General features: G+C 49.9%; 4 protein-coding genes across 6 annotated transcripts; 1 reads left to right on the forward strand and 3 right to left on the reverse strand.

Annotated features, from left to right (window-relative positions):
* Positions 1 to 1,939: 1,939 nt before the first annotated feature.
* On the reverse strand, positions 1,940 to 13,944 carry MYCBPAP (MYCBP associated protein). Of its 3 annotated transcripts, none has more exons than XM_064728542.1 (19): positions 13,548 to 13,944; positions 12,707 to 12,861; positions 11,667 to 11,814; positions 11,462 to 11,565; positions 10,804 to 10,978; positions 10,362 to 10,477; positions 9,534 to 9,684; positions 9,239 to 9,354; positions 8,443 to 8,543; positions 7,662 to 7,770; positions 7,151 to 7,340; positions 6,443 to 6,630; positions 5,756 to 5,902; positions 5,305 to 5,586; positions 4,392 to 4,513; positions 3,547 to 3,662; positions 2,967 to 3,085; positions 2,562 to 2,711; positions 1,940 to 2,089 (listed from the first exon to the last, which is right to left on the reverse strand). In XM_064728542.1, exons 1-19 carry the CDS (start codon positions 13,804 to 13,806, stop codon positions 2,003 to 2,005), a joined length of 2,835 nt encoding a protein of 944 aa, XP_064584612.1. In that variant the 5' UTR covers positions 13,807 to 13,944; the 3' UTR covers positions 1,940 to 2,002. The 3 variants fall into 3 exon arrangements, 2 of the variants coding, with proteins under 2 accessions (XP_064584612.1, XP_064584611.1); XM_064728541.1 differs by having other exon boundaries at positions 13,521 to 13,944; XR_010442316.1 differs by lacking the exons at positions 1,940 to 2,089; positions 2,562 to 2,711; positions 4,392 to 4,513 and having other exon boundaries at positions 2,970 to 3,085; positions 13,521 to 13,944.
* A 121-nt stretch (positions 13,945 to 14,065) lies between these two features.
* On the reverse strand, positions 14,066 to 16,764 carry RSAD1 (radical S-adenosyl methionine domain containing 1). Its single transcript, XM_064728544.1, has 9 exons — positions 16,630 to 16,764; positions 16,085 to 16,218; positions 15,801 to 16,005; positions 15,363 to 15,728; positions 15,210 to 15,273; positions 14,975 to 15,122; positions 14,849 to 14,903; positions 14,340 to 14,443; positions 14,066 to 14,264 (listed from the first exon to the last, which is right to left on the reverse strand). The coding sequence occupies exons 1-9, from the start codon at positions 16,762 to 16,764 to the stop codon at positions 14,111 to 14,113; spliced, it is 1,365 nt and encodes a 454-aa protein (XP_064584614.1). The 3' UTR covers positions 14,066 to 14,110.
* A 2,267-nt stretch (positions 16,765 to 19,031) lies between these two features.
* ACSF2 (acyl-CoA synthetase family member 2) lies at positions 19,032 to 56,754 on the reverse strand. Its single transcript, XM_064728418.1, has 16 exons — positions 56,557 to 56,754; positions 50,800 to 50,995; positions 48,980 to 49,108; positions 47,969 to 48,022; positions 45,345 to 45,463; positions 44,957 to 45,119; positions 44,461 to 44,556; positions 43,392 to 43,540; positions 42,666 to 42,757; positions 41,515 to 41,591; positions 21,566 to 21,673; positions 21,307 to 21,458; positions 20,736 to 20,877; positions 19,561 to 19,671; positions 19,332 to 19,400; positions 19,032 to 19,240 (listed from the first exon to the last, which is right to left on the reverse strand). The coding sequence occupies exons 1-16, from the start codon at positions 56,640 to 56,642 to the stop codon at positions 19,190 to 19,192; spliced, it is 1,794 nt and encodes a 597-aa protein (XP_064584488.1). The 5' UTR covers positions 56,643 to 56,754; the 3' UTR covers positions 19,032 to 19,189.
* Positions 31,414 to 40,319, forward strand: CHAD (chondroadherin). Its single transcript, XM_064728575.1, has 4 exons — positions 31,414 to 32,262; positions 35,949 to 35,983; positions 37,012 to 37,158; positions 39,373 to 40,319. Exons 1-3 carry the CDS (start codon positions 31,483 to 31,485, stop codon positions 37,151 to 37,153), a joined length of 957 nt encoding a protein of 318 aa, XP_064584645.1. The 5' UTR covers positions 31,414 to 31,482; the 3' UTR covers positions 37,154 to 37,158; positions 39,373 to 40,319.
* Positions 56,755 to 57,563: the final 809 nt, after the last annotated feature.

Genomic DNA, 57,563 nt, shown 5'->3' on the forward strand with positions numbered 1-57,563 from the left:
GGCCAGCACATCCTTTCCTGCATGCTCCTTGTACCTCATTCCCTGAGGACACTCTAGTCCAAGGCTGGAAGAGGCACTGGCAATATTTATGACAAAAATTTATGACAAGAAATTAGACTATTCACAGGTTTGTTCTCCTTTGCAGAACTTCTATGCCGCCCACCTACCCTCTGCTATCAGTCTCCTCCCTGGAAGGGACAATGCCAGCACAGGACATTCTTCCATTGTACGTGACTGATGTAAAACTTTCATCTACCCCATGTTGTATTAACAGGTTTTCCTGTGGGTAGATGAACACATGGAGCCTGGTTTCAATAGGCTGGACTGAAGATATGGATCCATGGAGATATGGATGGGCTTTATTATCCTTTAAGGTAAAACTACCAAACGAAAGGATTCCTGCCTCTCCGACAATCACGTTGCCTCTAGAACATGCAGACTCCCTCTCTCCTAGAAACAGATGGCTTGAGCAGTTTGAGTTGGGCAAATTCACAAAGCTGATAATCATCTCCAGGGAGGCAGGAGCAATTGTCAGAGCCTGTGAGACACACCCCAACTTCAGGCCTTTTTCCTCCTAATTCTCAAAATGTTGCTGAAATTCTCACTCCAGGAATGCTGAGCAGAGACATTCCCTTTGTGGGTCTCTGCCCACTGAGCCAGAGGAGGCTTCTTCTGCTACAGAAGCCAAAATGCTTCCCCACACCCCACTATGAGAAAATATCTCAAAAGATGAGGAGCCTCACCTGGCCAGTGAAAAAAACAAGCTGTGCTTTGACATGGTATTGCTGGGAGCCAAGGGGAGAAATAGATCTCTCCCCAGGGAGAGCACAGGAGTTAAAATGAGAAAGCAGAAGACACCAATGCAGCAGAAGGAGCAGTCATTGCATGCTACATGTGCAGCTGCGAGCCCAGGGACAGGGCCATGTGCCCAAGGGGCACACCTGGAGCACTGAACTCATGGCTGAGCGATGCTGAGCATGGATGGGCATCTGCTGCTTAAGAGCTCCAGCAGGATCAGCATCCCCAATTAATGATCTGCACTGATGTCATTGCTCTACAGGGCCAAAGCCTTTCTGGGGAATGCTGTCCAGCAACTTTAGCAGGAAGGTGGCACTTACTGACACCAGGCCAAGACAGACCCCACACAGAGCGCACTCTGCCCTGAGAACCTGCTCCAAGTCCAATGTGCCACACTCAGGCCTGGGATGCCTCCACAAAAAGCCCCATTGCAGCAGTGATGCACACAGATGGAAAATGGTGATGGAGCCCAGACACACAGGCAGATGGACAGACAGGAGGGGTGGCTGTAACATGAGGATTTAGCATGGCTCACAACTTTTATAGCACAAATTTCACTCATTTAAGAGTGATTAGTCTTGGAAGGAAACATGTAAAACCTGGCTCAGAATGGGGTGTGGGTACCTGGAGCTCAATGGAAAGAGATGGCAAGATCAGCACAAGAAGGAAATCTGAGAGTGCAAAACCAGGCAGGGTGGCACACCCCTTGGGACAGTGTTTTCACTGGGATCCAGAATGCCTCAGAGAAGCCTCCTGTCAGCAGGTCCCAAAGGGAGATTGGACAAGATGCCCAAAATAAGCTAAAACCCAGGATGGATTTGTCTACTCTCCTGGTACCAGTATTCATGAGTACAAGGACATCCTGTTCACTCATCTGCTAGCAAAGCACAATCAAGACACAAAGAATATACCTCATGTTAACTGGCACTTTTAAATTCTCCTTTAGCAGAAATACCAGTATTTTCCAGTCTTAATGTTTTCTGAGTGGTGATACTTCTTGCCTTGTCTCTTCTTGGGAAGCATCATCTGTAGCAGTAACAGATGATCTAGCAATAGTCTCACATCACAGTGTGTCAGAAAAGAAGCAGCCCGGTATTTGTAACCACTGAATCACTTCAGAAAGAAGAATCTCCACTCCATCTGTGTAAATATGGTTATTTATTGTATTTTTTAAAAGCAAGTCTGTTTCTACATACAAAGGGCTTCACTCCCACTCCAGAGCATGTTGCTCCTTCAGATCCTCAAATAACAACACCATTTTGCTCACCATTGAATCCAGCAGCCTGTAAACCTGCAGAAATTCAAAGACAGCTGCAGTGAAAACACATGAGGAAATCTTGAGGCTGAGACTGACAGAGATGGTTTCTGAGGTACATTTTCATATGGGCACACACACAACCACATAGAAGTGGGAACCTGCTGCTGTCAGAGCTCTAGTAATAACTTCCCTGGCTATGAAGTGTGTTTAACATTATCTGAGGTACAATTAATTCAGCTGATCCCTCCAGAGTCTGCAAGCAATGCTAAAGACATCCCAGATAGAAGTCCCGCATGTGGCTATGTGATGGCTGGATTTCTGCTAACAGATTCCAGGCTGAAACAAATTAATTTGGATTTCACACTTACCTTGCTGCAGCACAAGGGACATATGTCTGCCAGTTTTCTGAGTTTAACAAAATGCTTGCCTCTCCCCCTGAGCCTCAGTGTGCCTTACAAGAAAAGAACAAAACCCTGCCAACGATACAAGCTTTGGTTAGACTCACTTCAATGTAGAGCTTTTCCCGGTATGCTTCAAGTGAAACAGGGTCCACCTGCTCCTGAACAGGTTCTGCTGCCACAACTGGAGTTGCAGCTTCCTCTTTCACCTTGTGCTTCTCATGTCTTCCTCTGACGGACTCTGCTCCTTTCATGACCTGCACAGAAATGGAAGATACTTGATTCTCATCTTTTGCTTTCAGCTTTCTGCTGCCTGAATGATCCCAGTCAGGGACAGACCAAGAAAAAATGGGACCTAAGTCAGGACACTGATCAGACTGCTTCAAGATGCATCTCCCAGCAGCAGCACCTCTTTCACTGGGTTGGAAATTAGTTCAAACTCAGGATACACAACCTCAGGATGATCACACTGTTCCCAGCACTCAGGGTTCACCAGGCATCCCAACACCTACTTTCTCCTTTCCTGATGTCGCTCTACTTTTTTTGCCTTCTTTATCCTTTTTCTCTTCTTTCTTAGTAGCTATTTTGTCTTCCTTTCCTCCTTTTTTTGCTCCTCCTTGCTTTACTTCCTCTACAAAAGAAAGGATTTCAATTAACCAAAAGCATCCACACATCCAGAAAGTCCATCCCACTGCACTAGCACAGTAGGAACACGTTACTTTTGCAATATATTATCCTCTTTTTGTTAATCTGAGATGTACTGCACTGAAAAACAATACCTTGAAGACTTCTTTGTTTAACTAAGGTATGAAGAGGTCTCATTGAGGCAGTATTTGCTGGGTCAGTCTGTATGAAAACCATGGCTGGACCTAGCTGAATGAAAAGGCTTTTTTTGTGGGGATGTTTTTTTCCTGATGCCAAACCACAGATCCCAATTAGTATTGTTACTGTCACACAATCTGCCAGTTATTTTCCTGATGCTTCTTCCTCAGGGAGACATGTTGAAATTGACATTTCAGTTCAAATTCATCATGTTTTTTGCATTTCCAACAGCCCACAGAAAGCAGTTGCTGTGCTAAAACCACCATTTACCTGTTTCCTCTGGAACAGCTTCTGCATAGATGTCCTTCTTAACCAAACCAAGCACGGATCTCAGCCTCAGAGAGTGACTCACCAAGTCATCAATTGCTCCACGCCACAGCTGGAGGCTGAGAAAATGGTCAGGATCAGAAGGGAGACAGTGCAGCAGCTGCCACTTGGTTTGAGCCTGTCCCAGAAGTGAAGGCACCTCATGGCTGACAGCTGCCTGTGCAACTAAACCAACAAAACAGCACCCACTGTCTAAATACCTCTGCAGGGGGATCCTAAATTGCTTTGTTCGTGTTAGAGCCCTCCGAGGTCTCAATGGTTTGCAAATCAACAGGCTCCCAGGAACCCATAAATATTACTGTGAAACTAGGTCTGCTCTTCAACATGACACACATTGGTAAATCTACCTGCTCTGTGTTTACCAAGAGGAACCTGCATCCTTCTAATTTAGAAGCAGCTCAAAGCTGTTGATGTGTTTACAGTCTGAAAGTCTGAGCAAAGAACAGAGAGACTGTATGAGGGAGGAGACAGTTATATGAGTAAAAGGGTACAGAAAATACCCAAAGGTTTCATAAATACAGACTGGAATAGTCTTGCCAGAAATAATCTTGTACACTCTCCAAAATTACATGCATTTAATATTCTAAACTTATCTCCAGGAAAAAAAAAAAAGGCATTTGGGTCCTAGACAGCTGCTACAATTAAGCTATAAAAAACCAGAGTGTAAAGATGACTTCTAGACCTCCTATAATTATGTGCACTCTGAATCACAACACTTGCAAGAGAGCTTGCTGAGGCTGTTGATCACACAATGTTTTCACAAGCTTTTCCTTGCAAAGGTAACCCACCAGAGTGGATACAGAAGGTCTAACTGAGTTGGCCTCTGTTCAACACAAAGCTGCAGAGCTGCCTTATTGAGCTGGGTCAGTGCTTCTTCCTGCTGCTCCTCCCCGGAGATTGACATTATAGCCTGTGAGAGAAAATTCACAGGGGCTGTGGAACACTTCTCAGTCTTTATTCCCAGGCCCTGAGCTCAGTGGAGCAGCCCACAGCTCTCTTCCTGGACACCAGTCTGAAACCAGGCTGCACTGGGCACATACACACCCAGATGGGGCTTCCTACACAGCTAGGATATGGCCAAGGTACCCAGGATCTGCAGAACAAACCCAGATTCCCTCATCAGACTGATATTAAGCCCCTTTGCAACTTCAGGTGTTCTGGGAAACAGGGATTCTATCAAGCTAGAAGGCTCCCTAGTAAAGCTTAGTTATAAAAACAACAGAGAGATTTCCAAGAGAGCACTACAGAAAAACCATTGACAGAAACCAAAGCAGTCTTGCTTTAATAAAAGCAGGTCTGTATTTTATCCACAGCCTGTCATGAGTGCCCCCCTAGTTCTCTGATGAATAGGAAGGGCTCTCCAAGGAGAAGAGCCCTTGGGGGAGCCACAGGAGGCTGTAAGCCCAGCCTGCCCCCACATTCAATCCTGGGCTGACAGAAAGCTAATGGGGAGAAGAGCTTAAAATATCTATTATATTGTGTGCTTCTCTTTTCTTCTTCACACAACAGCCCACAAAGCCTCTCTTGGGAATCTCTTTACAAGAGCACTGAGGGTGTGGTCAGCAGAGCCAACACACATCATAAACCTTGCAAACTCCCAGCATATTGGCAGCAGCCTTTAGGTGGGCCCGCACTGGGGCAGGCTGGGCTGTTTGTAGGGGAATTAACACACCCTCAGCATGTGGGAACAGAGGTTCCCACCTGTTTAAAGTCATCGAGGGAAAGGTTCCATCCTGAAGGACCTGCTTCTTCCTCCTCAGTGCTCTTTTCCCTTGGAGCATCCTCTGATGCATGCTTCCCACACGGGAGCTCAGTGGTGCTGCTCTGGACAGAGGGAGGCTCCAAGGTGCTCTCCTGGTACTCCATGTCCTCTGCAGTGCTCCTCTGGTCCAAGGGCACTTCCTCCTCCAACACTGAAGGCACAGTCAGGTGCTGTCTCCATAGTTTATGCAGCTGCTTTACCACTTGATGCTGATAATGCAACTGTGACAATGGGGGAAAGGTAAACGTGAGCTGCACCTTCCCTCTTCAAGCCCAACTGTTCAAGCCTCCATGGCAGACTGCCAGCTCAGAACCCAGGCACGCAGCAGCCCCGTGGGTCTGCCCTCCCCACTTATTGCAGCTGTGCAGTCCATCCAATAGCAAACATCACCTTGGGATTTATCCTGTGGAACAGCTCCTCCTCTGTGACACAGGCATCCACAGGAGATGGGGTGCGCTCGGGTGTCCGAATTGGCTTAAGCAGTTCATTCACACATTCTTTCACTATGGTAGCACCTTCTCGAGCAGCCAGCTCACTCTGAGGCACCACAGCAAGAACAACACGTGTCAGTCCCCATTCCATATGCAAACACACAAACTCAGTCCCTGTAACCACACTGCTCATTATACAGAGTCACAACTGCAAACCCTGCTGAGCAGAGCAATACTTCCAACAGCTTTTCAAATAAACGCTACAAATCCTGCCCCCAAACTATACTTTTCAAAGCATAGTGTAATTTTCAATTTATACCTTAACTGCTATCATAGTGTACAGCAGTCAATCCCCTTCCCATTAAGTAAATAATGAAATTAATTACCAGCAGAAATTTCATTCTTTAAAGGACCAGTGTGAACACTTTAGGAGACACAGTCATGTCTTTAGTAACAACATTACAATAGACTGCAGAGCTCCTCATGTCATTTTGCAAACCTGCTCAAGTATGTGCAGACTTTCTGTAAATCTCACCCTCAGCAGTAATTGCACAACAATAAAAATACCATGTTGTCCACTCCCACCCTTATCCTCTATTTGCATATAAAGTTCAAAGCTCAGTTACCCAGCTACATGCTTGGTTACCTCCAATTTCTCTCTGAAGACAGCCAATTTATCCTCATACACAGCAATTCCCCAAAGGGTCACCTGAAGCAGAGCTCCTCCTAATAACAGGGGATGTGTCCTAAATTCCCAGGGCTCGCTGAAAATGCCTGCTGTCTCTGACTTGAAAATAAAAGAAAACCTCAGAGTTTCTCCAGGCAAAATTACACCTGAAATAAGAGAGAAAATGCATTGGGTGTGCAAGAAGCCACCTGGTTAGCCTGACCTTTTTCCAACACCATCCCAAGTGTCCTTAACTCTCTAGGAGACTCTTTCCCCATAGTTTAGCTGGTTATCACACTTCATCCAGCTATCATTCTCCTTCCAGATTTGCTCTCAGTCCCTATGTTCCTGAACTGGCCTTATTTCCATTGCACTCTCCTTCTACAGCAAGCTCAGTTTTCTCTCCAGAAGATTATGACCCGTTTGCCACCAGAAAATTATTCACTTCTCAATATTCCACCCATTTACACAGAGCAGAAGCAACCTCCTTTCCTTTAAGTTCCAGGAGAGGGATCTGCCTTGCACAGCTCTTTTGGGGTGAGTCAGCTCTGACACCCAGGGTGGCTTCCTCAGGAGAAATCACCCAGCAGTGCTCTGCCATTAGTCAGACTCCACATCCCAGGTAACTCCCAAATTCCTGCTCTGTGCTTGAGGTACAAAGGTCTTGGAGAGCAGCAGGCCTCATACCTGGTCTGGTATCAAAGTAAAAGCAGGGCACTCTCCTCCCCCTGGTTTCTCTGGAGGGGATCTGCTGGGGAAGCCTCATCCAGTGGTACCAAATGGAAGCTCTGCCATCATTGGTCACTGTCAGGAAGCTTTCAGCCTTCTCACTAGCCAGAGTCTCAAAGGTGAGGCGGGCAGCAATACCAATTTCCTTCTACAAGGAAGAGGAACAATTTCTACTCTATCTGGTAGGATTTATCCTGCATGAAGTCATAGCTCAAACAAGGGGTTGAGCCTTGGTAGGAGAACTTGTAAGGCAAGTCCAAAGAAGTGGCCATTTCACAGACAGAGCCTGGGAATCTGAACAGCACACCACAACCAGAGCCTAGACCTCTCTGGAGCAAACACAGGGACACTCTACTATGTTCAGAGTAAGTCCCCATTCTGTGGCTTTGGGATGACAGTTATTGTACAACTGTGACACAGGAGCTCAAATAGGCTTAGCTTGACTAAACAATTAAAATCTCACAATTACCCTGCAAGTAGTGATGCCCTTGATCCAACGAGCAGGCTCGCCACAGAAAACTAAAGATGGAACCTTTTCAGCTTCTGGAACCTCAGTGAAGGAGTCACCTAAGGAGTCACTGTTAAAGAAAACAAAAGCCAGCATTTTCATGGAGTGAAATTCACTTCCAGAGAGGGGAGAACCAGGGGCGAATTACAAGACCCTGTAAGAAATAATCCCATTTATTATTTTCTCACACAGTACTCTCTTTAGGGACAGAGCCCTGCAGATGTGGTGAACCCATCTAGCTACATGTCACTGGCAAGGAGGACAGGACAGCCAAAATATTAAAGAATGAGACCTGTTTAAGTACATGAGTGAAAAAGGACAAGAGGCCCTCAGGCTGTGCCTGTTACAGATGGACAGGATGGGGAAAACTAGGAAAGTAATGACAGAAGGCTAGAAAAATTCAATCAAATGGAGGTAATTGAGAGTAGAATCCCACCCTGCCTGATCTAAGCTCTGAAGCCACACAGAGTGAAGGCTGGTGGAAGAGCCTCAACAAAACTTTTCTCTGATTCTTGCTCCTTAGACACAAGGCCCCAAGGCACAAAGGCTCGTAGATCTGGTGATTATAATATAAGAATCTAGTGATTATATATAAGATCTAGTGATTATAATATAAGAATATGCCTTTTATTGTGTCCCAGTGGAGACTTGTCTCCATTCTGGATAAGAACAGCTAAGGATATCCTCACAGACTGATGGTGCACACCTAAAATTCTTTATTTTGCCACAAAGTAGAACTTACGGGATCTCAATCTCTTCAGAAATGGTGGTAGGTAGAAAAGCCTTAGCTGAGACAGATGTGAAAGGCTGCCCTCTCCCAATCACCTCCAGTCCTTCCAGATCCTGGACATACACAGAAATTATCAACTCACAGTTGCTCTTTTACACAGAAAGGACATTAAAACACCAGACAAACGCACCAAGTCAGCCAAGTAAAGTGCAGTTGTGATATCTTGCTCCCACAATGGCTTTTAGAGGCATCTGAAGGATGCTCAAGGGACACGGAAAAAGAACAAATTCTGAGATTCCCAAGAATCCCAGATGACTGCATTCCCCACTAGCAATGATGCACAGAGAAAGTGTCCTTCCCACATTCCTCATCCTCAGAGACAGGTTTCAAAGACTAAAAAAGTGAGGTTTGTTCTGTTTGTAGGAGGAGGGGCCACCTGCCTTCAGGAGATTATTTCAGAGTGCGTCTTCCACATGGGTAAAGATCTCTTCCCTCTGCCCCATAGCACTAAATCAAAGTCCTGCACCACTACTTGGCAGGTTTTTCTTTGCCTAGGTCCTGGAAGCTGCATGCTGCTGGTTTGGGGTCCTATTCTGAGGCCCCTAGACCACTCCATGCAGCACTTCAGGAGGTCAGACAACTCTTTCATAAGTGTGGCCCTTTGGAAATGTGGGAACTTCCACGAGAAACACTGTGGGACCAAGTTTCAGTTTCCTAATGCTTTTTTCAGATCCAACTCCTGACAATTTTGTTACTCTACAGCAGCTGACAAGAGACACAAACAATGTCCTTGTTCCTTTGGTCTTACCGGCTTATAAAAGCCCAGCTCCTCTAGGACAGATTGCAGCTCCTGCCGTCGATGTTTCAGGAAAAGACTCTTATCCCAGTTTAGGTGGCAAGGAATCTTCTTCGGAGGCTTCAGACCTGTGGAAATACCAATACAAGAGCTCACTCCCTACACACCCACACAGTTAATCAAATTTCATTCTCTGCCAAACTTTGGCCTTGTAGAGTTTTAAAGAGGAGGCTCAGCAGGGAAGGAGCTGCTTCTCCACACTTGTGCCCCATTTCTTTGGGATCACCTCTCTGCAGTGTTCCCTTACCTGTTTCCCTCTGGACAGTTCGGGGTTTCCCCACATGAGTGAGAGGTTCTGGGTGCCCACATTCAGTCCGGGTCAGGGTCAGGGTCAGCCCGGTGAGTTCATCCCCAATTTGCTCAGGAAGGCTCCAGAACTCGCTTCCCACTCGGTATCCCTAGGGTGGCAAACAAGGCTCCACTGATTGTTGTGGATAATGGTGCAGCTACCTGCTATTTTCAGAGGCACTTGAAGCTAAAAAGAAGAGGTCTAACCCTGACTGTATGAGCATTTTAAAAGTCTATGAATTATCCATTTCTGCTGAGGAAGCCAAAATTTCTATCAGGCTGCTGTCAAAGACGAACTTTCTTCTATCTAGTGCACATGAAGGTTAAATGATATTAAAATAAAGCCTCACACAAATGCAAATTCTTTGACAGTGCAATAAATGTGAAAAAAATAATTAACATGATACTCCCATAACCCCCCTGTCTTACCCATGCCCTTTTCTCCATGGCAATCAGTAAAATCCAAGCCTGAAGTTATCAGATATTTCTGCCCCTGGAACAACAATTGTGACACGTTCCCATGCCACTTCCCAGGGCACAACAGGCTTTAGTGAGAATGAAGAAATGCCACTTGCTCATCACCACTTTCCCCTGGCTGGTATAGATAGCACAATTCAGGTTTTTATTTTTCATGTCCCTGAAAGCTCTGCTCAGACATCAAGCTGAGGGATTCAGAGTGGCTTTGATAAACATCTCCTGACAGCACTTCAGAGACTGACTTAGAAGAGTGTCTGTGCTGTGTGGCAAGAGCAGCACAATCAGGACACACAGGAAGTGGGGCTCTCACCTTTCCAGGAAACAGGGCAGGGAGACTCCGGTCAATGAGGTCACGTTCTTCCTGGATTTGCCTGTAATTGTCTGACATGTTCATCAGCAATTCATTCTCTGGCTTGTGAAGAATTTCTATAAATAAAAAACATCACATCATTGGTGCTGCACTTTGGGCACACCCTTTGCCACAACTGTTATTGCTCACCTGTAACCCACTTACACTGTTCCCTGCCAAACCCACTGCCCTCTCCCCAGCCAGAGCCACCAGCTCACCTTCCTACCACATCCAGAGCCAGCAGCATGAGCAGTGTGGGAGCTCTGAGAACATGGAATTAGACTGCAATGGCAACAGGATTAACCCTGGTGGGCAATGACTGCTGCAATTTGGGGTGGGGACATCAAACTTCTCCACCTGCACACAGAATTTCATAGAATGAGACCTCCTTAGCTTTTCTCACCTCCTAGGTGTTTCTCCTGCTTTTTCCTCATTGCCATATGATGGCTCCAGTTCTGGAAAGCTTTGTGCTCTGTTAGTTGGGCCTGATGTGCCTTTTCTTTCTCCTCTCCTCCATGCTCCTCTTCTAAAGCTGCTGCAGTAACATCTGGATGAGGAACCTTAATAGCACCTGCTAGCTGATGAGAAATGAAACATTAAATGAACCTCTCTGTGCACACCAAAACAGGAATGGGAGAGGGGAGAAGAATTCTTCAGATTGACAGCACTGTTACATTAGCAATCTGAGAGGAAGGAAACCAGGGCAGTGGGGACACACTAAGATACAATGGAAGTGTTTATCTGAGTAATGAGACTCCAGCAATGGCATTGCTGCAACACCAGCTCTTCCCTGGCACCATCAGCAGGGCACATAGGGAAGAGGAAGCGTGTGTAATTGTTCCCTCCATGACCTGGTCCTGCACACAGGACTCCAAAACCTGCTGGTGCAGTTTCTCCAAAGGCAAACCCTCCCCCAGAGTGTGATGAGGCTGGGAAAACCACACCTTAGGCCTGCCCTGCTCCTGATAGGTGCTGGAAAGCATCGGAAGGTACTGCAGGCACCACACTCTACCTCTGGAAAAGTTCTATGCAGCACCATTTTCCTAACTCTACAAACCAACCCGAGTGTTTCTTTTGGCCAAGGCTTCCGTCCTTAACTCCTGGAGACTTCCCAAAATGTGATGAGGGAGGATCTCTTCACAGCCATCATCAAACTGTCTCGATCCTACAACACACATATAAAAACACCCAACCCCAGAGGCAGGTCACTAAAGTTTGGCTTAGCAAAAGCAAAACCCAGAGGTAAGATGTGAAGTTGAACCCTACCAGGAAAAGTCAGCGGTCCCATGGGTGCCTTGGGGGGAACAGGATGTGCCACGAGATGTGCCACCTCCTTGGGCCGGGATTTTCGGACCAGGTAATTCCTGCGAACTGGAATTCTGGCGGCACGGCGGGCGAGGCGCGGAGCGTGGAGCTGCAGGAGGGGAGCAGTGACAGGGCAGTGAGGCACACACTGACTCACCTCCATCCCATCCCATCCTTTCAGCACATGCACAGCAGCCATAGCAGCACACTTCCTCTAAGGGTGCTCGAGTCCTTTTCACATGGACATGTAACAACAGGACCAGGAAGGAATGGATTCCATGTGCATGAAAAAGAGTAAGTTTAGATTACACATTAGGAAAAATTCTTCTCTGTGAAGGTGGTGAGGCCCTGGCACAGGGTGCCCAGAGAAGCTGTGGCTGCCCCATCCCTGGAAGTGTCCACGGCCATGCTGGATGGGGATTGGAACAACTTGGAATAGTGGAAGGGGGGTGGAAATAGAGGAGTTTTAAGGTTCTTTCCAAGGCAAATCTTCTATGATTCTTCCCCTACAAGACACCTTACACAGCTGTGCAGATACCAACTCAGTTACTGTCTCGCTCCCCTAGATCTCGGTTTATAACAAGGGCACAAAAAGAGAGTTTTAAATCACTTTCCAGAAGAGATTTCTGCTTCTGTGTCACTCAAATGCTTCCACTCACATACTGTGATCTGAGTTTTGGAAGGAAAGCCATGAGAGCTACTAAACAACTTACAGGTCTTAATAGATCAGAAAGTTGAAAATGTAATTTTGAAGATACAGATGATTTATCCTTCCATTTGAACGGACTCTATAGGCACTTATAATCCTTTACTTTTAGCAACTGAACCTGATGAGCTGACATTTTATCATGATAAAAAACCTGACATACAAAATGGCATGAGAACTCAGCTGCAGGAGTGACTTTTGGCTTAAGTAAATGGGCAGCACCCTCTGTTAAACACCCAAGAGGAGAGTGTCTGTTAAGGCAGCTGTTTCTAGCAGTAAAAATACTCATACATACTTTCTCCAGGTCCTCCGCCCTTATTTCAAGGGCCTGGATGTCCTCTCCTTGCAGAACATATGGAAGAGGCTCAGGCTGAGGCTCGGGCTCAGGCTCAGGCTCAGGCTCTTCTACAGTTGTTGAACAGGGTTGTTCCAAAGTCTTTTCCTTCTTGCCTAAAAACAGACAAAGAGACTTCTTCAGTCTCCCAAGAAGGACAATATTCCTCCCAGACTGGTTAATGATTTCCAGCTGAACTCTGTTTTGGGATTATTTCTCTTTAAGCTTGCAACAAACAATAAATTCAGCATTTCTTGTAATTGAAAGAGTGAACCTCTGAGAAGCTGCAAAGACCAAAGTGGGTCAAGTAGGAGTGGATCGTCTCACATTTTATTCAGATGAAAGACAACGGTAAGATAAATGCAAATAAATACAGATCCCTGCAGGTGGAACAACGCATTCCTGGGAAGTTTCCAACTCTAGCTGTAAGTACAAGCACACAGGTTCCCTGCACGACTCGGATAACAAAGCCCTGGCTTTCCAAAGCTGTTCGGGGCCACAAGAGCTCTGAAATCCAAACATGCGCAGGGCAGCTCCTCCGGCACCTGCGGGCCAAGCCCAACTCAGGGGATCCCACCAGCGACTGCTCCCCCTTAACCTGCGGGCCCCTCCCTGTGGGACCGGCTGCTTTTCAAACCAAAAAATCCAAAATAATGACAGGAGGTCACTGGCTGGGGAAGGGGCTGGTTCCGGCCGCTTCAACCGCGGCCCCGCCGAGGCCGCAGGCCCGGCCTGGCCTGGCCGCTGCTGAGTCGCACCCTTCTCCCGGCCATACCAGGAGGACTCCGGTTTCGAGACCGACCTCCCCCCCGCGACGCCATGTCCCGGGCACCGGCACCGCGCCCGCCCCAGGCCGCGATGGAGCGCGATGGGACACGACAGGCCGCGACAGGACGCGATGGGCCGGGATAGGCCCCGATGGGGCGGCAGCGGCCTCGGGCAGCGCCCCCTGCTGGCGCTCCGCGGTACCGCTCCCCCGGGCGCGGCCCGCTATGCGCATGCGCCGCCTGCCAGCACGCATGCGCCGTGCTGCTGCGGCACGGCTGGGGACAATGGGACATTGAGGACCTTGGGAGGCTGCGGCTCCGGGACACCGGGAACACGAACACAGGGTGGCGGGGCACCGGGATCCAGCGGGATACTGGGGTGCCGGGGCTCCGGAATACCCGGACACCAGGGACACGGGACTCTGCGCGACTAGAAACAGCAGGGCGCCGGGACAGCGGGCCTCAGGACACCCGGAACCCCGGGACACAGGGGCCTCCCGTGCAGTAACACCTCCCCCGGCCAGCGCCCCTGCCCAACACCCCTCAGCCAGCACACCGCTCTTGAGGTTTATTATCCATTATTATCCATTGTGGCCGCTTACAGCCCTCGCGCCCCGCCACCAGCTCGTTCATCTGCCGGGGCTCCCCTCGGTGGGCGCCGGGCAGCGCCCAGCACCCGCTGCAGCTGCCAGAGCAGGGCGGGCAGCAGCGAGTCCAGCACGGCCAGGCCGGCCCAGGTGCACCGCAGGCCACTGGGAAAGAGGTGGTGGTGAGAGCCGGTGCCTCAGGGAGACCCCCGGCCCTGGCCACAGCTCCCCGAGGCTCACCCGCTGTCCAGGACAAGCCAGCCCTCCTGCTGCAGTGCCCGAGCCTCCCCCGGCTCCCCAAACACGGCCTGCAGGCTCAGCTGCGGAGAGAAGTGCCCCCAGCGCTGTGTGCCCAGGGCAAGAGAAGGGTGTTAGTGATGGGGCATCCACATCCCAGTATCCAAAGGGGCTGCAGGAGAGCTGAAGAGGGGCTTTGGAGAAGGGAATGGAGTGACAGGAAAAGGGATGGATGGACGGAAAGGGCAGATTTGGATTAGATTTTGGGAAGAAATTCTCCTGTGACAGTGGTGAGGCCCTGACACAGGTTGCCCAGAGAAGCTGTGGATGCCACATCCCTGGAAATGTTCAAGGCCAGGTTTGACAGGGCTCAGAGCAACCTGGTCTAGTGGAAGATGTCCCTGCCCACAACAGGAGGTGGAACGAGATGGGCCTTAAGGTGCCACCCAATCCAAACCATTCTATGATTAGCATTGGGTAGAGGTGAGGTGTCCCCACAGATGGCTCCTCACCTCGTGTGTGATGCCTTCATCCGTGCGCAGTCCCAGGGTGAGCAGCTCCTCCAGCCTGTGGGGACACAGAGAGCTGTGGGCCAGCACAGACAGGGAGGGGGCACAGGGGGGGACCCCAGCACTCACTGCTCCAGCGGGCTCAGCACCGCCCGGCTCCTGGTGCCGTGTCCCTGGCTCTGCACCTCCCGCATCCAGGCCACAGGCTCCGGGATCTGCACTCGAGCCTCCCGGCTGCAGCCGCCCTCAGCCCGCAGCACGAAGCGCCCATGTGCCCCTGCAGCAGCCCGGCAGGGGGACAACGGAGTTCACGGGGCACATAGCAACACACTGCCCCCACACTGGCCCCCCATCACCCCCTTACCTGGCCCCACACCGATGTACTGCTCAGCCCGCCAGTATGAGAGGTTGTGGGTGCTGAGGGCGCCCTGCGGGAGAGCCCTGGGGTGAGAGGAGTGGCTGAGCCTGCTGGGGGACCAGCATGACATTGGGGGACACAGCATGGGGGGCATCCCACCTTCCGCGCAAAATTGGAGACCTCATAGTGGCGGAAGCCGGCGGCCCCCAGCACATTCCGGGCCGTGTGGTACATGTCAGCCAGCAGATCCTGGGGGGGTGTGGGCAGGGCCCCGGCCCGGACCTGCGCTGCCAGCGCCGTGCCCCGCTCCAGCGTCAGCTGGTACAGGGAGATGTGGTCGTCGCAGAGCCTCAGGGTCGCCTCCAGCCGCTGGGCCCAGGCGTCCCGGCTCTGTCCCGGCAGCCCAAAAAGGAGGTCGATGGAGGTTCGGCCAGGGAAGAGCCCCCGAGCCGCTTCCACAGCCTTCCGTGCCTCTGCCGCTGTGTGCTCCCGGCCCAGCATCCTCAGCTCGGCGTCATCCAGGGACTGCGAGGGGAGCACGGTGACAATGGGGTCGCGGGGGGCTGCGGAGGCTGCGGCGGGGGGAGCCCCTCTCACCTGGACGCCGATGGAGAGGCGGTTGACCCCAGCTGCCCTGAAGCCGTCAAGGACAGATGCGCTGGCGGAGCTGGGGTTGGCCTCCAGCGTGACCTCAGCCCCAGCCGGAAGGTGGGCGGCCCCCGCCACCGCCTCCAGCACTGCCGCAACAGTGCCGGGGCTGGCCAGGCTGGGGGTGCCCCCGCCGAAGAAGACGGAGGTGACGCTGTGGGGCAGAGGGTGCGAAGCTGCAGGTGGGCACGGAAGGGCCCAGCACTCCCCCGGAGCCCACCCTGCGCACCCACCTGTGCACCTGGCTGAGGCGGAGCAGGGTCTGTGCCTCCCGCACCAGGCAGGCGCGCACGGCCGCCTCGTCCACCGCCGGCACCACGTACGTGTTGAAGTTGCAGTAGGAGCAGCGCTTGCGGCAGTAGGGCCACTGCGGGCACGGAGCGTGTGGGGGACAGCCATGCCCTCATCCCTAGCCACTCCATTTCCAGGGGGGGCATCCCCAGGCCAGTGCATGGACCTCAGTGCCCCCCCACCTGCCCCACAAGGCACACGACCCACAGGTGTGACCCTTCATGTGCACGGCTCGAGGACCCCCCAGCTCAGGCTAGCCCCACGACATGTTCGAGGCTGGGCTCTCCCCGATGTGTCTAAGCCCCGGGGTCCCACAGGCACCCACGTGTGAGTGAGCTCCAGGGAGCCACATTCACCTTCCACCTGCGCCAGCCCCTCAAGGAGTGCAAGCCCCCGGACCCACGTGTGTCCCCACGTGTGCAAACCCGTGACTGCCCGGGCACCCCGCACACACACAAACCGCGGCTCCCCCCGTGTCCCCGCTCACGTGCACGTAGAGCGCGGCCGTGGCGGGGGCGGCCGTGTCCGGGGCCGGTCCCGGGGCTCGTCCCGGGCCGCCCCCGCCAGGCAGCGCCCCAGCGGCAGCCGCCAGCCTCCGCGGCCAGCCCCGCGCCGCCGCCATGGCCCGGGCGGGCACCGGGCGGGCACCGGGCGGGCACCGGGCGGGGCCGCCCCCGGCGTGCGCGGGGCGGGGCGGGGCGCAGGGGCCGGGGAGGGATCGGGGGCAGAGCCCTTCGCTCCCGATCGGGCTGTGTGCGGGATGCTCGCTGTGAATGACGGGGGTGCTGCGGTCAGTGTCCTCCCCGGAGCCGGGAATGCAGGAGTCAGTGTCCTCTCCCGGTGCTGGGGATGCCAGGGCCAGTGTCCTCCCCCGGTGTCCTACCCAGACGAACGAGGTTTGGGACCTGCCCCCGCATCCTTCCTCGGCTGCTCCTCGGGGCCCACAAGGGTTTTCCGGAGTTTCGGCGGAGGAAGGTGGCCTGTCCCCACGCAGGGTTCTGCAAACCCGCAGCTGACGAACCCCGACGTCAGTAGATGTCTCTATTAATAGTGAAGAGGAACTCTGAAATGCCCATGACAAAGGCTGGGACTGCAGGTTCCTGTTCCCAAGCCAGTAACGCGTATTTCGGTGTAAAACACCCCTGATGTCACCTTCCCTCTCCGGGGAGATTCCGGGCAGGCAGCGAGAACTATAAGAGTGGGACTCAGGCACGGGCAGGGCAGAAGGCATGGAGCTAGCCTGGAGCACTGCACACACCGAGACCGCACTGGCAGCCAAAATGGGCAGCTCTTTCTCTACAGTGAGTATTTACAGCCGGGGATCCATAATCCCAGGGGCTGGGAAGGGGCAGGAAGTACTGCGGGAGGTGTCCTGGCTGGCGAGGGGTGGATATGCTCTGGGGAAGGCATGGGATGGTAGGGAAGGCTTCCCTGGGGCCAGGCTCAGCGAGGGCTCATACCCATGGATGGAGCTGCCCCATTCCCAGAACAGGGGCAGGAGTGGGGTGGCAGGGACTGTTCCCCCTGTGCTGGCTGTGACCAGGACCCTCTGGTTTTCTTAGCAGCGTGTCTGTCCTCACCAGCCAGGGCTGGTGGCACTGGTATTTCTTATCCACTGCCCCCCATCTACAGTGAGTACATGGGGCAGGGTAGGGGTTGTGCCAAGCGTGGAGGTACTGGTCAGGGAGGGGAGGAGAAGCTCCACTCACTGCAGGCCTATCCTGCACCCGGGTTAGTGCTGTGGGAAGCAAAAGAAGGTAAACAGTCCTTCCCTAGACATCAGTCACAGAGACCCTCTGTGTCCCCAAGGTCCCTGGCTACAGCTCCTGTCATGCAGGTAAAAGTTCTTCCTTCAGGAAGGAAGGTGACAGAGGTAACCAGGAAAGGGAGGAGACCTGAGTGAAATGTGGAAGGATCAGTGCTGAAACAGTCCCATGAGCAGTATGGGAACAGGAGAACTTGCTGGAAAGACAATGTACAAAAGGAGTCTGACACAAACCATCCACGTCTTTTTCTTTCAGAGTGCAGACGTGGACAGGGAACATGGCCCCGCCGTCTGCTTCCATGGGTAGAGCCCACAGTCCAGCTGGGAGATGAAGGATTGAGACCTCGCTGACGCTTCTTCTTTCTCCCTGCTGCCCCACTGCCCTCCAGGCCCTGCAGGAGCGGCAGCATGGAGGGGCCCAGCTGTAGCTCTGCGGGCAAAGGAACCGCCAGGGAGACAGTGGGAGCTCAGCAAGAGTCGGCAGCAACATTTTCTGCTTTCCAGCTGGGGTGGGACACTTCTGCTGGCAAAGAGGAGCTCTGCCATCCCTCTTGTCACAGGAGTGTTTCATGGTTGGGAGGTACCAAATAACTCCCGTAAAATGCTGTCCCAGGTATGCTGTGCTTCACGCTGCCGATGGGACAAGAATTTTGGTATTTCTGCAACAACTTTACTGTCTGTCTTGTCCAAAACAACAAAATAAACAAAGCCATGTGTACCTTGGAGAAGGTTTTTTTTGGGAAAACACCTGGGGAGGTGTGGGAACAGAGTGAGCTTTTCCAGCCAGTTTTAGAGAGCCCCAATGCAAAGTCTCATTCTCTGAAACCCCTGCCCCTCATTTCAAGTTCAGTTGCTCTTAAATAACCCAGGAGTCTCACAGCAGCCAAGGAGAAAAGGCATCACCTATCCTGGGAAGCCAAGCCAGGGCATTTGGACTTAGGAGTGTCAGAAAAATACCCACCAGCATATGTTCAACTCCTGTGAAATGGCTGCAGCCAAGTTGCTGAGAGACACTCAACATTTTTAAATCTTCATAAGGTCTTTCAGTAACTGGATAGAATTCCAAAAATGAGCATCCATTCCTCACACCACAGTATTTCTGTTGGCAAAGAAACAGGCCCAACTGGGGAAAAAAGGCGCTCTGTTTTATTGACTAAAAGTGCCATCAGCCTGATGTCAGGGAAAGTCTCCATTGTGTAGCCCAAGGCACAGGTGAAAACCAGACTCAGAGCTGACTGAAATGGGGCTGATTTATCCTGCTTTTTGCTCTGCCTTCCCAGTCTCAGAGCTGCAAGTGCTTCTCCATCTGCTCCTTCAACTTGTATTTCTGAATCTGGAACAGAGGGCAGAGAGCAGGGAGAGAGACTCAGAGAAGAGCTGGGACAGAATGCCAGGGCTCCTGCCCTGCCCTAGCCCCCTCCTACCTTGCCTGAGACAGTGAGTGGGTACTGGCTCACAAACACAACATAACGTGGGATCTTGAAATGCGAGATCTGGGAAGAGAAAAACCAGAGCTACACAGCCTGAAAGGAACAGCCTGGCACTGCCAGGGCTGGGTCCCCCAGAGCTCTAAATCCATGGGCTTTCATCCAGCAGTCGCCAGCAGCCACTGGGTGTACTGGTCTGGAAGGAAGCTGAGGACTGGGAACCCACCTTCCCTTTGCAGAAAGCTTTGATCTCCTCCTTGGTGCAGTCCTGCCCAGCCCGCAGTCGGATGCAGGCACAGATCTCTTCTCCCATCCTTGAGTCCTTCACACCAACCACCTGGGTTGGGAGAGATGGACAGTGTGACCCTTGGGGATGTCCCTGGCCTCCCACAGGCTCTGTGTCTGGCCCATGGTGTGTTCCCTGAGCCCATCCCACAGGGTGCTGGAGCACTGTGGATGCAGCATGGACCTGTCATCATCCCTCTGCTTCCAAAAAAATGGGGCAAGAGGTTTCACAAACAACAAGGAGACTTGGTAGGCTGCCACGAGTGCTTCAGCATCTCCAGATGGAATGGCAGGGGAAGGATGAGGTTGAATTAAAGCATTATTTAAAACCCCTATAATCACGGATCTTAGTGGGCCTCTGCCTGTGACACCAGGAAATGGACTTCCCAAGCCTGAGCTCTCTCCAAAGTTTGCTCCCACTATTCCACAAGAATCCTACTGTCATTCCCTGCCTTGAACCACTATCTCCAACTGCTAGAGACACGTTGATCCTTTTGAGTCCAGAGCAGTGACATAAAGCCCTAGAAACCACATAAACAGGGCTGGTTTGCAACCCATCTGCACTGGGACTGTTCCAAAGAGAGATGCTCGCCTGGCACAGGCAGAACTCTGACTAAATAAGCAGTTTATTTATGGGGAAACTCGTCTGGCACAAGACCTGGAGGAGAACAATCCCAGCAGACAGGGAGCAGCTGCTCAGTCCTGGAATTCTTTGCTGTCTTGCAAAGGAGTGAAACTAAGTCTCACTCCTCATCTCCAGGGGCTTGTTGGAAGAGTCTTCCTGGATGTCAGAGTTGAGCAATTATCAGTAAAAACTGTCCTTCCAGACTGCTTTCTGAGTAAGAATTTCAGAGGGAGTCACGAAAGTGGACAGGCAGTTTAAAACTGAAGAATGACAAGCATTTTGCAGACATGCAGCTGGAACACAAGGGGATTGCCACAATCCATGCCCCTTCCATCCCATGAGCCTCCCCCTCCGCCTTGCTTACCAATATTACATGGAATTTGATGCTGAAAACAGGGAAAGACAAATAGCTTCAAAGCAGCAATCCCAGAAGCTTTATGTACAAGATTCCCAAAACCAGATTCTCACTCACCCCACCTCCTCCCACTCACCTGGACCTCCTCAACCTTGGGATGGGTGTGGAGGAACTGCTCAAGTTCTGCTGGATAGATGTTTTCTCCTCCCCGAATAATCATGTCCTTGCAGCGCCCCACAATTGTGCAGTAGCCGTGCTCGTTCAGCACTGCGATGTCCCTGCAATGACAGTGCCCTTCTAGTCTGTCCCAGCTGGGTGAAGAATGGCTGATGCTCCCCCAGCCAGGGTGGGATCAGAGGATAATGGCTGAGATGAGCACAGGGAAGAGATCCAAGAGCTCCTGGTACAGAAACTGGCAGCATCCCCACAAGCTCCATGGTTTAGGGGGGAGGCAATGCCTGGCCCTGCCCTGTACCCCTACAATCCCTCCGTGCACAAGTGGCCACTGACAATCTCCCTCTCCAGGCACACTCAGCACCAGGGGCTCTGTGCTAAAAGCATTTGTAAGTGTCACAGACAGACCAGAGGGATAAACTGTGACAGTTTTCTCTACTTTGGAAATCCCAGCCACGCACTCCTATACACACCCACGCATCCTCATCCAGTGCCACCCCGTGGGACCATCTGGGAGAAGTTGTCAGACTCACCCTGTCTTGTACCACTTCTCAGCAGTGATCACTTCACTTGTCTTGGCAGGGTCATTCCAGTAGCCCAGCATGACACAGTAGCCACGGATCTGAAGCTCCCCAGGAGTGTTCAGAGGCACACATTGCCCTGTTTCTGGATCCTCAATTTTTGCCTGGAAGAGAAGAAGGGCTTAGTTGGACATCAGCACCAGACATGGAGGATGGAGTGAGGTCTGCTGCTGAAACAGCACCTGGAGCACGTGGGGAGGGTCATGGTCACCTCTGTGTGGGGAAAGATGTATCCCACTGTCTCAGTTCTCTGCTCAAAGCTGTCACTGGGGAACCCCATGAAAGTGACAGGGCTGTTTTCTGTGGTCCCATAGGCAACCTGCAAACACAGGAGAGGAAATGTGTCTCAGGAGGGAAGGGGACCACATGGATTCAGACACAGGAAAGACAAAGCTGGTCATGACTGCAGGGAAGAGTGAGGTGTGAGGAGGATGTTCCCCCAAGCCACTCAGGTGACAGCAAGTCCTGCTCTGCTGGCTATGGATGGGGCCCTCAAGACACTTCTGCCACAGAGCCTTGGAGAAACAGGAGTTAAAGCATCACTGCACCTGCCTGCCATGGCCTTCTTCATCTCCCTCACAGTACTCCTGACCCCATCACCCACAACATTTGGGGTGTCATGTACTTTTGACACCCTAACTGCTATTCTTGGAGGGATCACCATCATCTTTCTAAGCTCTTGTTTCTCCAAGCCCTGTCCCGTACCATCTCTGCCAGACATTGACTTTGCCTTGGTGCCCTTGCAGTCAAGGTATTGAGCTCACCTTGCATCTGTAATACCTCAGGGAACATAAGACATCACTTTGGAAAAACCCTGGAGCCAGCAGCAGACTCCTGTGGGTAACAGTGTGTGCTGCAGCATGGCTGCTTGCTGCAGATCCTTTTGCAGACATCAGCCCCTGTAATCCTTGTAAGGCATCACGAGGCTGCTCAACACTTGGCACAGCTGCCCTTACAGACCCAAAGCCTCACAGCAGGACAAAAGCTTCTTGCTGCTAAACCTCCCTCACAGCTAATCCCTATGGCAGGCTCTGAGCCACCTCAGCTGAAGGTCACTTCTCCTCAGAGGAAAATTCCAGTGCTTTATGCCCAGCTCAGTGGCCAGGCTGAGGCAGCAGGAGCTGCACAGGAGGTGCCCTGAGCAGCTCTGAGCCGCACCAATAGCACCATTGCTGGGATTGCTGCTACATTTCCAGCTCTTGGAAGCTGTGTTTCAGCAGTGGGAGCTGCTGGAGCACTGCTCTGGTGTCTCTGACCCACTCAGAGTAATGTCACCCCAGTAATGTCACCTGTGGCTGCTCTGCTGGGAGAGCGTGGCTGTGAAAGGGCTGACGTGGGAAGTATTTCCTCATTTCTCCTGCAGTTCTCCAGACTGACATGTGAGCAGCTCTCACCCCCAAATTGCCCTGGCACCCAGATCTGGTCAGTTCCTTCAGAGTAAATGCCCAGATGTGCCTACATGGTCATGGTGCTCACACAACTCTAGGCACTGTGCCCCAAATTAATGTGCAGCTTTGCAAAGGACTATGATGAAGCATGTGAACAAGGATGAAAATATTGTGAATGAGCTGAAGACAACACTGGTATGGGGTACAACAGTGTGTAATGACCCTGGAGCACTTGGCACTTTCCACTGCTTGGAGCTGCTGCAGGATCTCATGGTGGGCACAGGCTGGCACAACGGCTGATGCTCTTGCTGACTGCACCAGGGTCAGCATGAATCCAAGCTGGAGCCTGCTTGTATCCAGGAATCTGGAGGAGAACTTCTCCAGGATGCTGCAGGGACCATCTGGTACAAACTGCTCTGCTTGGAGCCTGGCAGCCCCCAGGGAGCAACTGTGAATGGGCTTCTGCTCCCAGACACAAGGACAGCTTCCCAGCTGGGTGCAAACCCACAGCGTCTCATGCTCAGACTGCATTTCTCTCCCACCCACTAATACGAGTCCTGTGGCTGGATCAAATGACTGACCAGACCCAAATCCGAGACCTTAAACACTTATTAAAAATCCCAGTGCCTTTGTTTTTTTGTTTCACTCTGCTGGATGAATTGCAGTGTTGGTCCCAGGATCCCAGCCAAGCCCTGAGTCAATCCTTGCTGCCTCTCTGGGTCTCTCCAGCAGTTTAATTGGATGCAGGAGCAGGCAGCTCCCTGCAGGAGGATGCTGTGAGCTCTGTGGCTCACCAGGCTCCTCCAGATGCCCAGCACTGTGCCCTATACCCCAAACACCAGTTATTGATGCCTTGGCCTGTGGCTTGTCCCCATAAACACCCTCACACCCTCAGAAATGGGCTTCCCAGCTGGTTCAGAGGGCAACACAGGTCTGAACCTCCAACCCCTCATCTGCTTCCCAATTACTGCCTTCCCCTGCCTACACCAGCACACCACTCTGTAGCCAGATACCACGACGTTGCTCCAGATGTTATTTCCAAGATGTTATTTCCAAGATGTTATTTCCCTCTTAGGATGGTTATCCACAGCTGTATTCCTGGGATGGAGGCAGGGGATGGAGCAAACTCTCGTGCCAGCACAGCTGTCCTCCCAGCCCTCATCTGACACGTGGACCATCCAACATGTCCATTGTCAGGAGTAGATGAAGCAACACTTCCACGAAACTCCACACACCACTTTAAACTTGGAGATATCCATGAAGATTCCTAGCCCTCATGACCCAAAGGGACACTTAACATCATTCAGCCTTGTCATCTGGTGTAATTCAGTCCAGCAAACCTCACCCAATAATTTCAGCATCAGCTCCATAATTTCCACTGTATGTGGTGTCAAAGCAGAGCTTTCTGAGGCAAAGATTCCAGCTTGGACCCTTGGCTTCAAGAGGAGCTACAAGAATACAAAATATAATTGACCTCAAAGCCTTTTTTTACTGTAGGACTACAAGTGACACTCCAACACCCAGATCAATCTTGCCCTCAGTGATGACAAAGACAGGTCCAAAACAAACTGCTGCCTAACTTGCTCCTACCAACAAGAGATTCATTCTTTGTGAATCTCAAGCCTCTGTATAAACCAGGAATAAAAGGAACATCTTAGCAGAACTGTGTTTTTTAAAGCACATTTCCCAAACATTTCCTGCCAGTGCTGTTCAAATACTGGTCACTGTGGAACAGGCAAAACAGCCTGAAGAGGGAAGCGTCTAAAAATTAAAAATAAAGTAAGAACAATCAGACTTCAGTCTCTTTAGTAAACATATGGGAGGCAAGTTGACCTGGTGGGGACTGTGGGGACTCTGAAGACCCTGGGTTTTTCCCAACTGTGCTGCTTATTTACTGCATAACTTGGAAGAAGCCACATCAGCCCTCTGCTCCTTGGTTTTCCCTGGCATTCAACAGCAATAAAAACACCCAGTGTCCTCCACATTTAACTGCTGCTGAAAGGCTGTAATGAAAAGGCTGGGGTTTTAACCACCAGCACCCCAAGTGGGTTATACTGGGTGGGACTGGAGCAGAAGGTCAGGGCTGCAGAAAGGCATGAGTTCCTTGGAGGACACTTTACCCTGGACCTGCACTGCTCAGGGAGGATCTTCATCCTCCTCGTCACCACCCTCCATGAGTGCCACGCTGGAGGATGATGATGGCAGGGCTTGAACTGCCAAACTAAAGCCTACAGAAACTGAGCTTTGCTGGAGACAATATTGGCCTCAGAAAAAAAGCAGCAAATTGACTGTGAAATAATAGGGATTTTCAGACTTCAAAGAGGGCATCATGAACAACAGAAAGCAGACTGGCAGCCCAAGAGATGTGTTCAGGGACCTCTAAGAGGCCCTTTGAACTCCTCTCAGTGTAACATGCTGGATGGATCTAATTATCCCTAAACCCGTGCCGAGTGCGTCTGTCTTGGATATCTCTCCCTGAGTCAACCCCATCCCTTCCCATCACAGCAAGCTCAAAATCATTCATAACTGAGCAAGAACCTTCCCTCCCTCAGCTGCTCACTGCCAAGATCACACTAAACTTTTCTGTCCCCTGGGAACATGCATCTCCTTGCTTTGGAGATATCCCACTATCCCCAGTTGTATTGGAATATTCCTGAACCTTCAGGTCAACTTTGCTGCTGCAAAAAAAACAACTTCTGATCACATCCAGCCTGTGCCACACTGAGATCTCATTTCCTTCCCCAGAAACAGTACCATCTTTGTGTCAAAAACATCAGGGCACAAACAAACAAGTCTTGCAGGACAAATCTCTAAGGGTGGCCACCCTGTTGACATCTCTCCACCAAGAGAGCTGCCAGACAGTCCCAGTTTGGATGGGGCTTTAAAGAGATCCCAGAGGTATTAGGTGCCCAAAGCACCTTCTTTGTGCTGTGGCACGCAATGGCTTTGCCTCAGGAGGAGACCAAAAGGACAACCCAGTGTGCCCAACTGGGAATGAATCTCCTGTTCTTGTCCAGGGAGGACAAGCTGCTCCTCTGATCTTGAGCTAAAGCTGCCTCTCTTCTCTCCAGGCCAAGCAGAAGCCTTGAGGCTTGGAAGTGTTTCCCCGTTCCTGCCAGCAGGGCAGAAGTGCTGCCCAGTGGCAACCAGCAAAGACATGGGCAGTCACTGGTTTACCCACAGTGTGATAAAAGGTCTTTGCTGCGCAATTAACTCCATCCTCCCTAGTGCTGACGCATTTGAGAAAAGTGAAAAAGTGAGAGAAAATGTACAAAGGTCACATGAAGGTAGAAAACCACTGGTTTGGAGGTATCAGGATGCTATTGGACAAGGAAACTCAGCAAAAATCTAGGGGTAAAGATAACATCCCTATGGATTTGGAGAGCTCAGCTCCAACCAAACACATGGCTGGAAGTCTGGAGTCCTGTTATTTCCATGAGGCCTTTTAAATGTTCTCACAGCCCATTTCCACAGCTACAGAAACCACCTACTCATCAGATCTCCCCAAAACAAGGTGGGGTGGGATGGGGAGGCCGAGGACAAGCAGAAATGTTGTCACCACATGAAGCCCATTTTCCATTTTGAGAACAGAGGGGACTGATGGCTGGGGAACATTTGGGAAAGTCAGAAGTCTTGCATGGATCAGTGGTGCTCCACAAGGGAAGAAGGCTCTGCAAAGCAGGACAAGAGTCCTGGCTAGAGCAGTGGGATGCTAGGGAACATCTGGTGCCTTGCAGGGCTGGGAGAGGCTGTAAGGGCTGGGTGAGCTTCACAGGAGAGGCCAAGAGCCTGATCCAGCAGCTGCTGGAATCGGCAGAAGGGAAGGGTGGGTGGACATCAATGGGGAGCCAAACTGGCAACACATCAATGGGTGGAGGCCATGCTGCAGTGGAAGAAAACCATCAGAAGGAAGGAGGTAGACCCACCATCACCTCCTCCAGCTCAACAAGCAGCCTCCACACTGCAGTGGTGGGACTCTTCAAGAATTTAAAATTAAAATGGCAATTCGGGTCTGAACTCAGAGCCCTGGATGTTACTGCTGGGACAGGAGCTGCCTGGAAGAGAGGGGAACTCAAGAAAACCTCTGGGACTTCCCTTTGCCCATCCACCACAGCTCCTCAAACACTGTCTGGAGTGCACTCTGCCCTTGGGACAAATCCATGGGACACTGCTGAACTTGCACCTTCTCCCACCCTGCTCCCAACCCTGTGCCAGGGGCTCAGCTCCACGAGAGCTGGGACACTTCTGGACACCCCCAGAAGATGCCTGAGCCCCCACCTTCAGCCAAAAAGAGGAGGGCTGCACCCCAAGGCAGCTACACTGGTGCCACTCCAAGAAGGTGATTGCAAGTCTACACTGTCACAGGAAACCAGATCTGGAGCCCCCAAAAGCTACAGAATCAGGCTTAAAAGAGCAATGGACTATTTTAACTATGGAGCTGTCTTGATATGCCAGAACTTTCATACTTAAAAAAACAAGGATTAAACGTGGAAAATACTATCTCCAGTATTGTATCAAACCAGGTCAGACCTGCAACATCAAAGAAACACCCCAAATCTATATTTATACTGCTTCAAAAACTGTATTTATTCGTTTAGCCCACAACACCTCTAAGAAGGAGAGGAGGGGAGTCCAGCATCTGCAAATCACCAGGAATGTTTGCAGAACTGTTAATCAATTAAGAAAGAGAGGTGGCAGGATAATCCTGCCTCTCTGCAATGTCCTTGCAGTGCTGGTCCCAGGGGACATGAGGCAGGAGCTGGCCAGGACTGAGCTTGCCCTGAGCACAGCACAGGGACACCAACACTGCTCCATTGTCACTGCAGACTGCCAGCCACCCGCGGGTGGGAGCCAGGCTGGACATTTGCTGGCCAGTCGAGGGCTGCAAAACTTGGTGTGGGAAGAGCAGAGCTGTCTAGTGAGCAGCTCAAAACACAAACAACCTGGAGCCAGGGGAGAGGTGCCAGCTGTGGCAGATGCCAAACAGCTCCCACCACAGGAATGTGCTTGCCGAGGCATGGAAATCAAAAAATACCAAGGGAAAGAACTTCCTTTTATTCACTACTTGAGTCTGGAGAAACGGATCTGAGGAGCAGACACCTTTCCCCCCAGTAATAACCTGGAATCCACCTAAACCATACTTCAGGATCAGGACTGGCAGGAGTGCTTGTTGGGGAAGATGAAACAGGAAAGCCTTATAAATATGATTGCCTGGAAAAGATTTTGAGAATATAGAAACTGTAAGCGAGATTGAAATGAAAGCAAGCTTTGAGAGCCCTCAGTTACTGAACAACTGGAAAACAATGGTGTGGCTGGCTGAAGGTAATCCCCTTTTGATGGAACAACACCCTCTGCTTGCAGGCCCAAGGTCAGCTTGGCAGAAGGGGCCCAAAGAGGAGTTTTTACGGTTTAAAATGTAACACAGTATGGTACTGTAGTGATTCTTATAGGTTGTATGGAAATGCTACAGGATTTGTATGTTGTACTAGATTGGTTAGTGAGGATAAGAATATTCAACACAGAAGATGATTTATTGTATTGTAACGGGAACTTCGCTCACTTCTACTTCTTCTTCTTCTACTTCTTCTTCTTCTTCTTCCCTTTCTTACTCACTTCTTACTTTCTCACTCACTCACCTACTTTCCATTCACCCTCTTATGCTTTTACTCTCTTACTCTCTTACCCTCTCTCCCCCTCTCTTCTCTCAGCCTGCTCTGAGCTGTGGCTGGCAGCTCCCAGCAGGGCCCTGCACCCCAGGCCCTTTGCAATGAACCCCAAATTCCACAACCAGAAGAAGATTTATTCTGCTTTATTATTTATTCCTGTATTGTAACAGGAACCTTGCCCTCTGATCCTCTCTTTTACTCTCTCATTCTCTCTTTACCATGCTCTTGCCTTCTCTCTCTTCCTCTTTGGGCCTGCTCTGAGCTGTGGCTGGCAGCTGCCAGCAGGGCCCTGCACCCAGGCCCTGTGCAATGAACCCCAAGTTGTACCACTTGGCTTCAAAGAGATCTCGTCTCTGTCCATCCCAACCGTGTGTGACCCCCGTCACTCCTACAAGTGCTGAAGCAGGGACAGCCTCCCACCTCACACCAGCATCGTGGCAGCTGTGTCCCAGCATTCCCACAAGGAAGCTGCACCTCACTGGTGTCCACAGCCACAGCACACACATCCCTGCAGGGAGAGAGTGTCTCTGCTCCCCCAGATCTGCAGTTTCAGCCAGCAAACTTAAAAAGGGTGGAGGAAAGTGAGAGGAAGAAAGAGAAAGAGGTTTTAAGTTTGAGCAGTTTAACCTTTGAAAAGGGTCTTGTTCCAGAAATATACATGGGTACAATGTATTTATGGATGGGGTTTGCAAGGCCTTCACCAGCTTTTTGCTCCAACCTGATCCACACTGGCCAAAATCTCTGCAGAAGCAGTAAGCTGTTAGATGACTTTTTTTTTTGCAAGGGGAAATCCAAGTATTAGACTCTCAGCAAAGGAGCACAGATTCAGTCCCCAGATTCAGAGTCCAACAGAAACAGGCAGGGTTTAAAATATCACCCACCAGTTGCTCTTGCACAGAGTAACATAACTGCAGGAATTGTTAATCAAATGATTGCAGTGAAAATTAAAGTGGTTGAACCTACTCAGAGAGAAAGAATAAAATCAATTAGTAGATAGAAGATGATGCTTTAAATGTGATTTTTTTTTCTTTTCCAATCATTCCCCGAGCTCCCTGCCTGAGCTTCATGAGCAGTGCACACTCAGGAGCATCCTCAGAATCATGGAACAGCAAACTGAAGAGGCAAAGAAGGAAAATGCAGAAGGTTCTGTCTATCTCTTGCTTCTCTGTCTCAAAGGTCCTGACCAAGGCACTCAAAGAGCTTTTCCAGAGTGAAAAGCACATGCATGACCATTGTGGTGCCTACTGAACCAGGCATAAGCCAAAATACCATTGTTTGGATCAAAGAGTTTTAAATCCCACAGTAACAGAAGGTCCCTCCAGCAGGAGCAAGGAGCTCTCAAGGTCAGATCATCTCTCCAGAGGTGAGAATCTCTTGGTGCTGAGGTGAGCTGCTCCAGGGCATCACATCTCAGGGCTGACAAACACTGAAAGCCTGACATGGCCTGGTTTGCACCACGGTCCCACATATTACATCATCCTTTGGCCACAGACTCACCAGAACCACATTCCCACCCCAGAAGCCTATTTTCTGCCCCAAATTAGTCCTGCAGTGCAAACACTGCTCAGACTGACAGCTGCTGACCAGAGCAGGGCTGCCAGGCCGTTTGCATAACAGGGTCCGGAGCGCGCTCAGCAGCGCCAGCTGATTCTCACTGCAACAATGGAAAAACCCAGAAATCTCAGTGAATACGCCAGTCTGTGTCCTAAGTCAGCCCTTGGACTCCCTCCCTTCCTTGAGCCCGTCTTGCCTCTGCACAGGCTCCACTGGGGCTCTGCAGCCAGCCTCGGGAGCAGAAATCTCAACAAGCTCACAGTTATATGCTCAGCTCTCAGCTGTTTGCTGCAGCCAGGAACTGGCTGGAAATCAGTTCAAAATGTTCCAATTCCAAACCCCACCCTGCAACCCCTGGATCTCTCTTCACGCTCACAGAAGCAGGCACTGGGGCTTTTAACTGCTTTGCTTTAACCTTCTTTATTGGGAGAGCAGGAGACATCCCTTGTGATGTTAATTCACCTTTGCCACCACTACCCTTAGACAGGAGCCAAGGCAGATGCCACTCCCAGCTCCAGCAGTGATTCTTTTGTTTTGCTGCTTCTCCATCTCTTTACCAATGCCAATGCTTTTCTCTTTCCACAGCTCTGCCTTGAGAGCCACAGGCACTGCCACCCACCTCTACACCACTGCCTGGCATTTCATACCCACCAGCCCATGTCCCACCACTGCCCTGCAGGCTCTGATGCTGCCCCATCCCTTGCTGGAAGGCATCAGGCGTCCTGACCGTGGCCATTATTATCCTCAACTGCTCATAAGAAAAGACACAGAAAGAAAAGAAATTAAGACTGTCTTTGCACTCCCTTTCTTGGCCAGCTCTTCAATGCAGCCTAGATCTGGAAGTGTTCAACCAAAATTTTGCATTGGAAGAGCAACTGCTGCACTGTTGGCCTTTGGCATGATCCCAATAGCACTCCCACCTTCTCCAATCCCTGTTTAGGCAAACTCCTCTTGAGTCAGTGAAAAAAGGCATCCCACCCCCACCAGGAACCTTCCTCTGTGAGAACAGCACCCGATGCTTCTCCCCAAACCAGCTGAGGCTAAGCAGAACCCCAGAATCTGCTGGAAGCTCCAGCAGGAGGTGGCTGTGGAGCTCAGCAGTGCTCCCTGCTATGCTGTTCAACCAAAGCAGGCTGTTTTCCCCCCCTCTGCAGATGAATCTGGGCCCTGCTCAGCAGGAAGGTTCTCCACAGAGCAGGTCTGCATTGGTTCTTCCTGAGTATTTGCCTCCCATTTTCCTCCAGAGATGAAAACTACTCCTGCACATTGCTCAGCAGCAGGGCCAGGCAGGGCCGTGGACACTCCTCTGCCTGGTGCCAAGGGGTTAAGCTCACAGTAAGTTCCCAAAGCCAGTTGTTTCCAACTGGCTGCTGCCTGTGGTTTGTGGGAAGGGATTTTGCTTTTTAATAACATTATAAATAGGGCTGTGTTCAGTATGCTGCAAACTCTCTCTCTCTCCCTCACCCTTCACTCTCCTCCTCCTGCTTCTCTTCCCACCACACTTAATTCCAGATCTGACCATGAATGGGTCAGGCTTCCTCCTCGGTGTCCTCAGCCTGCTGGCATGTCTGGTCTCCACCATGCAGGCATGTCCCCCCAGCTGCCACTGCCACGGCGGGGACCTGCAGCACGTCATCTGTGACAACGCGGGGCTCAAGAAGATCCCCAAAGTGCCTGAGCAGACACGGCTTCTCAACCTGCAGAAGAACAACTTCCCCATCCTGCCCACCAACGGCTTCCGTGACATGAAGAAGTTGGTGTCCCTGCACCTCCAGAGCTCCCGGATCAAGGAGATCTCCACCGGAGCCTTCCGGGGGCTCAAGAGCCTGGTCTACCTCTATCTCACCGACAACCAGATCAGTGTCATCAAGCCAGGAGCCTTTGATGATCTCTCTGATCTCACCTACCTGTACCTGGACAAGAACAAGATCCCAGACCTATCCAAAGGGCTCCTCTCCCCTCTTGTCAACCTCTTCATCCTGCACTTGGGCAGCAATAAAATCCAGGAGCTGAAACCAGGGGTCTTCAATGGGGCTAAAGATCTGCGCTGGCTCTTCCTCTCCGACAACTCCCTCACCAACCTCCTACCTGGGGCCATGGAGGATGTAGAAAACCTTGCTGTCCTCCACCTGGACAAGAACCAGCTGAGCAGCTACCCTGTGAATGCAATGAGTAAGCTGAGAGTGCTGGAGGAACTGAAACTTTCTCACAACCCTATTGAGGTCATCCCTGACAATGCCTTCCAGTCCTTCGGGCGGTATCTGCAGACACTCCACCTGGACAACATGAAACTGAAGAAGGTGAGTTCCTTCTCCTTCCACTTGCTGCGGATCAGAATCATGGGGCTCACTTTTCTTCCCCTTTACAAAGCCCTTGGTTTGCTGACCCTCCCTTAGAGAGGAGAGGGGAAGTGCAGGTCTGTAGGCTCTGCAGGCAGCAGGGCACTGACTGCACCCTGACGTGGCTCAAGCGAGGGAAGAGAGAGCACACCCCACCCCTCTGTTGAGTTATTTATGCAAAACCAAATTATCTGGAGCTGATTAAGCCCTCTGGATGGATGCAAGGCAGTGCATTCCCTCCCAAGCTGGAGGTGACACCGGACACTGAGAAAGGTATCTGGGATGCTCCAGAACAATTAGGAACCTTCCATATTCATAGACACAAGGTGAGGGATGAGAGGTGAGCAGGTCCCTCATAGTGGGACACTTCCACCTTGCAGAACTGAGCTGCTCTGCCTTCTTTGCTCAGCCCAGGTACCTGCTCTGGATTGGGAGAGGGAGGTTCCTTGGAGGGGCTGTGAACAGTCCTGGTTTCTTACCCCTGCCTTGCAGACAGGTAGGGGTACAGACCTTCACCTCCCCGCTGCCTCCCAACCTGACACATTACAAAGAAAGGTTTGTTTATTGATGCTGTCTCAAAAGGAACTCTCGCAGCATCTCACAAAGGAGCCCTGTTCCCACTGGAGGGGAGGAGGGACATTCAGGTATCCTGAAAGGCAAAACAACCCCCTCCTTTTTCTGTGAGAAAGCAGGATCCACAGGCAGGAGTATCACACTCAGGGAATCACTTGTTTTAGGACTTTGAGAAGCCTGGCAGTGCTGCAGAACCCAGCACCGCATCCTGATGCAGCCTGATGTCCTGGGTGAATCCTCCATGGCTGGAAAGAGAGGGAGCTGCAGGCAGAACAGAACAGTTCTGCCTGGGATGATGCTTTGCCAGTAAGCCCAAAGAGAGTCCAGGTGAGCCAGGCTGGGACTGCACTGCAAAGCAACACCCACCACATGCAGGAAGATATGATGAAAAAGAGAATTTCTTCACAACTCAGTCTCGCAGTGATGAGCAGACCACATGAAAGCTACAAGAAATGCATAAAATCAGAGTTTTCAAAGGGAGATAGAATTCCAAAAAGCTAAAAAACTGGAATTACGGTCTGTCCAGGTGCAGAACAACACTACTTAAACCAGTTGAGTAATAACTTCAGCATTTCAGCCCTTGTCCACTCTGAGCATTAACCTCTCCAGGTTAATGGCAATGGTTTTAACCCTGAATGCCTCTGCTAGGCACGACCTTAGATGTTGTCTGACAGCACTTCTGTAGACTCAGTTCTAAGGCACTTTCAGTCAAATATTGCAGCATAATGTTGTACCAGCTAGAGATATCAGAGTTCCAAGTTACATGTTGAAGAAATTAGACTTTGGGGTGTTCCAGGGAAATAAGCATCCTTGGTTTGACCAAGAAGCAGTGGTTAACAATTCTAGCCAGCAAAAAGGACTTTTGTTTTTTTTTTACAGTGACCACTTGTGGATAGGAACTTAAAAGGCTCTTGTGCAGCCAGTGCCTCCTTTCCTCCGCAGCAGCCCAACAGGACATCACTTTATGGGATCAGCACTAACAGGGGGGGCTTCTGCAGCTTTAGGGCTTGCAAATAGAAAGCTTCCAGCTCATTTTCCCTTCAAATCCTCAAAGGTCTCATACCCAAACAGCCCACGTGTGAACTTTGCACTGCTAAGAGACATCTAATCACAGAGGCTGCACGATCCAGGAAATCACCACCAAATGCTCTAAGTGCTGCCAGCATCTTTACTGCAGCCCTTTCTCCTTCACAAACATGCTGTCCTTAGCTCTTCCCTGCGTGGCTGCAACATTTTTGAGCAGATCAAGAGTAAACCCACGCAATTCTACTCCAGCCTAAATTACATCTGAACAAAAGGAAGAGCCTGAGTGAAAGCTGGAGCTCAGGCTCCAGCACAGAGCTCCCATCTCCCCCCAGCATCACAGACCCACACTGGACCCCACAGGGCTGTGTTGCACAGGCCAGGACCCTCCTTGTACCTCAACATGAGACAGGCACCCCTGTCTGTGTGTTCAGTGTAAAATAACTTAACAGCAGCAATCCTCCATCTGAATAAGGGATAAAAATCACCCTTTTCTTCCCAAAGACATGGTCTGGCAGGCAGCTCTGTAGCTGTTAGCAGCAGATGTGAACTCTCCTCATGGGGCTGGGAGAGGAATGAGCAGCTGAGACAGTAACAGCACTGTCCAGCCTCCCGCCCCTCCATGGCGTGCCAGCATCCCTCAGAGCAGCTCCACCACCAGCACAGTCCAGCCTCCAGAGCTCAGCTCAGCTTTGGAAGGAGAAGACCAGCAATGCTGGCTGTCTAGCAGCCACAGGGATCTGGGAGTCTCCTAGCTAAACTCTAATCCCATCCAGCAATGCTTAATTTGGAAGATGACAAAAGCTCACGGCTTAAAATAGTGCATTCCCTCTGTCAAGCTTTTCAGCTCAGAGAGCATGAACACACCCTCATGGTCCATGAGAAGGGCAAGGTTCTTTTCAGAAATGGGAGCACAGGTCCTGGGGCTTTGGGAAGACCTAGTGAGTGTCCCCTCCAACCTTTAGAGAAAGCTCTCCCCTCACTTTGAGAGGGGAAAGAAATGGTTTGTCATAGCCAAGAAGAGCTTTGTGCTTTGTCAGGGAGCCCCTCCCCAATCTATCACTGCCATGGAAGTTCCTGTTGAGGGGTTTGCTTTCAACAACTTTCCAACTTGAGTAACCATGGGCTGAAAAACATCACGGATGAGGCTTCAGGGAAGAGAGGAGAGAGCTGCACAGTCTGATCTACAGCCTCTCTTGCTTTTTAACACTTTCTTAAGGGAGGCTCTACTTTAAAGCCTCCCTGTCAACCAAGAAAGCACAAATTTTACAGCATCCCTTACAAAAAAACCCACTGGAAACGAGAAAAAATGAGGAGGCTGAGGTGCTGGAAACCTGCCTGTATTTCTACATCACTCAAATGCCAAGTGTAAATTTCCACTCAGAGCCCCCAGGCACTGCCAAAGTCTACAGCCCCTTCAGAGGCCACAAACACTCCTCCTTCAGTTGCTCCAGGCAAGGCAACAGGCCTTGGGAGGATTTCCAGCCTTAGAAAGGAATATACCAGAATATATCTTCATTTAGAAGGGAGAATTATTGCTCAAAAATAAAAAAAGGGTTGCCAGATTTCAATTTATTTAGGGATGTGGCTGCAATGACTATCCCACATGGATTTGGGATGTAGTTCTCCCTGTAGGAGACTCCATCAACCATGAGCCCACCAGCCTGCTGCCTCTCAAGTGTACAGAGCATCCAGCAAGCCAGCTCCCTGTTCACAGCTCCTTCTCTTGCTCTCTCCATGCTTCACAGAATGACAGAATAGCCTGGGTTGGAAGGGGCATTAAAGATCATCCCTTTGCAAAACACTCGGAGATGGGCACCAGGTTGCTCCGAGCCCTGTCCATCCTGACCTTGCACACTTACAGGGACAGCACATTCACAACTTCTCTGGGCAGCATGTCCCAGTGCCTTGTTCATCGAAGAGCACTCAGTCCACTTCCCCCACAAACCTTTGTGCTCATTTCCAAGCTGCTCTACGTTGCTCAACGCCACGGAAACCCGGCTCCACTGCCGAACTCTTCGACAACTGGACGCTGACCATCTGGAAACCCCTGGCACTGCAGCTGCCAGCTGGCCCCGCTGCGCAAGTACGGCACCGCCACGGGCTCTGCTGGGCCTGAGCTGGCCACACGCTGGCACACGGCACTCGCCCACCCTGCTGTCTGTGGTGCCAGGACACTGCCGGCACACCGGGCAGCTCTCTCCTCACCCTGCTCTCCGTGGTGCCAGGACACCGCTGGCACACCGGGCAGCTCTCTGCCCACCTTGCTCTCCATGGTGCCAGGACACCGCTGGCACACCGGGCAGCTCTCTGCCCACCCTGCTGCCCGTGGTGCCAGGACACCGCTGGCACACCGGGCAGCTCTCTCCCCACCCTGCTGGGCCTGAGCTGTGCCAGGACACTGCTGGCACACCGGGCAGCTCTCTGCCCACCCTGCTGTCTGTGGTGCCAGGACACTGCTGGCACACCGGGCAGCTCTCTCCACTGCTCTCTGTGTCCAGCACTGCGGCACACGGGCAGCTCTGCCTGTTTGCCTGGTGCAGGGCATGCTGCACAGGGCAGCTCTCTCCACCGCTCTCCTGGCCAGACACTGCTGGCACACTGGCAGCTCTCCCCTCCCTACTCCTGTGTGCAACACACTGCTGCACACCGGCACTTCTCCCCACCTGCGCCCTGTTTGCCTCTTTTTCAAATTCCTCTGTTACAGGGCTCTTAAGGGTTGCAGGGTGAAGAGAGAGACAAGAATGTTGATTCTATGTTCAGAAGGCTTGATTTATTAATTTATGATATATATTACATTATAACTATACTAAAATGAAATAGAAGGAAAAGTTCTCAGAAGCTAGCTAAGTTAAGAATAGAAAAGGAATGAATAACAAAGATCTGTGTCCTGGCAGAAAGCAAGAACAGCTCTGCCGTGAGTGGTCAGTAAATCCAAACATCCACAGGAGACCAATCACAGATCCACCTGTTACATTCCACAGCAGCAGATAACCATTGTTTGCATTTGCTGCTGAGGCCACAGCTTCTCAGAAAGGAGAAAAATCTTAAAGAACAGATTTTTCTGAAAAGATGTCTGTGACATCCCTCTCTCCCTCCCTCGCTGTGCCACAGGTGGCTGAAAGGCAACCGCACCCGTGCTGAGGACACGTGCTCCAGCCCAGCCCAGCACCGGGGACAGCCCATCAGGGACACCCCGGCCCTCCGCGCCTGCAAGCTGCCCACCAAGAGGTCCAGGAAGGGGAGCCGCCATTAAACACGGTAAGAATGTTCCCCTTTAGTCACAACAGAAGCCCCAGCACCTTTGGTGGCATCAGTCTTAAATGCCACCAGGGTTTGGCTTACAGCAGCTCATCCACCCACCCACACATGTCTCTGCTCAGAGCTGCACCATCTCCTGGCTCCATGAGCTCCCAGAGCAGAGAACGTGCCTGTAGCATCAGGGATGGAATCAGCTCTGTGAAAAAAATACAGGGCTAAAGACAGGCCTGGGGCAAAACATGTAAATAAATATGAAATAGAGAAGTAAGGATCGCGAAAATACACACAGAATAATTTTGAAATCTTCAGAGCTTCTATTGCAACATGGGAAAAATTTATCTCTTTTTGCAGCAATCACTGTACATAAGGAAAAAAACCAAAAGCCCTACACTGTAACAGGGTTTAAGCCTCAATCACGCTTCAGGCACTATGGTGACATGCACCCTGTCCTAACACCAAAGCCCCATATCAAGTCAAGATGTAATTGTTATGCAAAAGGGATAAACACTACATATCAAAACAAGGGTGGATTTAGCTGACTCCTACCCTGAGCTGGGACCACACAAGCTTTACTTTTCTAACCAGCTGGAGATGCCCAGCCCTTTGCCCTATATAGGTTCTCCAGGCCTGGTGTGAAATTCAGGACAGGGCATTGTTGGGAAGACTTGCCCCAGACTGCCCAGCCCACAGGAAAGTCGATATCTTTCATAAGGAGCAGCTCTTGATTCAGCACTTCCTTTTCCACAACTACAATTCCCTCCAAGACAGTCAGGTATTTAAAAACGTCTGTTGCCTTCAAATGAGTATCCCAGAGGAGGGAGGTTCAAGATGGGAAATATTCTTTGGTAAGGAGGTGATTCAGACACCAGGCTGCCTTCCCCTCCAGCAATGAGCTTTTGCTGACAGCCACCAAGGCAAACACCAGCTGTGAAAACTGATCACACAGACACCTTCCACAGCTGGAAACTACCAGGGGTATTAAGTTCAGCCTGCAGAGGAGCAAAAAAGCCACAACTGTCATCACTCCACCCCAAGCATTTTACTTTTTCCCATCCCAGAAATAGGCCTGGAGTTTGTACAGATTCCAGAGGACTTTGAATGAGCCTGCAAGTTTGTAAGCTCTTGGGGAAGGGACCTTTGCTTATTTGTTAGAGAAAGTGCAGTGATCCTGCACTGCATTGTATGAAAAGAGGTGGGCATTGTGCCATGTTATGGCCTTTTGATCCCCACTTCACTAAGGATATGCACATCAGGGTGGAGAAAGGAAATTTATGACCAAAATGTCAGGGATTATGCCAGCTGCTCTGTGCCTTTCCAAAGTGGTTATTTCTCTTGTAGTGCCAGAGGGTTTTATGGATTAGAGATGGAAATACCAGTCATTCCATACAGGGCAGGAAAAGTTCTGCTCTAAGCACGGAAAAACTTCAGTTTTCTAAACCACTGTACTTAAACATAGTTTATTTACAGGTCTGACCATTCTTAATCTTCTTTCCCTGCCTGAACTCAATCCCAGTTCACTCCTCCATGGGGAGAATAAGAAAACCATGACAATAATACCTGGTTTGTTTTTTTTTTTCCTGTAGCACTTTCCATCCAGCCCCCTCAAACAGGTTTACAAGTGCTAATGAAATAGAAAACTATTTATTCCAATCTTCAGAAGACAAAGCTCAGTGCCTTCAGGTGTCAGTGCCAAAATGCAGGTACACAAACCCACACCAGTGTGGTGAGCATGAATTTTATGAAAGTGCCTCTGATTTCATCATGCACCCCTTGAGAGCCAGGCAGCTGTCACATACAGGAGTCTGTATTTCAGGGATGAGGACTGACTTGGGGCACATTTAAAATCAAAAGCTGCTTGGTAGTTTCTAAGACTACACCTGCCCTGGATTTTCAGAATCAGGGCATCAAAATACTCCACTACTCTTGAAGATTTCATTCTGGGTTTCCTTCCTTTGCCAAGAAAGTGTTCCTTGACCACCAGCACTTTGGGTAAGATCCTCAGGAGTCACACAGAGAGTTGGCAGAGTAGCTCAGAGATAGGACTGACCCATTTCCTCTGCTGTGGGAAGTTGTAACAGCTCCTTGACTCCAAACCCTTCACTTTCAAGTATGGGCTTCATCCACTGGTTTAAAAATAGACAAATGTTACAAGTTTACTGCTCTGCTGGAAAAAATCCCCTTAAAGGTGTGGCCTTCTCTCTTTTTTAATGCTAGCAGGCTCCAGTATGGCCCGTCCTGGTGACCGGTCACTTCAACCATCAGGAAACTACTGACTTCTGAGTCCTTCCCTGAGCTTCTCCTACCTGTCAGGAAGCACTTCTGATATATATGAACACCTGCAGCCTCCTCTGAATCCCTGCTTCTCTGCTGATCACAAGGATGGAATCCACCTTCTCAATCTTTTCTGACATCTATGTATTTTAAAAGAGGCCTCTTTAAAAACTAAACTATGCATGACCACACACTAAGACAAGCTAAGCTAGATCCTGCTGGTAAAACACAGTCATCTTTCCCAGAAGAAACAGAACCCACATCCCTGATCAACCAGCTGGTTGCTGTCTCTCCCATTCCAGAGGAGAGGGAGCAAAGGGGAGGGTGGGAGCATCCCTACCCCAGCTGCTTGATAAGGAAAATTGGTCTCAAGCCATGCCAAGAGACTCCCCTGCCTTCCCACAGAGGGGATCCCTGCAGGCCAGGGCTGAGGGGACAGGTGAAGCAGTGACCAAGAGCCAGTGGTCCTGAGGCAGCAATCTCCCAAAATTGGCCAGAAATCCTTTAAGGGAAACAGTACTGGGAACCTCCAAACCTGGAGCCATCGAAAGACTGGATTTCCCTCCCACTCTGTGGGGTCTCCAAGATGTCCAAGAGGAGAAGGTGCAGTTGGCTCAGGCACCCCTCCTCTCCTTCCCACCCATGCTCCAGAGATCTAGCAGGACACCAGGATGACTATGGTTTATTGTCACAGCTATTTCAAAGCCACAGTTGCAATTCAACTACGTTTTTAAATCCTGAAGAGTTATATAAATATATGTCTATTTATTCCTCTGTAACAGTGTAAATGACCTTTAAGAGGGTGAAAACTCCTCTGCCTCCCATATAGAAATCGAATTGTATATTTTCTTATGTACATCTTCTGTATAAAGCTCTTGCTGCAAAGATGAAATCAACAAGTCTCTGTGTGTCTGTCTGAGGGCTGGAGGGATCAGCAGTAACATGAGACCAGTGGCACAAATATAGACTTAATCCTCTTTATCCCATGGGCAGAGCAACTGTTTGGGAGGGTTTTATTATTTCTCTTGCTACAAAACAGGAACATGTGACACCTAATGAGTCCTGGGCTCTCACAGTAATGCTTGAAAATATTTTGTGAGGCCAAACTCAATTTTACTATGAAAATAGGTAGCTGTCACCTGACAGAGCTCAAGCAGCAGCACCAACCCTGGTGTTTCCAGCTCGGCATTAAGAGCATCATATCCGGAAAAAAAACCTGGCTGCATCCAAGGCAGCTTCAGGATGGATGCCCTGGATTCCCCTGGTCTGTGGCAGAGCACAGAGCTGTCCCTGTAAAACCCCACTGCTGTGCAGTCAGGGCCTGCCAACAACACCAGCCTGATCTGCCTCCCAGAGCCACATGTTTATCCATCACCACTGGCTGCTTCCTCAGCCTTGGGGAGCAGCATGGTAACAAATTAATCTCCTTTAGGGCAAAACAAACTAGTCCTTTTCTGGCTCAGCCATTCTGCATGCACAGGACATGCCCAGGAAATGTGTCACCTGGAGGGTCACTGTCCCCCACATGCAGCACAGGCTGGTGGCTCTGGCACAGGCCCAGCGTGGTGGAGCAGCAGGACTCTGGCCCAGCTCTGCTGCCCTTCTAGCAGTGCAGCAGTGGATGGCACCGTTGCCACCACCTGACTCAGACATGACAAAAACCACGCAATGAGGTTTTCCATCCACAGGAAATCCAGGATGGGCAAAGAAACTTGACAGCTCCACACCAAGAGGAACATAAGCACCCACCCGCACCAGCATGAACCAGCATTGCCTCTGCCACCATAATCCTGGCAGTGTGTACAACTGAATGTCAGTAAAAGTTTTGAAATTAGCAGCAGAATTTCACTTAATGACATTGAATGTGATGCCTTGTCTTCTTCTGAAGTTTCCTCCCCAGACACCTCAGCAGCAACCAGGCAGAACCCCCACTTCTGTTTTCCAGGTTTTCTGAGCCTTCCCTCCTCAGCCTGATCCCAGCAGCTCCAGGACCACCAGGTACCACTGTGATCCAGAGAACCCCAACTCGGCATCTCACCATGACCAACACCCCTTGCAGGTCTGGTCACAGCCACCACAACTCACCACAACCTCTGGCATGTGCATCTTGGTCATAATTGTCTTCATGAGCTCAGGGGGAACAGGAGAACCTCCAATAATTCCTGGAAGGAAGAGGAAAATACCTTGGAAACTAGCTATTTATTCCCAGGAGTGGTCCCTCAAATGGCTCTCCACTCCCAGATTTAATGCTGGCAAGACCTGTGGGATACACTGGTTCCTGTCAAAATACTTCCTAAATCTTTTTATACAGATCCTAGTTGTTCTAGAAGCAAAGGCTGCAGCAAGGCCAATTTGCCTTTCTCAACTGGAAAATAAACTCTATAACTCAAACCTAGTCCAACCTACATTTCCCCAGAAGTGGAAAGATTCATAGCAGAAAGAGACACAGTTTTATAGTGGGACAAACACTCTCATTGATCATCACCATAAAACCAAAAACCTTTCCTCTTGCCTTGCACAGAGCAGCTCTTTTGGGAGAGGGTAGATCCCACTGGCACCTGTTCCAACCTAGGATGACAGAGCAAAAGAGCAGGGTAATAGATGGGCTTTGGTGGGGAACAGGATGAAGACAGGATTGTTTTGCACATAGCAGAGATGATTAGGTAACTTGCTAAAATATTTCCTTATGCTCCAGCACCACCTCCTCTCCGTACTATTATTGCCTCAAAAGGACTGGTGGTCTGCCCAGCTATTTCCAAGGTGGGCTGGGACAAGAGAGGAAGCTCCAGCACATGGTATCACACCCTCCAGCATGAGGATGAATGACTTCAGAAACAAGCAGGAAACTTCAGGTCTGAGGAAGAAATCTGAGCTTGGCTCCGCTTTAGGGACTGCACTGGTCTGAGACACAGAAAGCATCTGCTGCCACATGGTGGTGGTTGGAGAGATGAGGAAAATCAAGCTCTTCCAGACACCTCCCCTTGCAGCTAAAATAGAAAGGTCCTTCCCTAGACTGCCTTCAGATGAAGGAGTCCTAAAATACATAATGATGGAAGGATTCCCCAAGGAAAAGAAATGTAGCATCAAATTAACAGGGGGGAAACACAAGGCTCATGCAACTAAATTCTTCCCATCAGAAGAGATGTGTGCTCACAAAACTAAAAATATGGCCTCCCAGCAGGGAACCAGGAATATCCTGGTTCTCAGGATCTTTCCATTTGAATTCTGGGACTTACCTCCCTGGAGAGTTGACAGGTCATAGGAGTCAAAGTCCGGCTGGGAGAGTATGTCTATGAACATGGTGGGTGTGCCAAGGACGAAGGCGCATCTTGAGAAAGAAGGGATAAAAAGGCAAAGCTGCAGAGGTGGAAACTGGGGCAGCCCCAGCTCAGCACCCATCCCCTCCTGTCCCATCCTGTCCCATCCCCTCCTGTCCCATCCTGTCCCATCCCCTCCTGTCCCATCTGGGGCTGCAGAGCAGCAGCACAGAGGCAGGCACAGCAGATGTGCTGTTCATCAGCATACACAGACATACATCTGCATAAAATACAGAGACTTATGTACATGTGTGATGCAGACAGCATCTTTTCTTTCCCAAGCTGTACTTGAGGAACAATATGGACACACTGTCCCAGCAACAGAGCTGGACTTGGAAAAGGAGGGCAGGTGTTCAGCTGTGAAAACACAGCAGCCACAGCAAACCAAGACAGCACTATGCTTCCCAAGCAAAGCCCTATGGTGACAGGAAGGATTCCTTAATTTCAGAAGAAGGATGACACACTCCCAAGCACAGCTGAAAAGGCAGACTTTGGTTCCTGAAGCACCTGGGCAACTGAGTGCAGCAGCAAATCTGCCTCTCCCACTGTGGGAAGAAGAGCACAAGCAAGGTCCTGGCAGGTGGGGCAAGGGAAGGAGCAGAGCCACGGGGCCAAGAACTGCTCCTGAGCAAAAGAGGCTCTCACTTCTCTCGAGACACGGCCTCCAGCACAGCCTTGCCCTCGAAGCTGGGCGATGAGAAGATGCAGGAGGTGCCATGCAGAGCCATCACCATGCAGCCTCCCACCGACGCCAGGCAGTGGTAGAGAGGCGCAGGGAGCGCACAGCGACGCTCCTGGGATCAACCAGAGAACAGTGAGCAGAGGAGAGGAGAGGACACCTCCCAGGGTGTGTCCTGCCCATCTCCCTGCTGAAGAGCAAAGATCTGAGCAGTGACATTTTTCCTGATCCCCTTGGCTGGAAATCTGACAGTCCACTGTGCTCCTGTTAGTTGAAAACACAACTGACACATCCTGCCTTTAATAAAAATCAGTTTGGGAGGTTTTTTATGTCAATATTTCATCCTGTAATTTTGCAATGTCTCTTCTTTGCTGGACTCCTTGGTTTGCTATTGTTTTTACATTATATACCAAAAGAGACGAATGGGAGTGCTGTGAGAGGCACGAAATGTGCAGGACTTGGCACATGCTATTCATTTTACTTTCTTTTTTTTTTTTTAATCACCAAAGGCTCTGAAGACTGATTGAAACAACGCATCTATTCTCTGGATCAAAGCTGATGTGTTAGAGATAAGTACTTCAGAACTTCAAAAGAAAATATTTGTCTTTAACATTTTCTTTAAGAAACCACAAAAAGAGAGGTCATATCCTGATAAGAGTTATAAGACTGTAAACATGACATGAAACCAAGTCCTGTAAATCAAATTAAAACCTCAGTCAACAGAATACAAAGCTAACATCCAGAGTCTTGTAATTATTTGAAATGAGTATTCACCAAAATGAAAAGTGATTAATTTCATGTTTTTCCCCCATAAAAAGATAGCTTTTTTGCCTAAAAAAAACAAACCCTTCACACGAAACTAAAATGAAAGCTCAATTAACTCCCTTGAAATGCAAAATGTTATGCATTAATATCCCTCAATGTCATTTGCAGTAAAACATCCTGCCCTTCCACTGAGTAAACACCAGCATTCTCCACATGTGGTTTCTCCACTGCAGTGGAGGCCTCCCCAAACCCTGTTCCCACCAAACCCACCTGGCCTGTGATCCCCAGCCTCACACCAACCAGATAGGCATTATTCACAATGTTCCTGTGGGAGAGCGTGGCTCCTTTAGGGCTTCCTGTTGTTCCCTGGAAGACACAGGGAATTATGCAAAAACACCACCTTTTCTGAGGATGAGCTCAGGGGAGATTCCTCCTGGCAGACTCTGGGCTGATCTTCCACTTTTTTCTCCTATCAGACCTGGGAGATTGGTTTTACTTTTTTAACAGCACCTGAATCCCAAAAAATAGCCCAATTTCAGCTGAACAGAGTTCACCTGGCACTCTCTCATCTCCATCAGCCCTTGACAAAGGGCTGAACAAAAAGAATGGAAGAAGGGGAAATGGTAGAACACTTCTTCCACCCTCCTGCAGAAGCTGGAAGCTTGGTCTCATAGGGAAACAGGAAGAAAATGTGATGTGTGGCATTGCAGCCCGTGCTCCCAGTGAGGAAGCCAAGCCCAGGGCATGGAGCTGGCAGGGCACCTACTGAAGTGAACTGGATGTTGATGGGCTCATTGCAGGACAGCGTCCTCTGCACGGCCCTGAGCTGCTTCAGGTGGCTGCTGTCCCCAGCCTGCACCACCTCATCCATGTGGAAGGTGCCAGGCAGCTTCGAGTCACACATGATGACAATGGACAGGTCAGGTAGCCTGGCAGAGAGAAAAATACCATCAACAAGAAAAGAACAAGGAGAAAAGTGCCCAGACAGGCACACACTGGTCAGGGCAAACCTCTGGGCCAGCCTAACTTGTTCTCTTCAGATGAGACCTCCTGTGAGTGTTTCTTCAGCAAAACCTGTGTTGTGCAGCTGAGGGGACACAAGGCAGGACATGGCTGGGAGGGCAGTGCAAAGACACCAGATGCTCCTAACTCACCTTTTGCTCTTTATTCCCCCTGGACTGGATTTTTCTAGCTCGGGACATGACTGCTTTAGAATATCATAGTATTTCTGTGTTCTAAATTGACTGGGAAACACCAGTGCCTTACAGCCAACCTGTGAAGGAAGACAGAAACTCATGAACAGCCTTGTTGGGTTGATGGTCAGGACATGATAAAGAGCAGCCACTCCCAGCACAGGAACAGGGAGTTCCCCAATGACTGAAGCAAAGGAGCCCTTACAGCTGTGCATTCCCAAAGCAGTGCTTTGGGAATTCCCAAGCCTGGATCCAGCTGTGCAGCCAGGGCTTTGCTCTTCCTCAGTGCTGGATTCAGGATGATTTTTTGCTGGTCAAGAAATTAGAGCTGTAGCCTAAGGTTCCCTCCTTGCCCAGGACTGACACCCTTCGTTGTGAGCACAAGGCAAACAACTGATTTTTCAGATTATGAGTCTCAAATCTAAAAAAAAAAAGCCCAGTCCCAAAATATTAATAAATAAATAAATAAAGTTAAAACAAATTAATTTGTGTTGATCTGGAACGAGGATTTTTGAGGAAATTTGGAAAAACAAGGACTTCTAAAATCTGCCTCTTAAATCAAGCCAAGTTTTTTTGCGGAATTTTTGAGGTATTCCTTTTCCTAAGAATTTTCCACCTCTTTAAAGCACTAGCTATTTTGAAAATGAAAACATTTTTCATTCAACTCTTACATTTATATAATCCCAAAACAAAACACCTTAATTACTCCAAGAATTTTTGTTTCTTTTCCAGTAGTGAAGATTTTTCTGAATTTGACCCAGATTTGCAAAACTGTTTTCATCTTCCAAAAAATGTATTTGTGTCCAATAAACTATTTACATATTTATTCAGCTGTTCTCATTATTTTCCCAGAGTCTGGGAAATAAGGAGACAAAGGCTACTCCAATAAATTATTTGTAAGTACCCTCTGGGCTTTGTCAGAAAGGAAGATAAATATTTGCTCTGTTTTCTGGAACAGGCTGCCCAGAACCCAGGGGACTGAGGCTGTTTTGGGCCTCTGCAACTTTTTACTACTAATTCCTTTAAACTACAATTGTGGTTGAACCAGCTCTGAAAAACAGATGCTGTGTGGGGAGAGGAGGGCAGGTTGAAGGGCTGATGCTGTATAAGATAAAGAGTCTCTGGTTGGGCCTCTCCCACATGGTCTCAACCTGAATGGCAGCAGACCTGTCTTCAAAGAATGTAAAATATGAAAACTCAATATCAGTTTGCTTTTACCAAGCCCTGGAAATACAGTAGGAATCCAAGGAATGGTTATTCCAAGCATATTTCCAGAGATACCAATCAGACTGCACAGATGGACAGGATCCAACAGGAAAAGCCCTAAAGTCTTCAGAAATTTTATTATGCAAATAAACAAACACAGACAAATCCTTAGGGTGATGAGGAACTCCAGAGATCCCAGTGTCAAAGGTGCACAATAAAGCTGGGAATGCTGGCAAATCTGGAAGGGCAAGACAGGAGCAATTCCCCATGGAGCTGAAGCACATTTCTGCTCTTATCCCATCAACATTCCAGATTGCATTAGAGAAGAAAATCAGAGGAGATGAAAACCAAAGCCTTGCTGGGGAAAAAGGCAAGAACTGAGTTGCACATTCCAGTAGGACAGAGAAGCCCAAGGACATCCAGCCTGGAGGAGATGGTGCTCCACTGCAGCAGTGCATGAGAACCAGCAGGACTGCTGAGAGGATTAAAGACAGGATGCAACAAGAATTCAAACTGCAGCCCAACAACTCATTACACAGTTACTGATACAAAAGAATTTTGCTAAAAATTATCCACTTTCTAGGTAAAAATAACTTGGGTGGTGCTGGGAACATTCAGAAGTGGCTCTCTCTCTTCTAATATCAGCCTTTCATTTATAGCTGAACAAATCACAATGAAAAAATTAGCTGCTTAATTTTTAGCCATCAAATATTTAATAACCTGAATTCCTCATTATTTGAGCAAGGGAGCCTGAACAGTTTAAATTGATCAGGGCTCTGCACGTCACAAACTCAAACCCAGGCAGGTATTCAAGGGTAGGTGAAGCAGCAGGATCAGACAGCAGAGAGATTTTAAACAGTGGCAATACCTAAGACTTAAACCAGCTTAAATCCAAGGCCAGCCAGCCTCAGGCAAACCTGGGAAGGAGCAATCAAGCTACCTTGATTGGTAGGACCAGTAGACTGGTCCTTTCTGAGGTTAAAATGAGGTCCTTTCTGAGGTTCTGCTTTCACGGTTGAGATCCCAGCTGGTGATTTTTGCCCTGAGCAGGAGGGGCAAAGAGGAGGTATCAAGTTCTACATTTTCTCCTCCATTCCCTGGTAAATGATTGCTGACAGTGGGGGCTGGGTTGGGGCAGTACTGGCAGTACCTGGCTGTTAGCAGAGAGAGAGGGATGAGAAGGACACAGCAGGTTCCATCAGACAGGGTGGCAGCCACAGCTGGAAATGTGGCCACAGAATTGCAGCTCCATCCCCTGTGCACATCCAACACCAGCCCTGCTCTCCAGCCAGCTCCTCCCATACACCCAAATCTTGAGCAGCTCATCTGCACCATGTCCCCACCACCCCCCTTCCACACACAGCTCATGCCATACGAACCTTCCTGAGCACAAACTCCAGCTCAGAGGCCTGGTAGGCTGGATTCACAGATACCTGAAGAGCCAGAAAGAAGAATTTGATCACCTTCTTGCCTTGAACACGCTCCCCCCAGCACAGATTCCAACAGAAAAGTTCCTCCAGGGTTAAGCCACACTCAGAGCCTCTCCTCCAACACAGAACTAACAGCTCACCACCACAGGGATTCCACATTCACAGAAAATATATCTGAATTCTGTGTTTGTGTGAAAGAAAACAATTGCAAAAGACATTTATGTGAAGCCACAGTCAAAACAGAGCTTCAGGAACAGAAACCAGACCTCCTGTCTCACAGGGGTTGATCCAGTTGATCTAGCTGATCCAATCCACTAAACTAGACCAAAATTCTTGTGCAAGTCGGGTTTCTTGATGGACAACTGTGATAACACCTTTTACCCAGCTCTCCACAAAGTGGCCACTGGAGTTAAGTTCACCCACAGGTTCCTACTGAGCCACACTCTTCCACCCTATTCCTGCAGACACTGGAATGAACCAGGGTGGAGGGAATGGAGCAGAAGGCAGGGTACAGACCTCAGCACAGTACACTGCCTAAATAAGGTGTATTTTGGTCATGCTATCAAATGATAATTGGCTTTAGGGCTATGCAGCCTGGATGAGATTTTTAAGTGAGCCTTTGTTCCATGGAGCAATACATTTCAAAGGGATCTAACCAGCTGGTAACTGGTTAGGGCAGCAACATCCCACATAAAAATGGTCCTGTAGAGAAAAGCACATCTCCTATTAACAGCTGTTGTCAGCACTTTTTTTCTCCTCCTCCTTCTGCAGCCTGCTTCCCTACAGAGTGGAGGATGAAGATGCAAAGAGCTGCACAGGTCTTCCTTAAATAATTGATTCAGCTATAGATGACATGCCAGAGAAGAGCATGGAAAAACAAACAAACTTTAATCTCCAGTATTTCCTATTGCTTCTTTGTCTATTTCCTTTCCCAATAGACTGCTAAAGCAAATTCCTTACCAGGATGATTCCTGCCTGGGCAGTTGCAAACTGCATAAGAACCCACTCATATTTATTGGGTCCCCACATTCCCAGCCGGTCTCCCTTCCTCAGGCCAAGGGCCAGAAGTCCAGCTGCTGCTTGGTCCACCTGAAAAATACAAGAGCCCAGGGATCACACACAGTGGGGGATATTGGTCTCCAGGCACTGCTTTCTGGAGAAAAAGCATCATCTTTGTAACTGAACTGCACCAGACTGTGTCTCCCCAGAACAGTCCATCAGCCCCTGCCTGCAGCAGCTTCTGAGCCTGGAGCACAGAGCAGCCCCTGCTGAGCAGGTTGACTGAAAGCATAAAAATAACAATACAACAAAGCAGGAAGGAAGTTAAGCTGTTGCAGGCAATTATGTTGTTGCAAGTTACTTCTTGCCCACAAACTATTTATTGCCAAGTTTCTCATCAATTCCACTTAGGACCAAGCTTTACCCATATGCTGGGCCCATCCACACTGTTGGATCTACCTCCCTTCTGGGTACCACTTCCAAAATTATTTGGGTGAAGAAAATTCTATCAAGTGATTTTTGGCCCGTTCTGGGTTCCTGTCTTCCCAAGTCCTGTGAGGAGTGACTGGGGAAGTTGGAGGGGCTCAGCCTGGAGAAAAGGAGGCTCAGAGGGGACCTTCTTCCTCTCCACAATCCTGACAAGAGTGCAGCCAGGTGCAGTCAGGGTCTGCTCCCGGGTAACAAGGTTCAGGATGAGAGGAAGTGGCCACAAACTGCACCAGGCTAGGGTCAGGCTACAAACAGGAGGAATTTCTTCGCGGAAAAGGTTAAATATGAAATATTGGAAAGGACTTCCCAGTGAGGTGTTGGAGTCCCTGTCTCTGGAGGCCTTAAAGAAATGCCTGGATGTTACACTCAGTACTCTGACCTATTTGACAGCGTTGTGATCAGCCAAAGTCTCAGTCTCTGAAACCTTTTCCAACATTAATGATTCTGTGATTCTGTGATTCGTTAACTCAAGTTCAGCCACTATATTAACAACTACTTTATTCTGCAGTGTGGTAGGCATGTTTCAGGTTCACAAATGTATGTATAAATACATTGAGGCATTCAGGAAAGGTTTTATAGTTTTGTTAAGTTTTCTAAACTTATAAAATCTGCCTTGCAGGAGATATGAATTTAAGGAACAATTTGATTTAGTTCTGAATTACAGCCTACTTCTTAAAATTAGGGTGAATGCAGCTAATCTTTTTTATGTGAATGGATGTGACCAAAACCATAGTAAGCCCAAAAACCTACCAAACAATTCTTTCCTATCAAAGATCATATCATACATTTATTAGAAACTTTCCAGGTAGTTAGTCCCTCCATTCCAAAAACATAGAACCATATATTCATATATGCCCACACCCACACACATCTGTGCATATGATATGGAGCCCTAGTCCTTTACTTTGCTCCATTGCCTTCATGCTTGGATAAAAATCTTCCCCATACTCAGGACCTCAGATAGCCAGAGTGACTAATCCAAAAGGTGGAGTCTACTCCAATTGAGAAAAGCACCATGACTCAGCCCATAATCCTTCAAATGAGTGTGATAATTTTTAAGTATGAAATCTCATTATGGGATGTCAGCATTTTGCATATCCCACCTCTCTGCTTTCATCCCAAGGCTCGGAGAAGGATGAAGGCAGCACACGCCCATCTCTGCACCAGCATGAAGGGCCACACACACCTCCTCTCAGTCCTGAGCTGAGCAATGAAACTGAGAAACGTTTCCCATTCCTCCATCACACTTACTGCTGTCACCCAATCACCCGAGGGATGAAGAAGGCACTCACCTCCTCTTTGAACTGAGCAAACGTTTTCCGAACGCCATCCCGGCAGAAGACCAAAGCCTCGCGGTCAGGAAAGCGCTCCGCAGTCTGCTCCAGGCACTGGCCCACGGTCCTGTCCAGAAGGGGAATGTCTGTGGGTCCCTGGATGTAGCTGGTGGTCACCTTGGGAGACACAGAGGGCGTCTTTGTGTGCAGGGCACTGGGAAAAAAAAAGAAGAGGCTGTTTAATATAACCTGTCACTACAGTTCTCTCCATCTGGAGGGATTATCAGCCTGCCAATGGCATTGGGAATACCTGCTGCACATTCCTGCACCAGTGGGAACCACAGGCAGCTGCTTCAGTGGGTCTAGATCAGGAAGACTTCCAAAAGGACTTGGAAAGCTTATGCAGTGGCTTGGGGCACATGGACAATCTTGGTACCCCCAGGGCACACACATGTGTGTCTACACCAGCAGGCAGAACAGGCAGAGCCTCCATCCCTCCATGGGACACCAGCCCTGCAGAGCTGGCACAGCCTGGCCCTACCATCATTCACCTGCACTGCAAACTACACAGATACATCAGCATGCCTGGACAGAACATGGGCTCTGCAGTTCACGGAGAGATGGCAACTGGGCTTGGTCTTTCTGCAACATTAAAAAGTATAAATAGCTGTGAAGTAACACAACCAAACCAGTTTGTAGATAAATTCTCCCAACTGGCTGAAAAGAGCAAACAAATGAGAAAGAGAGAATTAAAAAGGAAAGAGGTCATTCTCCAAAACAATCAGCAGAGAAGAGTTTAATCCTGCAGAATGAAAACTGTTTAGAAGAGTTCAGAGAAGCTAAGCTGTAACTGAGGTGTCCACAAAGGAATGTTCTGTGTTTACAACAGCAATCATCTGTACATGTTCCATCTCTGACAGCTGGAATGCAAAGAGTTTGTGGAACTGAAACAGCAGCAATAAAAAGAGGAGCTACCAGTGAAATGAGGGGGAAGAAGTGCAAAGGCAATACCACAGAAGGGAGGAGATGGCCCCACTGCAACTTTGAGACAGGTGGGAAGGAGGAGAGCAAGGATGGGTTTGAGAAGTACAAACCAGGCAGGGTAGAAGCACTGAGACATTGTGCTGGAGGCCAAGGGGAGGTCAATGAGTCAAGAGAAGCAACAATAGGGAAAATAATTTTAAAATCATTAAGGCTTTCCCTGAGGAAATCTGATCATGGGTGGAAATGCAGCAATCTCCCCTTGAACCACAGCTCCTGAGCACTGCAGTTCCTACCTTGGTTTCTCTCTCCTACAAACCTCTCTCTACTCCAGCAGCCACCTCCCAATGTGCTGTCTCCTCCCCAGGCAGCCCTCCATGCTCTCTGTCCCTCCTCATCTCCTCTCTGCCTTTCTCCATGACTTCAGCCCCTCCATTCCAACATTAGGAGACAACCAGGAGGGACAGGGCCAAGGTACATTCGTAGGGTGCATAGCACAGAGGCTGTGTATAATGCAGTGTATAATGGGGAAATCCCTGCCTTAAAGAGGAAAAATAGCTCAGCCTAAATGCCCATTTACTATGGGATCAATATTCTGCAAAGACTTGGTGCTACTGCAACAAATGATTTGTTTTCCTGCCCACAAGAAACAAGCCTGAGCCTGCAGTTACCTCCCATGTGGAGTGAAAGGCGGTGTTCAGATAACAAAAGCTAGATTTTACCCTCGGGGGAGTACAGCTCCAAGAGACACTGAGTGCCCTGACCCTTTTTCCCCACTGCTTTTCGGCAGAGGGAGGATTGTGCAAACTCCCACGGGCTCTGTTCAGTTATCCCTTCTCACCGAGCTCTTGGGCAACTCACATCAAGGCTGTAAGACTGCCTGAGGCAGAGGGAGGACAAGTGCCAAACTGAACTTCCTTTTATTGCTTAAAACTCCTGGGCAAAGCATGTGTATAAGCGAGGAGATGAAAGGCAGCTCAGAAGAAAGGCCTTTATAAACATCAGTTCTATAAATCAAAAAGTAGAAAAAAATTCTCCCTACAGCAAGGGCAGGATGAATGCTCCTAGGAGAGCAGTAAAAGCCAGAACAGCCACCCACAGCCACTTGCTGGTTGAAATGGAGCCTGAAGAAGTCCCTGAGCCCTGTTCATAGCTCAGAGGGCGGATGAGGAACCCTCAGGGGTTAAATAAACCCTCAGGGGTTAACCCTCAGCTCGTTAAATGCTTAATGGGGCCAGTCACACTCTCATCTCCCTCAAGCCAAGCCATGTCCGGGGTCAGCAGAGCCTGGCCCCAAATTCCCCGCCCAGGAAGGGCTGCAGAGGGCAGGGAGCAGCTGCTGACCTGGTTGTGCAAGAGCTCTTCCCCCCAGCATCATCTCAGGGGGCACTGGGAGCCAAGCAGGCTCAGCACTGGGAAAAATAAACAACAAAAGACCATCACAAAAAGAGACTGGAGAGAGGAAGAAATACTACAAAATACAGATTGAGAAAATTCAATCAGAACCCAAAGTGATCAGCTGAAACAGTCTCCTGCTCTCTGCAGTCAGCCTTCAAAGAGGTACTTGCCCAGCCCTGCACTGCCAGTGAAAAGGGGAATATCTTACACTGTCATGTCTTGGCAATGCATTACACTGATCAGGCTCTCTGGGCTTACTGGCTCAATATTTTCCAGACCTGAAGACCCAAAAGGTTTCATTGACTTTTCAGAACCAGACTTTTACAGTAAATGCAAGAAGGCACAAAGCTCCAGGTTTCATGGTTTTTCTTCCTCCCCATCCCCAAACATGAGGATGAAAGTGCATGAAAGAGTAGCAAAAGATATCATTACAAAGCCACATGCTGAGAACTACTGAGAAAATACTGCAGTGTTTCACACTGTGAACACAGCCTGCTCTCAGAGGTCCCAAGTATTCACATTTTCAAATTAAAGCATCAGCAAATGATGAGGCTGAAATTAGAGGCTAAGAAGGCTAAGATATCTCATGCTCATAAGCCAGAGTCACTGACTCCTCTCAAAGCACTAACTCCCATAATTTCTTCAAAATCATTAAGAAAAATTCTCAGCTGCCATTGAGTCTGAGCTCCCCAAATTGTGGTCTGACATTCACATGTGCTTCAGCATTTCTGTATCACTTTGACAGCGGCAGAAGTGAAAGGTGTGGGATAAAGCACAGCAGACTTTTGGAAGCACTGGGGGTCAGGAGTGGACTGAAGGAGGCAGACACAATCCAGCAGCTGGAAATCACACAGGGCTGGTCTCCCTCCTACCCACAGCCAGCAGCAAGTGTATGCATCTGCTCTGAGAGAATGCATCAAGAGACCTCTAGAAAGAAAGGGTCCAAAGGATTTAGAAATAACCTCTGTGTTCATCTTTGTTACAGAAAACAAGGAACTCACCCTTCACCTCTTCCTACAAAGCATCTGGTGCTGCTGGAGATAAAACAAGACCCATATGATATTACACCAGCTCTCATTTCCCTGACACAGCCAAAGGAGAGCAGATAAAACTCTGCTTGCTCTTGGGCATCAGCACTGTAAACCATGGCTTTTGGAGAGCACACGCCTTTTGTCAGCAGCACATTTCAGCAGCAAGACAGCCTGCAAATGAGCCAGCCCCATCCACAGGCTGTTCGTACAAAACTCCAGAACCCTCAAATTCAGCAACACAGCTCAACAGAGAGACATCAGAGATCTGGGAAGAATGCATCCTCCTCCTCCTCTTCCCTGCAAAAAGTGGGAGAGCAGCCAAATCCCAGCAATCCCAGAGCTCTTCTGCCTAATGGCAGGGAGCAGAAATTATAAGACTGAGGCAAACACTCTGGGCTAACCCTAGGAGCTGTTTGTATTTTTCTCTGAACAGCCCAAATCAACAGTCTGGAGTTGTTGACATAAGATAACTGGCTCTGTTTTCACCTTTAACTCTTTACCAGTCTCTACAGAAATTATCAAAAGGGATGAGAGAGAAAACAAGGGAGTGTAAGCTCCTGTCCCCTTTGTAACGTGAAGGAACTGACCAGCCCTGTGGTGCCATCACATCTGCACCTGTGGGAATTGTCCCAAATACAGAGTTCATACTTGGAGAGGTTCACAGATTCTGCCCGTTCCTTGGCTTATGGACATCTACCAAGAGCATCTCTACCCAAAATAAGAGCTTTTGGGTCTTTTCTGTAATATGACTGCAATTAAAGGGTGCTGAAAATTAACTCTGCTCTGTCCTCACTTCCACTTTAATCTATTGACTAAAGAATTCATCAGATACTTACTACCTTTTAAAAACATTATTATTATTATTTTCATTTAAGGAGACACGAGGGTTTTCAGACTCCCCCTGCAGCAATTTTCTGGTTTTGTTTTCCACTGTACCTCTCTGCCCTCTGCACTCTCCCTACCAAAAGGATAAACAAGCCTAGGAGCTGAATTCAATAAACTTTTTTATAACATTAACTAGAGTTTACTCTCTAAATACATGCTCTCTCTTTCCAAGGGTTTTGTGTCCTTGTCCCTCAGTTTCAATTCTGGGCTGGAATGAGCTGCAGTGAATGCTGTCATTCTTCCCATCTCATCCTATCTCCTAAAAACAAATTCTTTGAAGACAATCTTCACACACCTATGATGAAATGGCTCCTAATGTCAAACCAGCTGAAAAAACCCACCTAAACCCTGTCTGTGAAAAACAAGGAATGGCCCACCTGGTTCTTGGAATTGCTCACTGGAAGTCATTCATCCTGGTGATTATTACTCTGAATATCAGCTAATCCTTCAGAGCTTTCCCAAAGCCAGATACTTCCCATTTCTGGTTTTTTTTTTTTTTTTTCCACATGAACTTGCTCCAAAAGGCAGCACTAAGAAAAGCCAGGCAAAGAACTGGCCTGACTTCCCAAGCCCCAGAGTTTCTTGGTGTCCCAGACCTGATGGGTCACCCATCTCCCTGGGGGCTGCAGGACACTGACTGCAAGTCAGAGCCCTGGAGGAGGATGGGGAAGCCATTTGATACATTCCACATTGCTGCAATCTAGATGGAGCTGCTGCACAAAGTTCAGCCTTGCAATGCCTCCACTTCCCTTCGCTCACTGTTCAGGACTCGTGCCTGCCCCGGCCCACTCCCAAGCTGGGGCAAAGCAGGTCCAGGGGATACAGCCTCCCTTCTGCCACTTTGGAGGGCTTTTAGGGGAGGCAAGGGTTACACACTGAGAAGAATATGCCCTCCCTGCATGCAGCCACTGGCCTAGCTGGACACCCACAGCGCTCTGCATATAGTCCCTGGCCCCCACCACACGTGGTCTCCATCCTCTGCAGCCTCTGTGCCCTACAGCTCCCCAACCCCAGAGCCCTCTGCCCCCTATAGCTCCCATATCTTCTCATCCACAGCCCCCCGGTCCCCTATAGCCCCTACTCCTTCTCATCCACAGCCCCCTTTCCGCTTTAATTCCTATCCCTTTTAGCCCCAGTCCCCTACAGCTACTCACCCCCTACAGCCCCACAGCCCTGTACCCCCACAGCCCCACAGCCCTGTACCCCTTACAGCCCCACAGCCCTGTACCCCCACAGCCCTGTACCCCCAACACACTGACCCTTAACCCACCCTACACCACAGCCTGTACCCTACGCCCTGTACCCCACACCAGCCACCCACGCCTGTACCCCACAGCCCTGTACCCCACAGCCCTGTACCCCCACAGCCCTGTACCCCCACAGCCCTGTACCCCCACAGCCCTGTACCCCCACAGCCCGCAGCCCTGTACCCCTTACAGCCCCACAGCCCTGTACCCCCACAGCCCCAGCCCACCCGTACCTGCCCCGCGGGGCTCCCCGCCGCTCGCCCGCCCGGCGCAGGAGCTGCACTGCCCGGGGCAGCGCTGCCAGACGGGCCGTGGCCATTCCTTCAGCGGCGGCAGCACCCGAGCTCCCGGCAGGCCCCGGCCCGGCCCGTTCTGTCCCGTCCCGTCCCGTTCCGCCGCTCGGTGCTGGGGGCGCGGCGCTCCACGGCCCGCCCCGGCTCCGGACCCGGCCCCGCTCCGCCCCGTCCCGCCCGCGGCCCCGGGACCCTTGGCCGGCCGGGAGGAGGCACCGCTGGGAAGGGAAGCGGAGAAGGCGCCCGCCCTGCCCGGCCCGCGAGAGGGACTGGAGGCTCAGGCGGAACCCCCACAGTCCCGCTGGGCACCTGCCCCGTCCTCTGCCGGTCCCCACAATTTCTTCCCTATACATTTTCACTCCATTATCTCTTCTTCCCAGCCTGTTCCATCAGCCTGACCCAACCAGTGTTACACCCCGAATAAGGCCCTCCACTCAAATGAGTAGAGATGGACTTTGGTGCAAGATAATCACCATCATTTGCCTCCACCTGTCTCCACTCGTATCACTTGGTGCTGTAGCCCTCCCGTGAGTCACCATCTGGCCTCCAGCCCTATCTCCTCAGTAAGTTATCAGTTGGCATCACACTACCATCTTTAGGCACTCCCTATGGAGAAGAGACCAGCTAGGGACTGCAGAGCTGCTCCAGGGCTGGCAGGCTGAGACCCCCTCACCTGAGTGCAGAGGTGTGGGCAGGCACCAGGTGAGGAGTGTGGTGCTGCTGAGCTCTCCAGCAGCACTGATGCTGAGGAGGTGACAGTGTATCTGTATCACATCAAGCACAATGGTGCAGATGAACAAGAGCATAAATATCCACCTCAGAATGGTGAATCTCAGACATCAAACAAAAAATGTGCTTGCAACAGAGTGAAATATCAACTGCCACCAGATCTCTAGTGTCTGACACTTTTAGAAATGAAAGATTTACCCCAGTGTGCATCTAGTTCA

This window comes from Zonotrichia leucophrys, chromosome 18, assembly GCF_028769735.1.
Source record: "Zonotrichia leucophrys gambelii isolate GWCS_2022_RI chromosome 18, RI_Zleu_2.0, whole genome shotgun sequence".
NCBI classification, from domain to species: domain Eukaryota; kingdom Metazoa; phylum Chordata; class Aves; order Passeriformes; family Passerellidae; genus Zonotrichia; species Zonotrichia leucophrys.

What these genes read in the sequence shown, in the direction of transcription:
- CHAD (XM_064728575.1), top strand. Translation starts at nt 31,483, where the DNA reads ATGAATGGGTCAGGCTTCCTCCTCGGTGTCCTCAGCCTGCTGGCATGT. An exon ending in ACAACATGAAACTGAAGAAG is followed by an intron (nt 32,263 to 35,948) that starts GTGAGTTCCTTC and finishes TCTGGAAACCCC; the next exon opens with TGGCACTGCAGCTGCCAGCT. An exon ending in CAGCTGGCCCCGCTGCGCAA is followed by an intron (nt 35,984 to 37,011) that starts GTACGGCACCGC and finishes GCTGTGCCACAG; the next exon opens with GTGGCTGAAAGGCAACCGCA.
- ACSF2 (XM_064728418.1), bottom strand. Translation starts at nt 56,642, where the DNA reads ATGGCCACGGCCCGTCTGGCAGCGCTGCCCCGGGCAGTGCAGCTCCTG. An exon ending in GGGGGAATAAAGAGCAAAAG is followed by an intron (nt 45,120 to 45,344) that starts GTGAGTTAGGAG and finishes TCTCTCTGCCAG; the next exon opens with GCTACCTGACCTGTCCATTG. An exon ending in ACATCTTTCCCCACACAGAG is followed by an intron (nt 21,459 to 21,565) that starts GTGACCATGACC and finishes CTTCTCTTCCAG; the next exon opens with GCAAAAATTGAGGATCCAGA.
- RSAD1 (XM_064728544.1), bottom strand. Translation starts at nt 16,764, where the DNA reads ATGGCGGCGGCGCGGGGCTGGCCGCGGAGGCTGGCGGCTGCCGCTGGG. An exon ending in CGGCCGCGCTCTACGTGCAC is followed by an intron (nt 16,219 to 16,629) that starts GTGAGCGGGGAC and finishes CCGTGCCCGCAG; the next exon opens with TGGCCCTACTGCCGCAAGCG. An exon ending in TGGCTTGTCCTGGACAGCGG is followed by an intron (nt 14,265 to 14,339) that starts GTGAGCCTCGGG and finishes CCTCTTTCCCAG; the next exon opens with TGGCCTGCGGTGCACCTGGG.
- MYCBPAP (XM_064728541.1), bottom strand. Translation starts at nt 13,806, where the DNA reads ATGTCCCATTGTCCCCAGCCGTGCCGCAGCAGCACGGCGCATGCGTGC. An exon ending in AGGGCATCACTACTTGCAGG is followed by an intron (nt 7,341 to 7,661) that starts GTAATTGTGAGA and finishes TCTTCCTTGTAG; the next exon opens with AAGGAAATTGGTATTGCTGC. An exon ending in GGGAAAAGCTCTACATTGAA is followed by an intron (nt 2,090 to 2,561) that starts GTGAGTCTAACC and finishes GAATTTCTGCAG; the next exon opens with GTTTACAGGCTGCTGGATTC.